We start from the raw sequence: 72,089 nt of genomic DNA, 5'->3' as shown, positions 1-72,089 counted from the left end.
TCTGTGCTTTTGCCTGATTTCCTCTGCACAAATTGATGATTGTGCTGACAGTTTTTAAACAAATCTACTGCTTTTCCTTTGATCTCCCATTGTTCTTCCTGTCCTTCTCAAGCCCATTTTGTAATTCAGCTGGAGGAGTGATGGTATTTTTCATGTTCATAGTACTGGCATTGCCTTTGAACAATCTTCAGACGTCTGCTGAGGGGCTCTTTACCTTGAACCATTCCAGCCCTTCCATCTCTTTTTATTCTCCCCTCCCCTGTTACATCTTCCCTTCACTAAGCTCAAACAATATATTTCCTAAAGATCAAGTATAGAAGCAATTTATAGTATATATTGTATGTGTGTATATGTACAATACACATACACATGCATGTGTAGTGCATATACACACACAGAGTATGTATTTATATATGTATGTATATGCATATATACAGTAGGTGCAGAATAGCTACAAATGCAGTGTAGGCTCTAGATGTTCCTGTGTTACAACCAACCAGCCCTTCTTTCAAAAATCTCTTTTTCTTTGTTTGGATGTGCTCATTGTGGAGAGCTGGCCCTATTATGGGGCTTGCCCTTTTCCACTGATTACATGGCACCAAAGTGTAGAATTGAATGCAAGTCTAGGTTCATGCTGAGAAAACCTTGCTAAACTCAGGGAGAAAGAATTAGTCAGTTTTGGAGTTTTAACTTGGTCCCAACTGTATTTCAACTTTTCTTCAAAAATCTGAAAGGCATAACTGTCAGGAAAACCCTGCTACATAGATCCATGTCATTGAGTTAAAATGTTTGTTTGGAATAAATAAATGGAAGTGCACACCACTGCAAACAATCTGGTTGCAGATTGTTGTCAAAATTATATACACATATGTATACATTTTCATTTCCTTCCTCCCCAAGATAAATTACCCCTTAAGCTTCTCCTGTGGAACACATGTGTCTCTGGAATTTCAGGAGACTAAAATGTGTGGAAATGCAACATATGAAATCAGAATTACATCTGGTTATGTACTTTTTGACTCCAGTATGGCTCAGCCTATTGCTTCAACAATGTTTAGATTAAGCCCTCCAAGATGAAAATTGATTCTCTTTGTGTCTTTGAATTTTCAGCCATAACAATTAAAAAAAAAAAAAAAAAGGCAAGAAAGAGAGACATTTTTTCTGGTATAGTCTTTTACTGTATTGCTCTACAGCTTTTCTAATTGGTAAAATTGGCTGTTATGACAGAGGCAGCATCATAAATAATAAGCAGCAAGCTGTCCTACTAAGAGCTTCTTTCTCACGCTATTTCCTGCAGAGTCAGATTGTATAGATGCCTGCAAACATCTAAACTTGGGGCAGTATTTGAACATCCCTATTACCTTTCTGAGCTTTAGATCCAGCTCTTTGATTTGTTCTCTCAAGCTCCTTAAAGCTCGTTCTCTGCCAGTTTGGATGATGTGTAGGAGTCTGTGATGAATACACTCATTATCTAATACAAAGTGCATAAAACACTCATGCCATGAACTCCGCCACACAGCTATACCCTGCTGCAATTCTCTGATTCATGCTGTACGAGATTAATAGCATTTATGTTATTCATATATCTTGGTTGACCTTGATCTGTTAGAAACTCCCTCCTTTTTATCTCTGTCCCATACTGGGGAGGTTTTGTCCCACATTAACAATGGATCTTTTGTACTTCAAAGCACATTCCCCCCCACGCCCAACATCCTGAGTTTTAATTTTCCTTACATATATAATAACTGTTCCCTTCTCTTTCCCTCTCATATTCTTACCTATGTTTAATGGGCTGATACTATCTCACGAGCTGTAAGCTTTTATTATTATTTTTTTTTAAAGCATCTTAAATTAACCCTTTGGAAGCTAATTGCAGAAAAAACATTTAAATTCTACTGGAAGAAATAAAAATATGCTCTAAGAAAAAACAGTATTTGTAGCTTTTCTCTGTGGCATTTGTAGGGCAAATACTGTCATTTCAGCTGGAACAATACATAAGATGATGTGTGCCTGTATGGGGAAAAAGATGATACAGGAGTTCAAATAAGGGAAAATAGGGGTCACATTCATAGTTATAGATGTGATTTTTCAGAAAGCTATGGTTCCTGAGTTTCTTCCTGGGCATAGTACAAAATCAGGGCATGTTCCTGCCTCTTGTGTTGCTCCTGTGCTCAGAAGGATGAATTGCTCTTCGCAGTTCCCCACTTCTCCTGCTCCCCTCTGCAGCTGTTCCCCATTCCCCGTGATGTGAGAGACCCTTCATCTTTGAGAAAATTCAGACTGTGTAAGGAAAAGTGTGCTGTTGGAAGCAGGGGTCTGTGGTCTAATGTGTTTTCAGCCAACAGGTCTGCTTTTGCTGGTTGCAGCCTCCCACTGCTGGTGATGCACAAGGGGGTCGAGGACAAAGCAGGAGCTGGGGCAGGGGTTGGGAGCAACTGTCCCCTGCAGATGAGAAGCCATCCTTCTCTGGCCATTGGTGACAACAGCGGTGCCCTGGGGACAGTTTGCTGCCATGCTGGTGGGGAAGGAGTGCTGGATGGACCCAGCTTGTCTCAGCTGTGTGGAGCAGGAGCTAACATGCCCAGGAGGAGACAGAGCTGGGCAGGGGTTGCTGGTGTTGCAGCGGGGCAGGAAAGTGCAGAGGAGCACAGAAATGGGTGCAGAGGGAAGGTGAGAGAGGAAAAAGACCAAAAGTGAGAGGTGGTGACAAGCCTGAGCGTGAGTCTAGTGAAAATAAGCAAGGGCAGACGCTGCCTGTAGTTCTGGGGCCAACCTTACATCTCAAGGAGTCATGGCTCTGCTGTGGATCAGCCATCCTACATCCTTACTCTCCTTTCTGGCCATCTTCCACCATAGTTGGAAGAAGGATCCAGCTCTGTCTGTGTTCCAATCTGTTGCAATTGCTGTGACATCAGGTAAGCCAGGAACTCCAGCTACCACCTCCCTCCATTTTCTCTTCCTCAGCACGTCAATACCAAGAGCTGTCAAAACAGGTATGTGCCTAAGTCCAAAAATTGCAACTAGTAAGGACCCTGTGATTCATAGGGTTATAATGGTTTTCCTGTTTATTTATTTAGTTACTTCTCCCTGTGGCTTGTGATTGGTGGCTTCTTAATTTTTAATTTCCCATCAGCTTTCTGAAAGGCTGGATTAGAAATATAATAGCTGAAAATGCTGATCTGGGAATATGTTTGTGTCAAGGTTTAATTGCAAGGTGACAATAAACCATGGCAGATGCTCTGTTAACCCCTCACCCTCCCCGCATAGGAAAGATAAGGAGGAAGGAAGAAAGACTTTGCAAGTTGGAACAGTTTTAAAAGGCTTTACTAATGCTACTAATAAATAGAGAAAATAATTCAAAATATACAAAACCAATCTTGAATTGTGAAAAGAGCAGCTTTGCCCAATGCTGAGTTGGCGTCACTCCAGCAGCTGCAGGGCAGGCACCCAGAAGTCCTTCGGACTTCGCAGCAAACTGGAGCTGGATTCAGGGATGCAGGGCCTGGAAGTAAGCCTGGGATCGTAGGCAGAGAGGCAGGGTCCTCTTCAGATGCTGGCCATGGTCGAAGAGGGTGAGACCCTCATGATCTCCTGCTTTTATAGGGTGTATGACGTGGATGGGATAGAATACTCAGCTGGTCAGTTTTAGTCACCTGTTCTGTTTGCCCCTCCTTGCAAATATGCCCCTCTTGCAATGGAACATGTGGAATTTTATCAGAATTCTTGGTTGTTATAGCAATAAATCTAAACATGAGCTTCTTCAGCATTCCATTGGTCACTCTTATCAGTATGGAGCACAGTGTCTGAAAAATATGCAGGCAAAAATTCAGAAAAGTGTGGTTGCTTAGAAGGCACTTAGAAGAACTTAGCTGAAAGGAAAATTCACTAAAAGAGGACTGGTCTTGTTTTTAACAAAACCAGGACAATATGGACCAAGAGCTGTGGGGAGAGGCAATGTCTTTTATTAGACGCACTGATACTGCTGAAAAAAGAGACAACTTCCAGATACAGTGGCTCATCTTTAGGTCATGAAATCTTATCTTCATTTTTTTCCCCACTGATATTGTCTACAACTAACAAGAGAAGTGATGTTTCCTTCCAAGAATCTTCCTTGCTTATGTTCCTAGACATCATCACTCCAGCATTGCTTATCAGTAAACATTTGTGGCCAGAGCTGAGTGATTCCTCCCTCCGACTCCCTCCCACCCCAGCTGTCATCCCCTCACTGTCGGTGTGCAGCCCCGGTGCCAAGCGGCAGCAGCCCAGGGACCAGGGGGACGTCTGGCTCCACTCCACATCCCTAACGCTGCACCCACCTGCAGCTCTCTTTGTAAGGGATTTGCTGAAAAGGAAGTAAAACAATTGTGCTTAATGCAGGGTAAATAGAGCAGAGCCTACCAACCTTTCATTACAATGTATGGTGCATGCTGCATATTTTTTCCTGCTGTTTTCTGGGCTTTTTTACAGTACATGAATTGCTATGGTTGAGAGCTTTTAAAGCAGACAGTGCTTTAAAATGCTTACGAGTTTTCTCTGTGCTCAGGCTGCTGCTGCCCCCCAGGTCTGAAGCACATTAATGTCTCTCTGTGTTATAATCCATTGAATTAGCTAAGGGAGGAAAAAGGAGAGACCGAGATATATTTTTCTGATCTCTGCTTTAATCCCACAAAGAAAAAACTGACACTTTCTAAAAGAATTCCTAAGTGATAACAACCTTATTGGTATTAGACCCGTGGTTTAACTGTGCTGTGCCTGCATTAAAGGAAAGCACTGTTTACTCTGGATTTGCAACAGAGCATATACTACTTTCATGGGATTAGAAACCCATATACTTTGGCCTTGTGAAATTGTTTTGCTTTCTCGGCATGTTCGAACATCTTGAGGAAGTGAAGGACTTCCTCTATGAAGGGCCATGCTTACTTCATTTCTTTGTGCTCCAAGTACTGAGACAGCAAGTTCCTCGGGAGATCTGTTCTTTGTTCTCTTTGGTTTATTTATGACATGCATCTGCCTGCCTTTTCCTCTCTGCATTCAATACTAAGAAGAAAAAAGAAAGGAAAAAAAAAATAAATAAAGAAGCTCTTGGTGCTTCTACAAAACTGTATCCCCTAATTTTTATTCAGGGATAGACTGACAATTTAAGGCATAGTTTCACAATAAATTAAATTGGAGGGTGTAGTACCAGGAAGTGTATCTGAACATAGTCAGGGAAAATATCCTACCTACCACTATCCTACTGGGCTTTGAGAGAGCTCTGCTACTTTTTGTTTGTTTGGTTGGTTGTTTTTTTTAAATTACGGAAAGCAAGCCATGCATCGGTATGGCCAAACATTTTCTAACCTTATGGCCTCCATCAGGCCACACCCGATTAATAGGTTTGTCTTCTGACTTTTCAAGCCATACTTTTTATCTAAGTTTTTCAGGTAACCCCACATGACAAATTGTTTCCATGCAGGTCACATGAATTTCCACCAGTGCTACAGTACTCAGTATTCAGGTACTGCTTGCAAAGCTGTACAAAAGCATTCCTTAACAGGATGGGGTCCCAACACGCTTTGAGTAGGATCAGACTGTATTGCTTCTATCCTAGAACACCACACAGGACATCTACTGAAAAGTGATGAAACCCTTTTTATCCTGTCTCCTGAAAAGTCTGTACTTGGAAATCACAATTTTTCTTGGTGAATCGGACACATAAATACGCAGTTTGTGATCCCAGAGCTGGTTGCTGGGGTTAAGGTTAAACCCACCCTGTAAGGTTCCTCTATGGTCAGGGGTGGAGTCATCCCACTCAAGGGGAAAGGTCCGAAATAGGTGGAGTGAATCACTCTCCAGGGATCTTCTTCTCCGTCATTCAGGAGTAACCCAAGTGGTGTCCTTACACTAGCTGACTACATGGTCAACACTCTTTTACAAGGTGAATCCCACCATGAACAAAAAAAGGTAGTTCCCAGCTGGAAGTCCAGGTACCCAGAGAATGATCAGGTTAATACAGAGAGGCTTGCAAAGGTTCCTCAAAACATCCTACAACATGAAGCCACACACGGGACTTCTTTAAAAGCTGGATGGTGCTTCTACCTCTAACACATGTGACAGTTTGTAATTGCCAGAGCTGTTTGCTGATTCCCAGCATAAAATAAGAAGATGCAGTGGAAGGGGGCACGGTGATGATAGCAATTAAATTTAATCTCCATAAGGAGGTCCATTTTCAGGTCCATAGGAACAACAAATAGTTTCATTAAAATAGAGTGAGATTTTGGTGAAAAGTTGTTCTGACATAAAGGGTGACTAAATGCTAAGCTAGACTAGGAGGCCGTGGAAATCTACCACTAGAGGTTTGGCAATCACAGGTTAAACAAACTTTGGTTTAGTTTGTATAAAGAAAGAAGATCAGTAGAAGAAAGATGGACCTGTTCCAAAGTTATAGAATGGGCTTCTGAACACTGACCTGTGGGCACTGAAGTCTCCTTCCTGCTGTTCCTGTGGTAAGCAGGAGTTCAAAGCAGGAGGTTGTCTTGCATGGTCTTGGAGAATGGCTGAACTGATGACTCTGGATTTGGAGGAAAATTTTGCATCGTGCTAAGAATGTGTGAGTACAAGGATAATAACAGAAGTTTGAACGGACAGTACCTTATTCAACAAGGGCTGCTGAAAAGCCATTTGCTGTATCTAGTCTAGGCCTGTATCTAGTGGAGTGCCTCAAGGGTCAGTTCTGGGGCCAATATTATTCAATATATTCATCAATGACTTGGATGAGGGAATAGAGTGCACCTTCAGCAAGCTTGCTGATGACACCAAGCTGGGAGGAGTGGCTGACACGCCAGAAGGCTGTGCTGCCATCCAGCGAGATCTGGACAGGCTGGAGAGTTCGGCGGGGAAAAATTTAATGAAATATAACAAGGGAAAATGTAGAGTCTTGCATCTGGGCAGGAACAACCCCAGGTTCCAGTATAGGTTGGGGAATGACCTATTAGAGAGCAGTGTAGGGGAAAGGGACCTGGGGGTCCTGGTGGACAGCAGGATGACCATGAGCCAGCACTGTGCCCTTGTGGCCAAGAAGGCCAATGGCATCCTGGGGTGTATTAGAAGGGGGATGGTTAGTAAGTCGAGAGGTTCTCCTTCCCCTCTACTCTACCCTGGTGAGACCGCATCTGCATTATTGTGTCCAGTTCTGAGCCCCTCAGTTCAGGAAGGACAGGGAACTGCTGGAGAGAGTCCAGTGCAGGGCCAGAAAGATGATGAAGGGAGTGGAGCATCTCCCTTATGAGGAAAGGCTGAGGGAGCTGGGTCTCTTTAGCTTGGAGAAGAGGAGACTGAGGGGTGATCTCATTCATGTTTTAAAATATATAAAGGGTGAGTGTCACGAGGATGGAGCCAGGCTCTTCTCAGTGACAACCAACAGTAAGACAAGGGGTAATGGGTTCAAGCTGGAACACAAGAGGTTCCACTTAAATTTGAGAAGAAACTTCTTCTCAGTGAGGGTGCCAGAGCACTGGAACAGGCTGCCCAGGGAGGTTGTGGAGTCTCCTTCTCTGGAGACATTCAAAACCCGCCTGGACGCCTTCCTGTGTAACCTCATCTGGGTGTTCCTGCTCCGGCGGGGGGATTGGACTAGATGATCTTTTGAGGTCCCTTCCAATCCCTGACATTCAGTGATTCTGTGATTCTGTAATGAGTTACGTGACACAAACTTGGAAACCAGGCAGCCAAGCCCTGCCTGACGTGAATTTACCAACTTGGTAAAATACCTTTCAGAATGAATGTAGAATAACCAAATATTTGTAAGAAATTCCAGGAAACACACTGAATGGAGGTAGCAGGCAGCGTGAGAAAGCAATGCTGGCACAATGTTGTGTCTCACTGTGCACGCATTTGTGCATCCCTGCCACTGTATCCTGATAACCATCTGCAGCCGCTGCCTGCCTTGTTTGGGAACTGGACAGGGGCTGTATTTTTAGCTTGACTTCAAACATTGTCAGTGCTTGGCTCTGAGTTGCACAGGCTCTTGCCATTTCTAATATTCATTGTTTGGGGCTGGAAAGCCTTATATAGCCTTGAGTTGGAAGATAATTGTATATTCAGCTTCTACAGTCACAGGAACTGACTGACTGATTTATAACCTCTCAGTGTTGAGGATTTAGGTAAAGCCTTCAAAAACCTCCCAGTGTTGTGGAGGAGAAACTGGGAAACTTTTCTAACTGGTACCGTATTTCACAATTTCATTTTTCCTTGTTTCTTTTAGAAGTTTCTTTAAAAAGTGGATTCAACCTGGTATTTTAGATGGGTCTGTTGTGGTAAGTGATGTGGCACTATCTGGAAACACCAGTTCCTCTCCACTTACTGTAGAGGGAGCCCAGAGGGCTATCTTAGATCACACATTCATCTTTCAAACTGCTGATATTAGATTAGAGGAATCTGTGCCTTTGCCAGTAGTGAAATCAAACCATGAGGAGAGAAGGAGACAGAAAGCAGATCCATGGAAGTTGGTACAGAGTGGAAAAACTTAGCTGCCTATTAGGAAATACTTACGAGGTAGTGTGGGTCAGGCACTACTTCTGAAAGTGAGACACCTACTTTGAGGTTGCAAAGAAACTCTTACTGCTAATCGGGGTCACAGCTATGAAACAACTCCTGGAGCTGGTTACCTCAGTGCATCTATTCTCATAAAGGCCAGCAGATGTGAGCCAGGGTTCCAGTGTTGTCTGACAATGTCAGAAATATGAGGCCTTTCTTTCCTCTTTTGGCTGCCACTTGAGGGAAATGGCTGGTTTAACAGCTGACATCCAAGAGAGGGTTCTTAGCCATGAATTCCCCACGGAGTGATGCAGGTCCCCGTGGTTCAGGCTTCTCTGCCTACTTTGTTTGTAGAGATGTGGAAAGGTACGGCACAAAACCAGCTCCTAGACTGGCCTTTGGAGGCAGAGGAGTATGTAATCTGTGAATTGTCTGTCTTTAGATGTGAATTAGGCGCCAACTCGCTTGACACTATCAAAACTTAGGTTGTTGTGGGTGTGCTGAGGAGAAATATGTTTAGGTATCAAAGAAAGTTTAATATAGAAACCATGAGCTGCATATCTCCAAGGTGATATGGCACCCAAACAGAGAATTTGAAAATCCAAATTTGACCTTAGATACATAGAACAGCAGTGAGGCAGTTCTGCAAGGGGCATGTCCTGGTAGCTGCTCTGTAAGGCCAGATGGAACTTAGCCCAGGGTCACCTTTTCAGTCCTTACCAGAGTTCACTTGTGCTGCCTGACATGAACTCAAAGCTGTGGGGGCTAGATGTCTTCCAGTACCCAAATAACACAACTTGATCTAGCTGAAGATGTTCCTGCTCATTGCAGAGGAGTTGGACTAGATAACCTTTGAAGGTCCCTTCCAACCCGAACCATTCTATGATTCTATGAACATGTCCCACCAGGTGGGCCTATACCCACCTCAGGCAAGTGGCTCAATTATGTTTTGCTACTTGAGTTATGAACATTTCTACATATCTTGTAGTGCCAGTTCTAACCATAGAGGAGATCAACCCCATAGCTTTTCTAGACCTTGTTTTTAGTCCCCAAAACTCAAAACCTGAGAAACTCAAAACCTGAGAGATTCAAAACCTGAAGCCTACATGGACCTGAAATCACCAGAAGTATCTAAGTTTGAGAGCACAGTTGGTTTGGCCTTGTAGGCAATGAAAAGAAGGACAATCACCTGCACAAAGGAGGAACCCCTGCCTTTGGGCTGAGGTGTCTGGGACTCCTCAGTAGTGCTTGGTGTGGAAACCTTGTCCTGTACCACTACAATAAATGGGACTTTTGCCACAGATGTGGTGGAAATGAATCACCCTTATCTTACAAACATTTATTTACAGAGAATCCAGGAGAAAAGCAGTGCTCACCTTTCATAAAAACTGTTAGTTTAGAGACAGAGTCTGAATTCACATGTACCCTAGGTAAAAATGTTTTTGGAATAAAAGCCTAATCAAGAGTTTTTGCTGAGAGTTGTTTCATAAATCCTGCCATGTTATAACGATGCTACTGGTCCTATGTGTTTACTTTCAATTTACGTTGTTAGCTCTGTTTATTGTGTTTTATTAAAGCTCATCAAGCAGACTGTTTTTAAGTCCTGTTATGAGAAAGATGAACATCAACATGTGGAGTAACCTTCATAAATAAACTGAAAGTAGTTGAAAGCTTCTATACTCAGAAGTACCTTATTTGAATTTCTTGCGTGGGAGTATTTACTTGCAAAAGACAGGATATTGATGATCAAACATGTAATTAACTGAAAGGGTTCTGTGGTTTTTTGTATTAAATGAAAGTATATTGCATAAAGAGTCTGGCAGTTTAACTCTTTTTTCACTCACTTCTTTGAATGAATGCATATGTTGCAATATGTTTTACCATAATCTGACTAAATGTAGTCACACATTTGTTCAAGGAAAAAGATCAGCTTTCAGTGACCTAAAATCTCACAGAATTGCTGATACAAATTGCTTCATTTGTGTAAGCTGATCTGTCCATCTGTTGTATTTTATACTGGTTCATTTTGATATTTTAGTCAAGAGGATGATTACGAACATTCTGTTAGATCTCCTATGTAATGCAGTCTGTAGGTTAACTAACAATTTTGAGTAAAGCCTATAGTGTCTATAGGAGCTAGAGAGTCTCTCAAAAGCTTCTCATTCACTTATAAAGCCCAGTGGTAGGATATTTCTGCCTTAATATTTACCAGTTCATTGCATTTCAGAAATGCTTTTATGTTATCCTCCCTCAGTGCCAGCCATTCTAGTGCACCTGTTTCTTTTTTTCTTTTTTGCCTCTTTTTTTTTTCTTAGGCTTCTCACAAGCATCTATATTCACAGTTTTTGTGTGTCTGTCTGTATTTTACTCTGCCATCTGACACCCTGTTTCTTTGCTGAGATGCACCTCTTCAGTCCCAGTCTTTCCCATTTCCTGTTCAGTTGTAATTTTTATCCTACCCTCTGCTCCCAGACACAGAGTTACCTTTGTGCTCTTGACATCTCTAGCAGATGTCTTTATCTGACCTGAGTGCTCCCCAGCACCTGTTAGCTTTTCCCCAATTCCTATTTTAAATAACCCCTTCCCCTCTCAATTCCATCAGTTTTCTTGTTGAATAACTTGGCTCCACCACGCTAAACACTCCTTTTCTTGTATGATCCTTCCCCTTCTTATTCCCATTTTATCTAATATTTATGAAGAGTAACCAGTCTTTTACATATCTTCTGCAAATACCAGCCGCTGCAAGGTGTAGCAATGAAGAGCAGCTCAGGATAGGATTTGTGTGGTAATTTCAGCCCTAATGACTGTATATTCACACTTGTATAAAGAGAAGTGTTCTGTACAATGTACTTAGTGCGGGATAAACTGCAGTTGTACCACACTATTGAAGTTTGGGCATGGCCTAAGATTGTGAGGTCCAACTGGTATGTAGAACTGAAATAGTTCAAGAGAGGACTTAATAACGTAGAAGTTCAAAATTCAAACCATGTCCTTGATAATCAAAGAGTTGTTCCCCTGATCTCTTAACTCCTCCCCTACATGTGTGATACAAGACTGTGGCCGTTAGCAGAGAAAAGTGGATCCATGGTGAGATACCCTCCAGAATTGCGATGCGTGGAGTTACCCTTGATAACCGAACCTGAGAGCATAAGATGCTGGAGCACAATTGCTGCACCTGAGAGGAGCAGCTCCTCTTTTGTAGGCAACACAGATGACATACGAAACAGGAATATGACCAGTTGTTGATTTTCCCCAATGTTTCTGAAGCCTATATGAGCATAACCCAACCTTTTCTTAAAACTGCTCTCCCCCTTCCCAGTGTCCTTGCCTGCAGCTTTTCACTCATTCCCACCCCCATGTGAATGACTTGGACTACTCTGTCCCACACTGCACATTTTGGCCTCCACGTAAAACTTGCCTAGATTCAGTTCATCTGCTTAACAGAGCTGCAACCCTTGTATGCTTGAGTCACATCAACGAAGGATGCTTCCCTGCCTGGGAACTGGTGGTATAGGTGACAGCACATGGAGCAAAACGTTTGCTCTGTTTAAAAGTGAAGAAATCTTTACTCTTTGAACTGCGTGGTGTGAACATGTCTTCTAAGAAATGTTTTTTCTTAAAGAAGTGAGTACATCATCTGCAAGCCCATAGAAAAATTCTCCACATGTGGAAAATATGATCTCTGCTAAAATCTAGCAGTTCTGTTTGAATTTAACAGAAGATGTCAAGGTTCTCTTTTTTCTTATTAATCAGTACTGCCAAAGTACGATGAGGTGTAAGATACGGCATGGTGGTATCAAATGTTTTCTGGGTTCTTTCTTCCCCTTTTGCTTTTCCTTTCGTTCATTCACAGATCACCATGTCCTGCCCCTGAGCTGTCCCATTAGGCAGGGACTATACTTGGCTGTTGATCCTTGATAATACATCGTATGAATAATTTTTGTTGTTGTTTGCTTTATGTAGGGGCTAAGAATGTTAAACAGAGTGCAAAAGAAAAACACTCAGGCTGTTGCTTAATCTGTGGCTCAACTGTGGCTATTTTATCTGGTTTACATCTGCACGGCCACCTCTCTGTGTGATGGGCAGCCTTCGGCACATCTGTTCAGGACCTGCAACTGCATTAACCTCGGGATTATGACATCAGGAATGGCATTTGTACAATTAAAAATGTTATCTCACAAGGCAGCCCCTGTTGCCCTTGGCCACCTTTGGGTAAATTGTGTTGTAGGAAAGGTTAAAAAAAGCTGCTGGAACTAATCCTTTTGATGAAACCTTTAACAAGTATGTCAGGGCTCCTCTGATCTTGGCCCTGGCAGAGTATAGTTGTAGTTAATGTCCTCGGTTCTAACTCGCCATCTAAGACCCTCTTTCCTGCCGCGTGTTTTCTTCATCAGTTTGTGTTTCTGCCAGTCAGTGTCACAAAGCACTTCCTGCTTCATCCCCGCCTGACGGGGTTAAGCCACGCTGATGGTCTGCAGTTGTGTGCAGCTTCATTTTTCATAGATTCTTTCTGATAACCATAACATGAACTCTGGAGTATGTGTTAGGAACTGAAAACAGGCCAAGTGTTTTGTATTAGAGCCTGTATTCCCACATTCACCAATTCTCCAAGGGTTGAAAATGCATCAGTGACATGTATGAGAAAAAAAAGGCTGGGACTAAAATCAATTTTCTCCCCTCTTGCCTACATGAAACAAAATTAAAAGCACAATGAGCCTTATTCTTTTTTCATTTATTGCTGAAATTCCTCTGCCGTCTGTGAAGCAACTCTTGTTACACCACTGTAACTGGAAGGAGAATCAACCCCGGTGTCTGTGCAGATGTTTATACCTTAAAAAAACAGGAGTACGCACAGCTTCTCTATCTACTTGTTTTTGAAAAAGCCAGTAACATTTTGTCTGGATGGATGGATCTAGAGCCCAGAGAACTGCATTAATTGAAACTTCTTACTCACTCTAAATGAACAATTTGATACTCCCTTATACATGACTGGCTTTCAATATCATAGTATGCATTGTGACCCTAAGCTGTTGATTTAGAGCCTGTGTTAACACAGATCAAAGGAGAACTGAAACAAAATATACAAATATAGCAATAAATAACCTGGTGTGCTTTCTTATCTCCAGCGAGAATTTTATATTAGGCTGTTTTGTTTGCTCGGTGTTACAGAATCTTTACTTCTGTAGAAAAAATCAGGGGTGAAAAGCCACAATAATCCTTCAGTTAAAATGGAAAGAGTTATTTATGCCTGTGCTATTAATAGATGTCTCTTCTTAGAAGCCAGCCATTTGTGGGTTTTTTTGTAGCATCAACAACTTTTCTCCCCAAGATCTCATAGGCTTTTTTTTTTTTTTTAGCTGTAATACAGACCCATGTTAACAATTCTGCCTTCCTGGCTGTCAAAGAGATTTCCTGTGGTCTGCGTTTGGCTGTGCACTCAGCCAGTTGCAGTGCATATCAGGCATTTGTTTAAAAAGTAAACAGCTACAGCCATCATCAGCATAAAAATTAACCCTTGACACACAGTTTTTTTCGCTTTCTTAGCATGTATCCAAGAGCCACCTAAAGACTCATTGAGAGATGGACAGCCAAGGAGCTGAATGCATTTGAAGGGTGGTTGTTGCCATGAGAAAGGCAAGCCAAGTGTCATCGTCTGAATGCTGAACAGGGGTAACCATGGATTTGCTCATGTGATTCGGTCCCTTTGCGCTGCTCAGACAGAGAAAGGGGTGGATGAAACGCCACTGGGGCCTTTCTAGCCGAGGACAGAAGGGGACAGTCCCTCCCTTCCTGCCAGTACCAGGCTGTGCAGGTCCCACATGCACCATTAAAATACGTCAGGTTCATTTTCTAAGAACAGATCAGCTACAGACGTTTTTCTCAGCATCGTTTGAAGAATAATTGTGGTTTCACAAGTTATTTCTCAGAGTAATAGGGGAAGAAAAGGCTGAATTACTGTACTCTTGTCAGGATTCAGGGGTATGTAGAAATATTTACCAAAAGTAGGTGCCTTCAGGCTTAAGCACTAATGACATTTTTTTCCTTGTTTTTTTTTTTATTTTTCTCTACTGCAATTTGGAAATAAGGTGTTTAGTCCTGTTTTAAACATCAGATCACTGTCTGGCTCTGTCGCGTAGTTCCTAAGTATTACAAATGTTTTTTGAGTCTTGCCAAGAATGCTATATGAGTAAGTAATACCATTTGACTTACTGAAAGGATTCTAATGTAATGTTAATTCAATGTAACAAACTTCTTGCAGAGGAGTAATACGGCTTCCTTTAAAAGCTGATGAGACACCATATTATATTTTCACAGCCACAAAGATTTGCAATGTATTAGTTTTAGGCTGGCTATGTAAATTTGGGCAGTATAAAGATTAATCTGCATAATTATTTCCTTTAAGAATGAATCGGAGTACGTATTTCCTGCATCTGTCTATACTTTAAAAGTAAGTGTCATTGGAGATAAATACCTCTGTTTGCAGTAGCAATGTATGTTAACACATCTTCCAGAAACCTCCTGTTCTTTATGATACAGAAAAAACCCCACTGATAAATTATGTAGAAGTCCACAGGTTTTTATCAACCTTGAAAACCAAACCTAGGGTTATAAAACTAAATTCTATATACACAAACTGATGCACTAAGGCATGGTACAAGGTGATTTGGGATAGGTCTGATTTCATACGACTTTAGCTCCCAAAATCTGGATCTCTATGCATATGTGCTTCTAGTGGGTTGTACACCCCATCTTTAAATTGGAGTTGAAAAGGTTCTCATCTGAAGTTGTTCTTTCTCTCCATCTAAACATGTAACACCAAATGAGACAGATCTTCATTTTTTTTCTGCCTAAATATATTGCAAGAAACAGAAAAGTTAATGAGCTCAAAAAAAAAAATTACTGGGAGTAAACTCCTCAAAGACACAGAAGAACAGTTTCGGAATAGCACATTGGCATCTCAAGTACATTTTAGGTAGAAGTAGGTGCCCATGTTTGGAAGAGCAAGTCATTTGCACCTCCTGAAGATCTGTATCACAAAAGCGCGGACAGACAGGAAAGTGAACTCATGCACCAGTTGGTCTTGGCAGCTCCCTCCAGTTCTTTCAGGGACTCTTTCTTCTAACATTTGTTAGCCTTCCTCTTCTTATATCATCACAGTGGTAAGCTCTTAGATTTTGTGTTCATTCAAGTGTACAACGTGGGCAACCTTTCCCAAATAATTCCAGTCTGAAAGGTAGAAAACCCATGTGGCCAAGGAAACCCAGTGATTTCTACCATGACTTCAGAAAATGTCCTCATGCCATGCGCCAGAGCAAGGCTGGGGAGGTGGGAGACCATCATGTCTTCTTGTGAATGAGTGAAGCTTGAAATGAAGCTTGCCCATGTCTACATGGCGACAACAGGAGTCCTGAGACCCAGGGGAGATTGGGAGAGAAGGGATATGATTCTTGTGCAGTAGATCAGGATACCGAGTAGGGGGTTGAGAAGATGGGGCTTTGGGCCTATGCTTGGAGAGTGGTTCCTCCTCTCCATCCCCTGCCCAATGTAGAAAGTACATGCAATCCAACCTTTGTCACACTGAGGGACCATCCAGAAAAGAAGATTTCAGAGATAATCAGGCCAAAGGAAGAGCAGAAAACAGAACCTAGGATTTGGAGTTAATGCTCCAAATACAATGGGAGTGCCTGGTTCCAGGGGAGCTTGTGAAAGCATTTCATGTTTAGGGGGCCTTTATGGGATGTGACATGAAGTCGCTTTTTAAGGTGAAAACACGTACTTCTAGTGCTGATGAAGATGCCATTGCAAGTCTCTTGTTTCACCTATTAAGTGGATCAATTATTTTGGCTCTCTGACCTCTCCGTTCCAGAATGCCCTGGGCTTTTTTGTTCCCAAGTTGTATTTCTTTTTGCACAGACCATGAACTACATTCATTTCTCTACGGAACATGAATAAAGTTTGTTTTTCCTAAATTCCTGGCAAACGAGTTGATGAAATCCATATGCATCACTAAGACTGAACGCTTGAGTACAATGTTCTTCATGTGAGCAAACACTTGTCTTTTAAAATAGACGACTTTTAGCTGTGGGGATTATATATGTACATATTTGAGATCTGTTCTGTGAGCCATCAGCTACATTTTAAAAGCATAAGACAGGAAGCTGACTGCTTCTGAAGGTGTTTTCCTTCTTTCTCATGTTAAACATATGTACTTTTCAGATAAGGGTTGTTAATTTTAATTTGTCGTCATATCTGATAATTAAAGAAAAATTGTTAAAAAGTGGTTTGAAGCTTTCGTTTTAAACCCTAATCCTTCTCAGCCTGAATGTCTTTGGGTTTTAACCTTGTTCTTACCATTGTTAAAATCTCTTCAACACACACACACACACACACACACACGCACACTCTGTGTCTCCTACCTTGGCCAAGCTGCTGATGATCTGACCTACTGGGATTTTTGATCGATCTCTTTTCGATATGTCATGCGCACATCTCCGTGCCCCAGCATGTCTCCAGCCCACACCTTCTTGGCACCAGACTCCCTGAGACATGCTCGAGTACAGGCCAGGATGGCAAAGCATCTGGGGGGCAAGCGCTTTGAAAGGTTGCAAAGAAGGTGATTTCTCACACCTCCCAAGCTGCCCAAAGGAAAGCTGTGCCCTTCCCTTCTGTTGGAAAAGAAAGGGGGTGACCAGCTTAACTAATTAAAAACTGCTTGCTGTTTGTCAAATGAGCGGCAGCTAAACTAACTATGAGTTAGCAGAGCTCATCTGTACCTACTTAAAGTCTGTATGGTGCTTTCTGTACATGAAACGTAGCAGCTGCAGGTGCTAGGCCCGATGGCTGTGTCACCAGCCTGGGGACCATGGCCCTCCACTGCTGCATCCTCCTTGACACCACAACACCCCGCCTGGGGGCTTCCGCACCAGCCGGGTACTTCACCGAGCACGACCTTCCCTCTTTAAGGGCAGGAGCAAAAGAGCACATTTAGTCATATTCTTTACTGTCTTATCTCCTCACCTCCTCAAAAGCCAGGAGAAGTGGTGACAGTCTTAAAGCTCCATGGGAAGTGCGTGTGATTGATGGAGCTGAGAGCTGAAAGCATTGGTGGGAGAGTGAGCAGCAAAATGTCAAAGCAGGATGGCTAGATTTGGGTGGCAAGGAGGGTGAGGACGGGGTTGGCGTCTCCCTGTAAGGAGGCTGGACAGCCGCCTTTGCACCTGGGGACTGGAGATGGCTCCTGGCCGCCTGTGGTGGCCCCACACAGCAGTGCACGATCATCAGTTTATCTGCAGAAAAAAGCAGAAGCTTTTTAGTCTACAGCCTCAGAAACCTTTTAAAATGACTTGAGAGGAGAATAAAAGCAATTAGCAAAATACGTGGTTAGAACGAAGGCAGTTTCCACCGATATTTATTTTCTAAAAGTTTATTTTGTAAGTGGAGTGAACAGTGTGTAGTAAAAAAAATTAAATAATTGAGAAAAGTTTTCCTTGGCAAAAACAAAGCATTTTAAAAGCAGCAGAAGATGAAATGTCAAGGCAGCTGTTGGATTGCAGTTGCTATGGTAATCATAACACAACACTTTGATTAGTTAGGCACACGGCGGAGGCTCTGGGTAAGAGTCCGGGGGCGATGGTGATGAAGGGCAGGTTATTGTTTTTTTGAGGAAGTTTCAAAACCTCCAGGCAGAGAACGATCTGTCCTTTTTAAAGGGCAGTGTATGCTGAGTTTTCTGCTAAAATGTATTTGTACACGTATTTTGGCACTTTTTAAAAAGCCCATCTTAAATCTAGTAACAGTCAGGCACTTTTTGCTACAATAATGCTTGCGGGACAGAAGGATGATTCTCTAAATACAGGATCCAAGCATCTTTTTTCTTTCATGGATTTGTATTTACAACACCCTGTGGAACAAGGAAGTCTCTTATTCCCATTTTTTTCTTGTGGGGACAAGAAACCAGACAGACTGTGGTGTGAATTCATGAGAAAACACAGGTGTTTGTACACTACATCTCCTAATGTGGGCACATCCAAACTACCTGCCTAGTGAGTTAGGGTCACCTGCATCTCCATTTGTGCAGATTTTTGACAGCGGCATGAAATGAACACATTGAAGGCAAGGCAAGGGTTGCTTTCCCTTTCCTCCTGCTCTCTTCCACTTCCCAAAAACCAGAACTGAGCCTTAAGTACTGTGTTGTTGGATAGAAGTGGACAGTCCTTCCAGTCCATCTTTTGAAAGGAAAGAAAGAGGGTTGCTCAGTTTTGAAGAAAAGACCTGGCTTACCAACTTCGGTAGTGGGTTGAGACCTGGGAAAAACTCCTGATGGAGCTGTGCCAGGGTATGTCTGGGTTGAATTTGCATCAGCATGTCCCTTGCTGCTGAGCTTCTGCCTGAAACAAGGGCATTTCAACTCTGTATTTGTGGTTTCTCTTCACACCTTTTGTCTGTCGTGTTTATTTTGACTAGAAACTCCTTGATGGGTTGATGGAGTGGAGGGAGCACTGGCTTCTATGGCATGTGTGTGCAGCACAGTACGCCTCTGAGGCGATTTGGGTGCTGTAAGTACACATCACCAGTGCAAACAGTACAAATAATATTACATATTATTTCAAAGTGTTGAAATATGTGCATTACCCAGGATGACACATCACTGTTTATCCTTTTGTCTTTCTAAAAAAAGACAAATCAAGATCAGCTTAGAGTTTTTTTGCATAGGGAACCTTGAATACGGATGACAGGTCTGAATCTTGGGACTGGCTTTCCCAGGGCAAACTTTCTTACCTCTTTTGGAGCTGCTGCTGATTTTGTGCGGTGCTGTGCTGCATTCTCAGGAGTCAGGGGTGTAAAAATCAATCCCTTCTCCATTCTGCTTGTCAATTAAAAAAATCTCCTCTCGCCTTTGTGAATTCAGGGGTTAATCCCTTCTTTCAGCTGGCACTTTCCTGGGCAGCAGCTGGCTTCCTCCACCGTCCCCTGTGGCCACAGCAGCCCAAAAACACCCTCATTCTGGGGAGCCCCATTCTCAGCACAGCCCTTCACCTGTGCACAAACTTCTCTGGTTTGACTGCACAGATTGGCTTGCAGGACAGAGACCTCAGCACACAGTCTGAAAAGTCATTTCAGCCCAAAAAGTGCTGGAGTAATACACGAATGTAAAGTAATACCTAAACAAACCCGCAAAACCTAGAGGGGAAGAGATTTAAGTCCTGTAATTGCCCTAAGTTTTGCTAATTGTGAGACCACCAGCTGTGATAAAGGAAATGTATTTCATCAGCTGTCAGTCATCCTCCTTTTATTAATGATCAGAAGTTCACATCTCCTCCAGGCAGGGCAAAGTCCTGCTCTGCTCCTGTCTGTCATGCTAAAAGCTTTGGCTACAGCAAAACCTTGCGTATTACATGGGGAGTTTTCTCTCTTCCCAGTGGTTTCTCTTTCTGGGATCATGCTGAGACGAGTCTTTGTACTGACATCACTTGGAAGTTTCTTGTCAGGCTTTTTCCTTCATCCCTTTACTTATTAACTCATATATCTCACTTCTGGGGCACTATTTTTCTCTGCTTCTGTTGAATGCAGCTAGACAGTTACATTACCCTGAGAGAGTGTTGCTGAGCATAATGGGTAGTACAGAGACGCAGGACAAGGCTCACTCTTTCTAAGAAGAAAAAAAAAAAAAAGTGAAATTGAATTAAAATTAGCCATATTGCTAGTTAAGTTTTTTGTTTGACAGTACAGCAGGGAATGTTCCTCATCACTTCTCCTTTACTCCAGTGCAAAACTAACCCTTAAAAAAATCTGTTGAAAGACGGAATTTTATCAGAAGGGAACTTGAAATGTTGCTGGCTGTGTGTCCATCAATTCTTGCATGTTTGGGTTTCAGTTTCAGATGGATGTGTATTGACAAGCCTTGGTACTGCTCTTGGAAAAACGAGAGAGCTCTTAAAAATAATCAAAAAAGAATGAAAAAGAAAATCAGAACAGGCATGTCCTTCTCCATCTTCATTCTAAGCAAGCAGTTCTGGCAATGCTTTTCCAGCAGTGCTGACTGGATCTGTACAGAGGAAAAAGCCGTACCAGATTTTCAAACTGTCAGCACTGAACAGTATTCTCAGCAGAAATGGATCATTTTAAAATTTATTGCAGGAACTTCGTGGAAAAAAAAATATTTTGTGTTCAGGTGAAAGGTTTTGTTTATATGTTGACTTTTGTTTTGCCTCATCCTGTCTACTGAATTCAGACTTGTCCATCTAGGTTTTACACACCTGTAGGAGGGCACATGAACCCCACCCTGCAGCCTGACGGAAGATCCGGTGCTGTGGTATGTAAGTGCTGCATTTAATCAGTGTTCCCATGAAGAATTGTGGGGTCATGCATCTTTAGTGCTGCAAGCAAAAATACTGTTGACTTTGGCATGGGGGAATGATGGGAGGGGAATGAAAGTATAAAGTAGAGCCTTGGAATCCACACCGACTTTGTGAAATAATACCGTTTGTTAATTTTGCTTGTTAATTAAAGACTTGTGAATGATGACATGTGGAATTCACTACCTTGTGAAGTATACATATATGAAAAATTATCAAGGTCAAAGTTCCAGTGTCTTGGAGAATCTCAACATCTTTTAAAGTCTCATTTACATCATGACCGTTCAAGTAAAAATTTAACTTTTAGGAAACCAAAAAGTAAAGAAAGGGATGTTATGCTTCAGTGATGGTAAACAGAATGGGGAACTAGTGAGCTGAGGTAGTAAAGATGAGGGTTAGTAGGAGGAAAGGAAATTTTGCAGAAAGGTAGTAAGAGTGGAACATGGCATGGAGAAGTGGAATGGGAGGAATTAGAAGGTGGGTAGCTGGGTAAAAAAACCTCATTGGAGCCCAGCCTTGAATGAGACCTGGGTCTGCAGAAAACACCTGCACTCTCAGCGAGTGAAGGAGGTTGTGCACAAGCTTGAGTCTTGTGTTTGCTGCGGCAGCAAATGTGTGTCTCAAGGGTACCCAACAAAAAGAAAGAAAAAGGGGAATTGAATGCTGTGCTTTATGAAAGCTTCTCCAGAAAGCCCATATAATAATAACTGCTGTGGGGTCCCAGGAAAAGTGTTGTGGCAAGAAGCAGAACACTGCTTGTTGTACTTTATCATCACTCAGTGTCATTGCTATGTTTTATTATTTTAAACACTTAATTGTGTCATTTAAAACCTCTTATAATTACTCAGTTCTCTAGAGGCATACTTACTGCTTTTGCATAACAGTCCTGGGTAGGTCCTAAAGCAACTATTGAGGAAATCCTGTGAAACACTATATTGTAGAAGATCTCTATGGTTTAGTTATATCATAATAACTATGGGAACGTACATAACTTTCTAGCTTACTACCTCTTCGTGCCTGCGGCAGGAAATGACATTTCCAAAGGGACAATACAAGGGACAGTAGTGCTGTCCCTGTCAGAACTGTCTTGGTTCACCGTCACTACCTGAGCATTGCCCTTGACCTGAGGCAATGTCAAGCAGTACCGGAGTCCATCTGGGATGCAGGCAGAGGTCAGGAAGCAGAAATATCTGTTGTAACCATTGGTGATTGACTCTTTGGATTGAATTGATATTTACTAGCTTTTTAGATACAACTGAAACAGCTACAGATTGAGTTAGATGTGCTAAAATGTAATAAAGCAAAAATTACAACCATTTCCAGCCTTTTTTGTTTCCATCTCTGCTTTGGGATATGTGGCATAATTTCTTCTCTCTATAAAGTTCTCATGGGACTTCCCTCTGAATTATGTATTTTAAAAGTCTTCCTTTGTTCTACTGATGTGAAGCAGGTAGAGCAGGTGAGTGTAGGCAACTTGCTGTGACTCTGCCCCTCGTACAAGCAAGAAGCCTGATGTCCATTTGAAGAACATCTGCAGGGGAAAGCAGATATTTTTAGAGGCACCCTCCAGCAGCAAACTGCCGGTTGCCAGTTTATCTCTGTGTTTAAATGATAATCAAGCTCTTCCTCACGGCTGGTGATTCACAGTAATTTTGTCCTATACAGACTCTAGATTAGATGAAGGCAGCTGCATACATTTCATCAGTCTCTCATGTCAGCTGAATTCTGACAGGTTGGCACTGTCCTGTTTTAGCACTGTCCTTTATGCATACAAATATTCTGTCATGAGGGTTTCCTGACCTACATGGCTGAGGCTGACCAGCATGGGAACCCTGCTACTGCAGGGAATGAATAAGTTCCTTACGTACGAGGTTCAGGCTATTTTGTTTCCCATTTCACTTGCTGCACTGGAAACGTGATTCGTCCAGTTAAATCTTCAACGGGCGATCTCAGACGTTATAGATCCACTTATACCTTGTGGTGAATTACTTCAGTGTTTGGCAAATATTAAATAACATTTTTTTGTTGACAGGGAAGTGTGACCCGCAGGCTGCAGCTGGTCCCAGTGTTTGGTGCTGTTTGTGTTCTGCATTCTGGCTCTTCCTCCCTCTGTTCTCTGGCTATTGAGATGCAGCTGGTTTACGTCCGTCACAATCAATGGAAGGACATTTCGGAGCTGGTAATTGCTGAGAGGATCCGGTGCTGAAGGCTTCTGAAACTGCCAGTCTGGGGAGCAGTTTTGGCTCCTGCTGTGTACAGTATGTCTGCAGTTTGACCATTTATCTCACTTTACATACTTGAACTGAAAGAAAGGTTTGTGCAAGCACTTGCTGCTCATTCCCTGGCATGTCTTTCTCCCCCTCGTCCCCTCCCTCCCTCCCTTGCGTGTTATCAGCTATTTCAACAGCACTAAAATGTGTCAAATAAGGTGAATGTTGTCTAGTTCTGAAGTAATGTTTCACGGTAACTCTATTCAAAATGTGACTTTGAATAATCACTGGTTCACGATTATGGGAAAAGGAATATAATTTTACTTGCTACATTTTAACAGAGTGTTGTAGGCCCAAACTGTCTAACTTTGGTGTCTAAATGCAGCTGCAGAAAATTTATTTAGGCATTTTCATTGGTGTTTCTAAGCTCAAAAGCTAGTGAAGACTGTTAAGGAGATACAGAAGATGGAAGAACAATGAAATCAAGCTGCTGCTGTAGGTGGTTGAATCACTTTGTTTAAAATATCAGATGATAAATATATTGAGAGAGATCCAGTCTGCAAAATTCTGCTTATGCTGGGATTTAGGTTCCTAAAAGCTACTCGATTTCCAGTTTCGGTTAATCCTGTAGGAATCTAAATTCACTAAACCACTAAGCTTCACTTCCTAGGTGAAAGTTCCTTTGGTTCCTGGTTTTATTCACCTGCAAATGCTCAGATTGCTGTTGCTAGGAAATGGGTGTCTGTCTGTCATCTAAAGCAGTTTGGGATTCAATCTGAGGAGGACAGGCACTCAAATACTGCCCAAGACCCTTGGGAAAAAAGAAAAGAATAGAAAAATGTGATTTCATCAAACCAATGATTACTTTCATTTGACATAATGACACTGCCCATGTGTTGCTGATTAGCTGCGTGTCTAGCATGTTGACAGAAGAAGGGAGATGCTGGGTGGTTAGCACACTGACAGAAAACTGACAACAGAACAGAATACCATTTAGCATCTTTCTTTCATCCAAAGAGTGTGTGGAGCCATTATTGCTCTTAATGGAGCCTACCTGGACACAGCTAACTGCAGTGTGCACCCCCTCTGCATTAGATTATCTGTTGATAAACAAGAAAAACTGCTTTGGGAGCAGGGATCAGAGTAGTAGGTGTCAATCCTTTCCCCTCCAATTTTGCAACTTTTTATCAAGCTATACAGAAAATGTACTGAAGAAAGTTCCCAAAACAGAAATGTTACCCTTTTTCCTTCCCTTTTCTTCCCTCTTTCCCTTTTTCTCATTCGCAGTCCTGTTCATTCCCTTTGTTTATTCTGTTTTAACTTTAACCGGTTGCTAATCTCCATCACGACTTTCAGCCCCTCTCTCTCTTCTGCTGCTCAGTGTGTATATATTTGTACAGGGAGGAATGCTGTCTTCCTGCTTTGGCATCTTCTTTGTTTAGCTCACCTGTTGGTCAAGACTGTTCACATCCGTTTGCTTCTCAGGCTCCATGGAGACTGCACATAAATCCACGGTGAGGTGACAAAAACATCATAAAAAGGTGTGTTTGCTTCAAGGCATATTATGAGATGTTTCTGATCTGCAGCCACCAGGTAAGTGGAAGTAAACATCCTCCCAAGGCTACGGGATAAAGAAAGTTCACAATAATCTCTCTTGTTTCTTATCTTGTGCCTTCAATGAGGTGTCACCAGATGGCAAGAACTGTAGCGAACTCCCCATCATATTTTTCCCTTCACCATTTTCATCATTGACCTATCATGTCAGATCTGTACTAGGTGCAAGAAGGAGAAAATCACTCTTTTCTTTACAAAAGACTGAATTTAAATAACTACTACACTGATCTGCAGAAGCCTTAGTCCATGTATGCTAGACTCCTCTGTCAGGCTGTGTTTTGATATGCATAGAAAGAGTGTGGCACAATGTTTGGAAGAAGGAAAAGAAGAGTGACATGCTGTTCCCTTCCCTTCTCTTACACTCCATGCCTGGATGTGCACAACTAGGCTTTGCAAGGATAAGCCCCAGAAAAAAGGAGATCAGCTCACGGTTGCATCTGGTCTGGCTGTGGAAATCCATTCCTTATTCAGTTCCTTGCATAGAGACAAAAAGAAAAATATTTCAGAATGACTTTCCGGCTCCAAACCACTTAGTCACTGAAATGCGACAGAACAATATGGAAAGTTATTTGTGATTAATTTGACAACTGACAGAAATACTTCTGTGGAGCAATCAATTTCTAATTATTATTCAATTATACATATTAAAAATCTCTTCTAAAGCATATTCTAAAAGGGAAAGCTCTTCAAAAAAACAGGGTAAAATGTGTGCAAACACCTTTCATGCTGACTTCTTAACTATGTCCAGCAGCTTTGTTAGCGATGTCCAACTACAAATAGAGCATGACAGAACAAATCATTTTTGCCTTTTAACAAATTAATGGAAATGTGCTTTATACCTATTTTCAATAGGACAGAGAAAACTGGAATTCTTGCACCTTCGGTATGATCTAGCACAGCTTTGTTCCACAATTTTGTTGAATTTTTATGGAAAATTTCTGTTTTCCTAAAGTTTTATAACAGTAGGTGTTTGAGTAGAGAAAACATCACAGGAAGAACAGTTGCAGGATTTCCTACTGTCTATGACTTAACTGATGGAATAGAAATGTTTGCCTTTATTTGCAAGATATAAAGAATATTAATATAAATTTTGAAAACAACCCCACTATTCTAGGGTTCATTCACAAGAAAGATGAATAAATACGTTTTTAAAAAGAGACAAATATCATTCGAGGTTTAAATACTCTTAAACTGCAACACAACTCCATTGAATTTACTGCAGCTGATACCAACAGTAAGATAATCATTGTGCCTGTTTTCTTATCACAAACCAGACAAACTATTAATAAATGTGTGATGTATTTATGTGTGTGTGTTAAAATAATAAACCTCTTAAAATGACAACACATTCACAAAACTTCAGTAGTCATGAAGGAACTATAGGAATTGGTCTTTCCATTTGCACCACACAACAGCAGCTGGATTAATCTGTTTTATCTCCTTATAGGAAGAAAAACAAACAAACAAAACCAAACTTAGTCAGAAAATTGTGCATTTCATTTTTCTTTCCCAGGGTAAACCGTGGAAATCTACATCAAACACCAAATGTCTGTCACGATACAGCACTGAGGCCTAAACCCAAATATCTGAGTGTTGTATGAACACTGGGATGTGAATGTGACTGAGGCTTCTTTGATGTTAGTGAATTAATACATAAGGCAAATTAGAGAATAAGCTGGGCCACTCCACTCATCATGCAGGGCTGAATCCCACAAAGATACTCAAAATGATAAGTGACACCTTCAGAACTGCCCCAAACCACTAATTCTGTAACAGGTAAAGAGGATGAAAGAGAAATAATCACAGATGAATGCAGGCTTCCGGTTTGCCAAATTCAATCACAATATTCCTTGGCAATAACTTTATTTGATAAGGAAATAATGCATTCACTGAAGACTTTACACATCAACAATTTTTTAAATCCATAGTCCTTGTAGTTCTTCTCCTGCATCTAAGATTATAGGACAGAAAATTAAAATACTATGTTAATTAAGAGCTACAAATCCTTGTATCAAAGAGAGTATAACTAACAATTATATAACACATAATTACAAAGGCTCATAGAGCAGCTTGGCTACGCTTATTTATGATATCCCTTGGTACTTCTGAATCTGTCTTTTGGATCTGTTAGAGACCTTGGTGAAAAGTTTGGGGCAGAGAGGAGAGGTACACAGAGGGGTGAAGACCCCCAAATGGAAATAACATCCAAGAGAAAATACCAGTAAAGAGCAGAAGATTAAAAAAAAAAAATCACTGTACTGCAAGGTACCGAAGGTCTTCTTTTCCAAGTTTTCTCTTTCCCATGAATGTATGAAGATATTTGCTCCATTGATCTCTCTCTCATAAATTAATAGCCACTGTTTCTGATGCTGCTGTATCTGGGGTGAGGATGAGGAAGACTAAGGTCCTTCAGGACTCCATTAGCTCCTCTGCCACTCCCTGCCACATGTCATCCAGTCCTTGGTGGCTTCATGACCCTACAGCTTCCCTCTTTTCCCAGGAAATACTGTGTCATAGATTAACTGCCTGCCACTGATTTTACCAGCACATCACAAAATGATTTGGGGGCTAACCTTGTCATCTGATACAGTGAGGGTGGCTGTGCCCCTGTCACTTAAGCAGATGCAGATGGTGGCCCATCCACTCCTCCAGTTCCCATCACCCATCATCTTGTTCAGAAGCTAAATGTGCAGTAAATGGATTTCTTGGAGAGTTATCAAGATTTTCTTGACATAGACTTCTCAGAGAATGTTGAGTGACCACATGCTGGGAAGAAAATTGGATTATGTTCTCTTCAACTTCCGTCTTCCTTGAGTCAGGAAACAACCCTCCTCTTCTAAAACAAACACGACTAAATTACAATGTTCTTGGTCAAGTTCCATAAGTCCCTATAGATAGGTTTTATGTTTTGTTTGACCTGTTCATGAATTTGCGGCTATGACCCAAGTACAGAGCAGCTGCTTCCCTCATACTCCTGTTGTACAAGAAACCGAGCTGTTGGTGAAGGTGGTTTCTGAGCCTATATTAAGAATAGTTTACATTGTATACATTAATTTTAGCATTAATTCTCATCAATGGTTTTGCAAGCCCCTTTATTGTCTTGTGTCAACAACAATGTTAAAATACAGGGCATGACATACACTTCACTGTTCTTTATCATAAGGCTTTTTATTCCTTCTATACTGTATGGCTGCTTTTCTCATTTAATAAATGTCAGGGAAAATGGAAAAAGTGCTTTCTAGCTTACTAAAGCAGTACTTTGAATCCCTACCCCAAGTGCTTTGACTCACATTTCTCAAGTGTGAGCAAAGAAACAGAAAATGCTACCTGGCAGGTGCATTTAGTTTGCAAAATTCTTTAAAACTCAGTGAGAAAAGGCTGACTTTTTGATTACTGTGTTCACCAGGTATTCTTGCACTGTACCAGGTTTTGAGACACTGTCTGAAAATGAAATAAATTGAGAATGACAAACCCACATTTCATAGGTTTCTATTGTTTAACACAAAAAACTAGAACTGAGCCTCCAAAATTCCCTGTTCAACATATTCACTGTTCACACGAGACTGTATTCTGATCTTATTATTCATACCAAGAAATGTAATTTCCAACTGTTCCCTTTGCCTTTTTTTCACTTTGGTTAGTAGGTGCAAAACCTATTTTCCTAATCAGAGGTGTGAGGAATAAAATTTTTACATTAAAAACAAAATAGAGATGCTCACGAGGTTTTTTTACTCAACTTTCCTTTTTTTCATTTTCTTTCTTTTTTTTCCCCCACAAAATTAGACTCACAAATGTAATTCTCAAAAGCGGAAGTTAGTATTTCTTAGAGCCAGACAACTTTTCTGGAAAGAGAACAGAATGTGTCATAAACTAAATATTTCGTTTGTTATGCCCTGAAATATAGCATCTCACCTGCCTGACTAAAATAAATCATTAACACCATGAGTTCATAAATAACTTGAATAACATCCTTTCTGAGAGTATTTTTCATATAGTCCAGTCAGGCTGAACTCAAAACATTCCTATAGCTCTAAAAATATACACACTCATGGTTTCTCCTGTTACAGATTGGTTATTACACTTGATACTAAAGTCTACATGCTAGCAGCTCCAACATGGAATTTTCTAACACATTTGTTTATCTTTGGCTCAGATTTAGACACAATAACACTGGTTAATAACTACCTAGTTGTGCCTGCTCTCTAAAATACATAGAGCATTTGCTGTCCTGTGCTATGATAACTGAAAAAATAAATAGTAGTAACATTGATTAACTCTGATGCTGATGGGCTAAGACCATGGAATTCAGTGAACTCTTCATGAATATCCTTCTCTATATTTTGGAGGCTTAAATCAGTTTTCTTCTTCGCAACTAAGGTCTGTTTCATCCAACCTAATTGCATGCCTATTTCCAGAAAACTTCCTTCAGAATTATAAGAGCTGTAATTTCCATTATTTCATTCTTAAAAGTAGAATCAAACAAAAATAGGTGTGAAAGTTTACCTTGATCCTTTTTAAAAAATTTTTTCCAACCTCTTTAAAATATCAGACTAATTGTCTGCTTACAAGCATCATGAGCAAAAACAATTAGAGATTACTTCTTTTCTTAAACGTATTTTCAACTTGCTCAGTCTGAGTCCTTGACTGGCAAAATAACAGGTATTATCTAGTATTTTCATTAAGATATTTCTGTTTTTCTTCTGAGACCACGGAAAACAACAAAAAACCCACTGTGCTTGTGAATCATGGGTCATAGGAAGAAACCTGGGAACTTCCAATTCAGTTCCCATTAAAAAAAAATTCAGTAAATATAGAAGCTTTAACTGCGTATTTAGTCAGAGATAGTCCATGTTTAAATAATACAGTGTTCAGCCACATCAGTAAAATTCAGAGTCACTAGCTGGAGAGTAATGAACCATTTAAGCTCTTCGAAAGTGAATTGGTCACTCCTGAGTGAAAATGGTTTGCAAGCTGTTCCGCCAGCAGTGGAAATGATGAACCTACTGTGTTATAAATGTGTTTCCTACATTCCTGTTCCCACACAGTTGCTATACCTAGTGAAACACAGAAATAGAAATTGCCACTAAGAGTTCAACAAACTCATATACAGCCTGGGTTCCCTTTCCTGATCCCCTCTGGGACAAAAGCCTGCCTCTGGGGTGTCTGATTTTTGACTTTGCACACATAAGTTGGCTGGATGGGAAGCAAAAACCAAAGAGCCAGGTTAACAGAGGACCTTCATCATCCTTTATTGGGAAATCCAGATGGAAGATGAGTGGATAAATGGAGTGAAAGGGAGGACTTATAGATTGGCTTGCTCGTGGACCCTTGATTTCTGAATGTGGAGGGTTTAGCAGATGTTTCTATGGGACAGGTCTCATTGCCTAGCCTGGATTTATCCTCACGTCACCCTCATAGAAAGGAAAGTGTCAGCAACAATCACAAAGAAGGTTACGTCTCCCACAGACAGATATTGCAAGAGAAACCTACCCAAGCAGTGGCAAATTTATTGTGAGCTCCAGCAGGTCCCATGGCAGGACCAAGAAACATTATGGCAAACATCCATCTGCCATTTAGATGTGGCTTGATGTGCTGTGTGCTGTAGCATGGTTTTCCCATCTGTCTTAATCTTTCCTAGGCAGTTGTAATTGAGTTAGTTCAAGTTATGTCATGTCTGAGGGAACAGTTGTCTGAACTTGTTGGAGCTGCTTTCTTTAGGTGCCTTGCTGAGCAACTAGCTCACTGACAATTATGTCCCTCCTTTCTTCAGTAAGGAGAAAGGCTATTTGTAAAACAGCTCACCTACATTGCTAAGAAGAAGAAACACTGAACCCTCTATTGAACCCCTGATTGCCCATACAGCTTAGCTGATAGCTCAGTCTCTGTCTGGTTTTGGGTCATTTCAAAGTGTCACAGAATCACGGAGTGGTTTAGGTTGGAAGGGAGCTCTTGAGATCATCTAGTCAACATCCCCTCCTGCTCAAGTAGGTTACCTAGAGCAGGTTGTCCAGGACCATGTCCAGTCAGGTTCTGAATACCTCCTAGAAAACTCCACAACCTCTCTGGACCACCTGCTCCAGTGTTTGGCCAGCTTCACAGTAAAAAGTTTTGTTCTGTTTTGTTTTGTTTTGTTTTTCTTTCAGATGGGATATCGTGTGTTTTAAGCTGTACTCATTGCCACTTGTCCTGTAACTAGGCACAATTGAGAAGACTGTCTGTCTCTTCTTTATCAGTATATCAATGTATATTTTTATACACATTGATAAGATACTCTCCCCTCAGCTCCAAGGTTTCTCTTCTCCAGGCTGAACAATCCCAGCTCTCTCAGACAGTATTCATATGAAAGAGGCTTCTATCCCTAATCATCTTCATGGCCCTTTGCTGGACTAGCTCAAGCATGTCCATATCTTTCTTGTACTGGTGAGCCCAGAACTGGATACAGTACTGCAGATACAACCTTACCAGTGCTGAGCAGGGAGGAAGGATCACCTCCCTCGACCTTCTGGCAATGCTTTCTGATGCAGCCCAGGAAACTCTCTGTCTCCTTTGTTGCAAGAACATGTTGCTGGCTTATGGTCAATTTGATCTCCATGAAGAACCTGGGTACTCAATAAAGCTTCTTTCCAGACAATTGGTCTTCATTGTGTACTGTTGCATGGGATTAATCCTCTCTTGATGTAGGACTTACTTGCATCCATGGTGCTCACCTTGCATCTTGTCAAGTGGCATGGCCATTTCCCTTTATTGAACTTCATAAGATTATTTTCTGAGCAGTTCTTCAGCCTGTCAAAGTCCCTCTGAATGGCAGCACACTCATTTGGTGTGTCAGTCTTTCACACCATTTTTTCTTTTTTTTAGGCTGTGAACTCTTTGAGGATGCACTCTGTCCCAGTATGAGGTCATTAATGAAGAGACTGAGCAGTATTTGCCCCAGTATTGACAACTGGTCAAGCATGTGAATGTTCAGGAAGACAGTATAAAAGCCTTACTGAAGTTGAGGTAAACAACATCCACTGCTAGTTCTACCAGTCAATCCTCCTACACGGTTTGAATAATAGTTCTCTCCAGAGGGTGTTCTAAAAGATGTTACCAATAAGGCTGTACAATATCTGGCACCCTCTGCTCTCCACAGAGCTGCCATAGTATTCCACCTGGTTTTGTACACAAAGAAACACTCACACGTCCCCCTACCACATCCCAGGGCATGCACCACATGCCCTTGAATTCATCCTGTAAACATCCCACTTTGGTGATGGTGAGAATGCTGTCAGTAGTCAGACACTTCAATCTACAATAAGCACTCAGAATAGTCATCATGACTCAGGGCTAAAGGAGTGACACAGTGGGCAGAGAAGAAGATCAAGGCCAGCAGCTACATGATGGCCATGCCATTTGATGAGACACAAGGTGAGCACCATGGATGCAAGTCTTTGCCATGTGGCTTAAAAATCAGAGATCAGTTCCTGTGCTTTTTTTGTCTAGTGGTAGAGGCAGAGCCAATTACTTGCAGCAGGGCTGCCTTTAACTTTTTATTTGAGGTTAGGAAAATATTTTCTTTCTTCTGTTTTTCTCATTATCTGATTGATAAGTGAATGCTCTGACTGCAAAATCTGGCCCAGTGCAGTTTTGTTCAGTGACGTCTATTGTGCCATTAACATTTTTAAGGTACTAAATTTCTAAATCACACATGTATGACTCAAAAGCAATATTTCTGTCTTTATTCTTGGGGATTTTTATGTGTTCCTTTCAACTCCCATGGCAGTTTCATCTACCTGTGGCCTTATCAGGTAAAGTCACATATATTTTTATAACATAAGACCATAAACAAAACTATTTGTCTTTTGGAATGCTTAGTTTTTAGTAGGACATGCACAAACTACTGATTTGCACTTTTGTCTGTCCTGCTGCCTGAGAACTGCACTAATCACACCCTTTGGAGGCACCTGTGGACAAGTAAGGATTGAGGCTCCGGCACTAAATTTTGTTCCTTTTCAGTAATCTTTTTGTTGTGTCTCATTCCCAACTTTGCATTGTAATGGCCACACTCTTGTATCTATTCATTCTCCAATCAGTCAGCAGACCATGATGGTCCTGATCTTACTGTAGTCCATTTTCTTTCCCCAATGCTATTCTTATTTGATGGACTATTTTGTTAATTACAAAACATTAATTTTGTTTAAAAGAATATCTCTGTCTCCTTCCAAAACTTGTTACCAAATACAAGTCAGATGGTGGCTTATTTTTCCAAAAGATGTTTAATACAGGCAAACATGCTGTTCTGTCTCCAAGGTTAGAAAAATATTTGATGTCAAAGATATCTCTCAAAAAAATTACTTTGCAGAGACCATATTCTCTTTTTCCACATTTATTGATAATTCTGTGTCTATACAAGTGAGTAACCTATCTTTTTTCTCTAAAGTGGTTCTTTTTTGTCTCCTTTAATCACTGTCTGATTTGTAGAGAAATTAATCTTCTTCTGATTTTGCACAAAGGGAACTTCACAGTGGCTAGTCTAGAAACTTGGGTTTGATCATATACTGTTTGGTTTTTACTTTATTTTTAACATGGAACAGGCGGGAGCTTCCTCTCTTAGCATAATGAATGGTGTTGCTTTCCAAATGTAGTATTCACATATACTGTATAAATTCCCCTTATGGATATAAACCCAGCTTTGAAAGATGTGCGAGTTTTATCTGTTTTATTTCTTTGTCTTGGACTTTTCTTACAATGCTTGTGTCGTTGGCCCTTTGTATTAGCCTGTGCACTTGTCCAGCTTAAAATTAACGATATTGCACTTGCTTTCGTGATCTACTCATGTTTTGCTGTGACATAAACAAATACTCCAGCTAGGAAAGGTCATTTAAGGTAACACTTCTGTTGCCCTCTTCCTTGTCTGAGCAATGAATATTCTGCTGGCATTTGGATAGTTTTGCAAAATAATGCACTGCATTGTAATCCTAGCTTTTCTCTTAAGTGCCAGAGATTGTCCTGGCTTATTGATCAGCCTGTGTTTAGCATGATGTGTTTTAGGGACATAAGCAAACTCAAGGGGCTCAGAAGTAACTTAGGGACATATGACAAGTAGACGTGGTCTTTTCCAGAAGAGTATTTGTATCATGTGGTGGTAGTCATAGGCATCACTCTGTGGGAATAATTTATTTAACGATGTCATTTATTTGCCTACCATATGAGCTGATGAATGGCCAGTAGCCTTTAGGCTCAGCTCCCCAGCAATCCACCTGGTAGCCTATCAGGAAGACAAACAAAATGACAGGAACAAACTGTCAATTTTTTGGACGGAAACTTTCAGAATCAGCAGATTCTGAAACCCACGTGTGCTTCTTCATGACCTTGTGAGCCTCATCCCATTTCTGAGAAATGTTTCACTTTTGATTAGTCACCTGTCTTCATCCAAAAAGAGTTCAGCTGAAAGACTTCTAACAAGTTATATGCATGGCTATAATTTCAAAGAGACCTATACATAAAATACTATTTTTTTAAGGCAAAGGTTTCCAGAAACAGAGAGTAAAAGCTCATTTCTATCTCACAGAGATGGCAAAAGATGTTGATATGAGATTAAAACAGATGAAATGAAAAGAAGATAAACAATCACACAATATTAGTTACCATGTTGAACTGTGGTATGAGTCTGTCAGTCTACCAGGGGACTGCCTATGGATTTTTTAACATATTTAGAATTAAAATTTTGTCTTTTCATTTTGAAGTGATATTTTCATTTAGAATGGTGACCTAAATTTAAAAAAAAACAAAAAAAAACCCAAAACAAAACAAAAAACCAAGAAAAAGACAAAAAAGTTAAAAAGTGGATGGGAAGATATTAAATATCTTTCATTGGGAATTGAAATATTTTATATTGATCCAAAAATCTTCTTTCAAAAAAAGCTTGCTTGGCTATTTTGCAAAAACATCTTAGTTTGATTATTTGGTTCTTTCGGAACTATTCTCACTTTCCCATTCTCTGTTCTTTTTTGTTATGCTACTGAACAAAAATATGAATATTCATTCAGTTATTTTCTGAGATGACTGTTATGTCTCCGTGTATATTCCAGTCCTAACCAGAAAAAGCTGAGATTGCAGCTTTCATTAGGAAAATGCTGGTACAACAAGACTAGTAAGAAGTTGTTTTTTGTTTTTTGTTTTTTTTTTAATTATTATGTGAAGGTATTGAGAAAAAAACGAAAGTTGTTGGAACAAAATAAAAAAACCCCAGCAATTATGACCACTCCTTCATCTCTTATCTGATACTAGATTTTCTTAAGGATGCCTTCCCTTTCATTACAATTCATTTTGATAACTCCCTCCTTTGCATACCAAAAACTTGTGTTGATAGACCTTGGAAATTTTTTAACAAAGGATATACTATTCAATTCCAATTCCAAATGTCACAGCTTTTGTTGCTTCTCTTTCTGACCTGAAGAAAGGTTTCTATTCCTAATGACTTGTTTAATTCTTCCACTCACATCATTTGATCAAATAACAGATACTACCTCTGCCTGCAAGTATTGTCCTACCCGTATTTTTTTATTATCATTACAGCAAAATGATACCTTGGAGACAGAATTTTTCTAGACAGTATTTTGGAGAGCCTCTTTCTTTCTCCATTAATTCTAGGAGAGTGCAAGAGACACTGGTCTCACCACTAAAAGTAGTTTGAGACTAATCTCTGCAAGATATCTTCTTAAATCTTGACGCTTCCTTGCTGCCTCACCAGATAACTCATTTTATTCAAGCAGCTCTAAAGATTTCTATGTCACATGGTCAGAATGTCAATACAGGAAAATCCACACAGTCAAAGTCAGAACACAGCATTGATTTAATTTCAGTTTTTATACATACAGCTTTTAGATTGCAAAATATCTTTCTATAGAAAGAATTCCAAATGATTGAACTTTATCTAAGGGCTCCTTGTCACCAGAGACAGTACTGGGAGGAGGCCTCAGACTCTGGGGACCTGCAGTCTCACACCACTGTGTTGCAGCTACCAGATGCACATTCCCTTCGAAAGAGGGTGAAATGAGGGAGTGCCATCCAACATGCACCCTGAGTCATTTGTCACAGCCACCAAGAAGTCACTTTCTCGTGATATTTTGGGCAGACTCCCTCGAAACATGTAAAAAACCCCACTGCTTCTCCATGTCCTGAAATTGCCCCTGTGGCAATGCTAGAAAACTGTCTGTGCAATCTTTCAGGGGCTCTGTGTGGTTCTGTTTTCTCCTGTACTGGTGTCTCTCTGAATGCTCAGTGAAGTCAAAGGAAACTGTAAAAGGAAAGGCTGCAGAACTTAACAGGAAAGGTGAGACAATGGCACAGATAAGAGCTTCAGGTTTGGGGCTTCAAAGAAGTTCTGATAACAATGGCTAGGCCATCAAATGATGGGAAGCATTTGCCTGTCTGGCTCCATCTCTTCTGGGATCAAAAGACATGGGAAAACCTCAAAGACCCTTGAAAAGGGAGGGGACTCATGAGAGTGCCCAGATTGTGTGAATGAAAAAACGCTGGTAGTCTCCCTCCTTCCACATTAAAGGAGGGAGTAGGCCACTTCTTTTGACACAGAAACTGGCAATAAAACAGGCCTTCCTTTTGATAGGGTGGAGAAAACATGGTAAATAATGCATGTGGGTAACATAATTTAAAAAATAATTTTCCCAATATTGCATTCCTTCTGGCAAAAGACCCAAATGTTTTGTTTTCCATTACAAATGTTTTCTTTACTGCTGTAGAAGATATTCAGGGTCCAGGAAGAGATCTCTTACAATGGCCAAAACTAGTTATATCTGTCTCTTATTCATAGCTAAGAGGATGATAAAATGTCAGAGGATGTATTTTGGATACTCCTCTAAGAATGGGCTCGATGAAGCCTGTCACTTCTAAGGGTTCATTCATGAATGGTTGGTAGTGCCATACACTATATATGTCATCCTGTGCATAGTAATAAGATCATATAGACCACATTCAGGAGACTCCCTCAGGAGTCTCCCTCAGGAGACTCCTCTGAACACAAATACTGTGGTCATCAGATCCACTTCCCCAGCATGCAGAGCATTTACTGCTTTCCCATAAATGTCTGCAGCCCATGTGCTAGCTGACTGCGCTAGAACTACTGATCATGAAAGCAAATGAGCAAGAACAAAATTATTCATATTGTCAGGAAGCCATCCGGCTCTGTTTGGGCCTGTGGTAGTTATTAAAGGAACATGTCACAGGTGTTGCAGTTTTCAAGTATTCAGGATTTGCTGACAGACTTCTTGGCAAATGTTCACAAACAATCATGATAGATCACTCTTCCTTCTCTAGACCTTGTTTTAGCACTTCTCTGTAAGACATTTCAGTAGGAGTTAGTAAACCTTGACTAATTCTGTTGTCAGTGGAAGGAAACAGGTATCTTCAGAACATACTCATCATACCTCTGTTAGCTGGTTTTGTATCAGATGACACAATCTTGGGAGCTGTGTATGTCTTTACATCGACAATAGAGGCGGGAGTCAGTTTACTGACTGAATTTTCTTATACTCTCTTACTTGTCAGTGTGTTGATTTAAACACCTCATATATATATATATATGATCTGCAAACCACAACCCACAAGACACATTCAAATAATTGAGTATTTTTTAATCTTAAGAAGAAAAGATTGAAACCATATATTGTCACCCCAAATAATCAAATGGTAGTTGCAAAGAGAAAGGAAATATATTCTTTCATTAGTCCACTGTAGTAGGAAAATAATAGCTGCCTAACATTGCTGTAGAGTGTATTTAGGTTAGATTTGAAGAAAAACAAGTATGGGTATCAATTAAATGAGCAGCCAATGGATATTATGGGATCTCTGTCTCTGGAGGTTTTTGAGAACTGGATGGACAAACATTCATCAGGAGCAATAAGCATTTGTCACGTATTATCTACCCCACTGCAAGAAACACATGATCTTATCAGGCTCCCTGTATACCTGTTTTCTAAGGCTACACCTATACTGATAGATGACATGATGCCAGCTAAAACAGAGCAGTGTATTTCCATAGTATTAAGCTGCCTTGGCCACCAAAAACAAGGTGGCCAACTCCATCCTACTCAGGACAGACACTGGCCTGTGCCAGCTGCCAAATCATGCTCAGAAATTGTTTGGGAAGCTGCTAAATGGTGTTGGGCAAAGTAGTGTGGAGACCCTTCTAGCATTTAAACAGTGCTGATGATCAAGACAAGTTGTTCAGTAACATTCCCCAGTCCAGTTTAATTTACTGGTATAGCTATAACCTATAATTCTGTGGCCAAGTCTGTCCACAGTCTCATCAGAACTGTTCTCAAACTGAAAAATTAAATAAAGCTCAGTGTTGCGTACATCTCTAAACAATCATTCTACTACTTGTACTAGCTAGTGAAAATTCTCTGTAGCTCTTGTATTTAGACTTCTAGCCTTTTTTTCTCAGTAGAGGGCATCCTTAGTACAGTCACTTCAGTAGTCTGTAGCCACAGAGCAAAGAGTGGGAGAAAACTTAATATTGCCTCCAAAGTAGATTAAACTTGGTACATGTGCATGTTTATGAGAAACACTAGGTCTTGTGGAACAATTTGGGCCAGTATTCACTTGAACAGGTTTTCTCCTCCTCACCATAATAGGCAAAAAAAAGGAGAAATGGGGACTAGAAAACTTGAAAACATTTGTGAAAAATTCTTGCTTAACATTTTCTTTCGAGTAGAGAAAAAGAACCAGAATGAGCATAAAGTTAAAATACATATTTAAGTTCTTTTCGGGAGACGGAGGGGAGATTTCTTCATTTACTTTAATTAAAGTTCTCCACAAGCCCTTTTTTTTTCCTCCTTAGGTTTGGGAGCTTGGCAGGCTCTATGTTTTTTAAAAAAATCCAGCTTGCTCACTAGGCAAATTTTCCCATGCTTTCAAAGCGGTACTGTTTAGGCAATCAAATGTTAATCCAACCACAGTCTAGCTTTTGCTTTCTTCCCAACAGCTTGATACCTCTTGCCATTAATGTCATACCCTCAGATGTCGGGTAGACAGTGATGTCGCTGTCCAGCACCTAAGTGGTAACGCACTGCAGCACAAATAACGAATTGATAACACGCATGTGTTCCTCACCCCCAGAGCATGTGCATGGCTAAGCCAGCTGCAAACAATTTATTCTACGTACCAAAGCAATACTAAATCAAGCCAAAAAATATTGCTTTTTTTTTTTTTTTAATAAGAGTGAAGTATTTCCCACGAAGCCAGTAACTTCTGTCTATTAGTTTATAATCTATATAACCCAAATGTTTTGCTTCATAACGCTCTGCCAGTGGTAAGCATCAAAAAAACAGAAGATGGTCTCTAGGGGACTGTGTTAACTTAATAACTGGGAGAGTGAGCATGCAACTGAAATTAAGAAGGCACGTCTAAGAAAAGAGAGAGTATAAAAGTGAAAGTCTAAATTGCTAAGAGATCTCAGCCTTTGAAAAGAGGTTTTTCACTGATTCTGATCTGGAGAGAGTTACCACCATGAATATTTTGAAAAGCAGACTAATGTAAACCTTGAATTACAGCCCTTAAATCTACCTGATCTGGATTGCTCATAATTGGTGGCTTTTACTGATATATTTAGTGTTTATCTAGGATTCTGGTTATATCTGGCAATAGGGAAAAAAATACAGAGGAAGTTTTAAAAAATGCATGGTTCCATCTTTTTCTAATGTCTTTATTATAAAGGAGGTTTGCCATCAAACTTCTGATAAAAAGTGTAACTTTTCTTTATTAGAAGCTAAATATGAGTGACAATAATTTTGCTATGATTGTTTTTGATGATAAACTGGAAACAGCATACAGTGATCACTACCACATGTATTTAGACTTGGGTTGGCTAGACTTGTATTCTCCCAGGGAAACTGGGTACTTCAACTGCATTTCATTTTTTAAAATTTATATCTCACTGAGAAATTTCCAACTTAGTTTCCAATCTATTTATTCACAAGAATTCTTAGGGTTTCCACTAACTGTTGCAGATGTTCTTTACTAGCCTGGATTCCGCAATCTTGGAACAAGATCTCGGGAGAGAAAAAGGCCTATTTTATGGGATAAGGCTGTTTATTCATGCTGAAGTCAAAAGGACTAGCTGTATCATGTTGCAAACAACAGCAAATTATATGAACAGATAGATTCTTTTTCATACAAGGGATAAGTGTGCATGTACACTTACACAAACACACAGATAGACACACGGGCACATGCACACGTATACATGAAGTGTTTGGGAGTAAATCAGAGAAAGAAAACAAGGGAGGGATGAGGTTAGAAAAAGTTAACGGGAGAAAAATAACCCCCTCAGGCTTAACTCTTCTCCTGTCAAAGAGTAATAAAGGGGTTTTGTTTGTTTTGTTTTGTCTTGTTTTTCCCCCAGTGAAAATAGATGACTGAGGCCTGATCCTTTTCTCAGTAAAATTATTGTAGAAGCTACAGTTGGAAGTTGAGCAAAAAGGGGTGCTTGTTGGTGCTTGCCCAGAGAGAGAAACTTGAAGGTTTAGGGTCTAAAACCATAGAGATCTTGTATATTGCTGTCAGAAAGCCTGGACTTCTTTATTTATGAAAAAGTGTCCATGTCTCTTTAGGTGCAGAAGTTAGATGGATGCATGGTAACAAAGGACCCCGTTTCTCAGAGATTCTTAAGAGCTGCCAGATAAAATTAGGGTTTCATGAAAGGCTGAGAGAGTGCAGACGCTCATAAATAACGATGCTGTCCTCCTTCCTTCAACAGCACTGCAGTGGGGCTCTTCTGGCAGCAGGCACTGTGTTAACGCTTTTAATATGTTTTAAAAATGAGTTTTATTTTTTAATGAAACAATCTTGCGTGTTTTGAAAGAGATTTTTTTTTTAATGGAAACCCTGAAGTTATTTTTGTTAAAACAATACAGCCATCTCTTCTTCCTCATCCAGAATCTGGAATTTCCTAACGATCTTGGAATCAATCTCGGAAATTCATAATGAACTGCATAAACCCCATAGTCACAAACCTCCTTGGAGCCACTCTGTCTCCCAGAGGTGCATCTCTAGATGTCAATTGTACCCTGGGTTGCACCTTACTCAGGAAGATGGAAGCAGAGGACATCCCAGTTTGTCACTTGTTATATTTACAGCAGAGGCTATGGTATATCATGCCGTCTCTGTCTCTGTGGTAAGCAGAAAGCTGGAACCAAAAAAAGGAGACAGAAAGGTTTTTTTCTCTAATCCTTCCTCCCAGCCTAGAAATAATCCAAACATTTATTCTTATAAATGAGAAGGCTTAATTTAATTTAAAATAATGACAAAATGCCTATCTGTGTCAGGCTGCAAAGCTAACTGCTATATGGTAATATTTAGTTCCCCAAAACACAGGTGTTTGCACTGGCCTAGGCATTGTCACAAGTCAGATGATACAAAACAACTCAGTGTAAATGAGGGTCAGGGAAAAAACCCTTTTCAGGTTTGTTCCTTACTCCCTGTCTGTTAGAAGAAAAACTATTCCACTGTCCTTTTTAAAAACAAATATAAAATATGCAAACATGATGACAAATCACAATTAAAAAAAAAAAAAAGAAAAATCACAAGCCTTAAGCAAGCACATAATATTTGTCTGGAATAACTCTTCTACTTGAAGCAAAAATATCCTCAAACAATTGAAACAACAACAATAGTGAGCCTTCCGTTACTGGCATCCTCCCTGCCTTTTGGTTTAGGTTCGGAAGGAAATCCACCTTCCAGCCATTCAGCCCCAGAAGCTCCTCAGAACAGGTGTTGTCTAAGCTCGAGGGGGAACCAGCAGGCTGAAAGGGAAAAACTCCCAACTGCCTCCTACCAGAGCTGGAGAAAATACTTCATTATTTGTGTTTCTTTATTGAAATACAGTCTCTTTTATAGCTGAGGCGATACAGACAGCTGTTCCATTTATTTCAAATGCTCCCTGTTTCTGGGGTAATCATTTAAAGCTGGGAGCTGAACCTCTGAGCAGAGTCTGCTTGACTTCTTAAGTAGGGATGAAAACCCAGAGTCTGGAGATTGGCAGGAACTTTTCTGGTAGTTCTGCTTAATTACTTTAAATTTTCTTATTCTTTTCTTTATCTTGCAACCAAAGAACGGAGGAAAAATAATAAAACAATTCGAAAAAGCCTGCTTCAAAACTAAATCTTAATGTGCGATGTAGTCTCTCCTTGGGTGAGGAGTTTGCTTTTCCCTTGACCAGACTCATGTTGCTGCCAGTTTGATGACTCCAGAATCTGTGAGTCACATCTTGATCTGGAAAGGAACTGGGGCACGTGCATCATCCTATATTGCACTTGCTTTTCCCATTGCTATATTATCATAGCTGTCTGTACACTTAACAGGCTTGGACACAAAAGATCTGGAGAAGGGTTGTCAAAGAAGCAGGGAAAAGTGGAACAAAATAAGTGAAGTACCAGAAATAACAGAAAACTAACAATTGATACTTACTGAAGTGCAATATTGAGACAAAAGAATAGTGAAGAGAAAAATGTCGGTAAAATAAAAGAAGGAATTGAACATGGTCACATTCCTCTGTATTAAAAAACAAACCAACCCCTTCCCCAAAACCCCACCAAAAAATCCCCCCAAAACTCCACAAACAGTAAAAAAAACCCCAACAACATCAACCAAACAAAAAAAACCACCAACCAACCAGAGAACAATAAGCACTAAAAATAGATGCATTTTAGCCACTCCTGATGTGTGTGGACCCTGCTGTTTGCAAACAGTCCAAGCTGGCTCCTGGCATCTCTAAAAACCACAGTTGAGCCCCTCACTTTCCTTATCACTTGAAAGTCTGGGACTTTGTTCCTATTACATCTAGGCAGTAAATATTTATAAACAAAAAATGCATATAATGTATGCACATTAATGTATTAATGTAGATCATATTGTTAGGACCAAGAATGGAAAGTACCAGATGAATCTTTTACAACACTGATGGAATAAAGTCACGGGAGGGCCAAGTGTTTCCAGGGGGCACTTGTGTGATATTAATCAGAATGTTAGCCCCTAAAAGGGAGAGAGCAAGGGATCGAGCCATCCACTTAAGACATCAGAAAAACATTGAAAACTACTGGGCTTTGTCAATCTCAGAAGAAACCACAAAAATTGTAATCTTGGCTTGTGAGATAGGAGCTATGGGGAAAGCTGAAACGTTTAAAGATTGATAAATAAGCATATACATTTTAAAAATTTGTCTGAAATAAACCCAAATTACAGTCTGTACTGAATTCGTGAATCTGCAGTGCATACTGAAGAAGTATTAAAGGGAAATTATGTTCTTCGTTCATTGGCAAACCGGCAGAAGAAGAGATTAATCACTATCATTTTCTTCAGTAATTTCATGGGGTGTGGAGAAGACTTTCAGAACAATTCAAATATCTGAATTGCAGAGCACCGAGTGAAAGGAGACAATTGCAGCTGATTTCTGTGAACTATTGCCCAATGGCAAAATATCTTTTCTTTTTGAGGAACTCATATTCCAGACATCCACTGCTGGCGTTTTGTCATCTACTTCATCGGATGCTGTGCTTCCTGTTTTGGATCATATACTGAGCACATGTGGTAACTAACTTTTATCAAATCTGACAGCAGACTTCTGTTTGATAGACTAGTTTCTGAAAAATGTGTGGAACTTTTTAGACTTAAACATAAGGAAGTTCAAACCCAGCTGGCCACCCTCCAGTAGACTTTATGCAAAACTCCTCTGGTTGAAGATTATTAAGAGCATTCTCTTAGAGATATCTCTAAATCAATGTTGAGACATTACAAGTCCATAACTTGTCCTGCTATGGGGAAATTGTCTGGAAAGTTTAATTTCTTGGAGGCAAGTAAAGATGGCTTTTCCAGATATCAAGCAGAGGAAGCCTGATTGTGACATCTCCATAAATGCTCAGGTCACAGCTGTCAATTTTAAAGCCAAGAAATACTCTATAAAAGAGGGGTGACAAAAACTATCTTTGGAAACTCTGGGTTCAGTGTCTGACTGGGAGAACATGAAACCTAAAAAAACATGACTATTTCTGCATCGTTTCCAGCCATCAGAGGGAAACTCTATGGAATTTAAAGACAATATTCACCTTTCAATCAACTCATCAATTTATAAAGCGGAGATGTAATATTGTGTTGAATTTTATTGGATGACTAACATACTTTCAGAAAGGATCTAATTCTGAATTAATTTCTACAGAATATTTCTCTTCATCTTTATTGGCTTCACCTCTATTCTAGTCCACGGGATTTTCCACATGGATGAGGAAAAGCCCTTCATTGCTTGAAACGAGGCAAACCTGCCAATTTAAAAGCCAATGGGTGAGAGTGTGCTGGTATGGCACAGTTCAGTGTCATGCAGAGATACTGGAAGCTGCCCTAGATAATCTTGCTGGGTTATGGGAAGCATTACAGCTGCATTAACACAGGACTACACCCAGGCTCGTATCATTTGCTTCTCATCTGGGTTTATTAGCCTATAGAAGGTGGTGTACTGACCCAAAGAGCTTTTCGGTGGTTCCACAGTAACCTATTTAGATTTCACTTGGCCTTTTTGGGGCATCACATCCTGTTAAGCAGACCCTCCAAAAGTGGCTGGAAGGAAGAAAACGCTTGCGTGAGAGACCACTCATCCAATGTTAAGTTAAATTCACTGCATCCCCTATGGAAGGTGTCAGCAAATGGTAATGCTGAATGCAATTATTTACTGTTGATCCTGATCTTTGAGATTATCTTCCAAGAAATAAGCAGACTAATGCACAGCGAGGAGGAGGAAAGTGTTTTTAGTGTGGTTGAATAGGTTAGCCACAGGCCTACTGATCTGATCTGAGGCACTTGAGCTGAAGTTTTCAAATGCCTCTGCCTTCCCACTTGTGCACTTTAACACAGTGAGAAACGAGTTCTTCCAAAGCACATAGGAATTTGATCCCAGACAACGTCTGGGATTTTAAAATAAAGGTTTATATCTTCATAGAATGTACCTAGAATGAACACTATGTACCATAATTCACACCATTTTGTGGTGATTTTTATTATTCTGAGGGCAGACTTCCTATATCATACAGCTTATGATTTCCAGTAATAACAAAAGATTTTTTTTTTGCAAGTGGATGGCTATTTTATGATAACTGCACTTCTGATTTAAAAATTCACTCCATTTGCAAGAACCAGGAATTTTGTTCGCCACATGTGTCTGGATTCCTTTACATTATCCCAACACACACACAATTGTCAAGCTAGACTTTGACAATGAAATTAGTGTCATGGATAAAAAAAAATAGAGCTTTAGCCTCTAGGTGCACCTGTTTACAGCAACTAGGCAGGCTCAGTCCGGGTGTGTGTATGTGTCAGTCTGCCACTGCAGCTGTTCCATTACCATAAAAACCATAGTATTTATTCAGTTTTAAGCCTTTCTGAACTCCATAACTTTGGCTTACAAAGAAGGCTGTAATGGTATGTCTGGACTGTGATAATAGTCCAGATAAAGATCCAGCATGTGACTCCTAATGACAGCATTAAGTCTATTGGAAGGAACTATATCAAACTATATGCAGTAAAGCAGACAGCAAATATGAACCATGAAGAATTAATGATTAACTACTCGCTGCATGCTTCACTGGGAACAGCACTGCCATTGAAGGAGTCTGCAAACTCTGCGGAAGAAGTTAACTCACAAACTGGTGTTACACAACAACGTAAAAATCACAAATGCATTGCTTTTAACTTTGGGTGTTTGTTTTTCAGGGCAAGAAAGTTATATCCTTTGCAAATAAATATCAGGTATTGTGCATGTCTCCAGTCCTGCAGCCGATTCTGTATGGACAGGACACCCTTGTACCTTCAACAGGCTCCCCCCCGACACATTGAATTTAATGGCAGTCCCAAGCATATCCTTAGCCAAGGGATAGGAGTTCCAGTTACGACAAACAACCAAACTCTTAGATGCTGCATTACATCTTCATTATTCTTTAAAGGCTGCTTGTGGTTTTTCTTTTTCTATGAGAAGGTTGTGGGGGGTTACGTTTGTTAATCTTTGTGCATTCTGTAATTTCAGCAACCTGTAACATTTGAAAGCTGACTTTGGAGGTACTGTCTTGTAAATGACTTCTATGTTAACATCTGTGGCTTCAGACTAACACTACTGAGACAACAGGCTGGAGACCCTGGAGAACTCAATGCCATAGCTACTGACAGGCTGTGAAGATTACTTCCATCTTCCTCTTTTCCTGGCACTGAGGAGCTGCTGCCTTGCAACTGCTCTCCTACTTCTGTGCAAGACACAAGCCTGGGCTCCTGTTGCCCAGGGATTTAGGGGGAGCCAGGAAAAGTGGGCAGCAGCCCCTGCCTCTCCCAGAGATGAAATCCTGCTGTCAGTTGGTGTGTTGTGGGTCACCGCTGTGCTCATCAACAACTTGAGAGCCAGCCCGCTCTGCTGCAGGGCAGGGCGGTTGTGGGCTGGGGATCTGCCTGGCCTGTGAGATCCCAGATCTGTACATCCCCAATGGCACAGTGAAGCCAAAATCCTGACCTGTCTCCCTACCTTGAGTGCCATGGATGCACTAGTGAGGAGCGGTGCTGTACGAAGCTCTTTCTGTAATCAATGGAGGAAAGCAGACAACTCCAAAGGTCAGTTCAGCCTACCTCAGATTTAAATTGCCTAACTGTAGAAGACTGCATTGACAGTATGAAATGATGAGGCTTCAAACTTAAGGCTTGCTGGAAGTGCATGGTTGTTTACCTAAATCAAGTGCCAAGTACAGAAATTATGTTTATGCCAATACAGTTCTATTTATGGCACTTGTATTTAACTTGCAACCATGAATGGGCCTAATGAAAATGGGGATGAGCTCCAGCATATTGAGGAAAGTAGGTTATGATGTTCTCTTCCTAAAACTACAGAAAATTTTCAATGTTAAACAAGAAGTACTTAATGATTTGGGTCAGTGTTTTGGCTCAGACTGGTGCAACTCTTCATCGCTCCACCTCCTGGCACTGTATCCCATCACTTTATAAACAGTGCAGTGCATGCTCATTCCGTTTATATTCTTGCAATGGCTTCCACCTTTGTTTTCTGCTGCTAGATAGATCAGTGGGAATGTGAAGGACTCTGAATTAGTTGTGTTTTATGACAGGAATGAACACCTTTATCTCCTGTGGTGGGCTGACTTTGGCTGGCTGCCAGAGACCCACCCAGCCGCTCTCTCATTCCCCATCCTCAACAGGACAAGGGAGAAAAATTAGGATGGAAAAGCTCCTGGGCTGAGATAAGGACAGAGAGATCACTCACCAGTTACTGTTACAGGCAAAACAGACTGTTCACAGTGAAAATTAATTTAATTTATAGCCAGTTAAAATAGAGTAAGATGGTGATAAACAAAGACTACAACTAATACATCTTCCCTCTCCTCCCCTTCTTCCCATGCTCAACTTCACTCCTTCATTCCCAACTCCTCGATCTCCTCCCCGAGGAAGGGTGCAGGGCGATGAGGGATGGAGGTTGGGGTCAGTCCATAACAGCTCCTCTCCGCCATCCCTTCCTCCTCACGCTTTTCTCTTCCTCCAGCATGGGTCTTTCCCCTGGGCTGCAGTTCCTGCCAGGAGCCTGCTCTGGTGTGGTGCAGGGAGATACCTGCTCCACCATGGTCTCTTCCAGGGGCTGGTTGCAAGGGAATCTCTGCTCCGGCATCTGGACCACCTCCTCCTCTCTGACCCTGGTGTTTCCTCTGTTGTTCCTCACTCTGTTCACCATTTTCCCCAAGTCACCACCGCTTTGGCTGAGGGACTCAGCCGTGCCCAGCGGTGGATGGGTTGGAGTCAGCTGGAAGTGTCTGTGTCCGGCACGGGGCAGCCCCGGCCCGTCCTCACAGAGTCCCCTGCAGTCCCCACTGCTGGCAATTTTGTCAATATGCAAATTTACAGTCACGCGTGGGAACTGTCTTACTATTTGACTAATCCAAAGTCAGGTCTCTAGTCTACAGTTACTGATCAGGGTCCCTCTGTGGTCAACGGAGAGCAACAGACACCTTCAGATGCATGTTCATTCAGTCCTAAACTAGCAATGGGTGGCTGGGCTAGATATCCCTTCAGCAGGTTTATCCATCTCCACTGGCTATGGAGGTAGAGGAGACAAGATATTATTCCCTTCTTTATCTTTCCTGGAGGTCATTTGGTCTCTACTCCAACATGTTTCTCTGCCTTTTAAAGATGAAACAGTCTTTCCTACATAACAATCTGATTTCAGTGCTCTGTGGGTCAAACAGCTTTGAGAATTTCACTATCATGGCAGTCCATCATCTCGTTATGGAGATATCACAGCCCAGTACCGCAGCAGGACTTCATGAAGTTTCATGCTAGTTTTGGAGTCTTTGGGTCTTGGGTATGTGAATGTGACAGGGGTGTATGTGTGTGTGTGCATACACTGCTAAAAGGAAGAAGTTATGGCATGTGTTTGAGTGCCAGACTTGTGATCATCCACCCTGGTCAACAAATAGCTCTTTGGCTCTGTTTTGGACCCCTCCAACTAGCTGTCTCCAAGACAAATCTTCTCAGGAGGGCCCAAGTCAATTAATAGGAAATAACTTTTGATTTAGTGGCAGAGACACAGTTATTGCCAATGCAACATTAGATTACTGTGTGTTGAATGGGCTCGAGGTACAAATAAAGTACTGGCTTTCAAGGAAGAAGTCAGGAAGTGTTTTTAAAAATAAGGATGTGGAATTATGACTCTATGGGAGAGGTCCGATTCACAAACAAAGGCGTTTGGAGCCATTTGAGATGCCCTAAGGTACCAAATGTGTCCACTCTGCACTGGGAAACACAGCACAGAGCCTATGGGGGATTTGCATCTGGCATGGGAGCCAGCGACCCACTGGGCTTCCCTGAGGTGCTGACACTCACAGCAGCCCTGTATGTTTAGGCAACCATACCATTAATTAATCACAGGTTTACACATTTTGTTTCAGGAATTTATTTCAAAATCTGTTTTGTCTTCTTTTTCTGTAAAGCTTTTTAGGCAATTGTGATATCCTTACTGAAAATGAGTAGTACTTTACATTATAAGTAGATATTAGTTTCAGTACTGTTTACCTCAGTGACAACTCTGCTGATGAATGTGAGAATGGCAAAACCAGGCAAAAAATGAATGTATGAGAAAGAGGAACTGTTCCTAGCACTCCCCATTAACTTGAATTCTTTTTATTTGTAAATGAATTACTTTTTTTTTTTTTTTTAAGAATTCAGAATCAGATATACCTTTCTACAATCTGCTTTTTAACTTATTCATTGCTTTGGATTCTTCAGTTTTCTAAATTTAAAAAAAAAAGAAAATCGTCCTTGCATTACAAAACCACATTTTCTTTTAATTTAGTGGCTGCTTTCCAAAGCAGGAAGTTAAGAAAATAAAGCAACTTTATGGCCAGAGTAAGACAAATAGTACTGTCCTAAGAGGGAATGCTATTTATATTCCCTTTGTATTTATATTTCCTATTCTGTGCTCTTCCCCATTCCACTGTCTGTAATTAAAATCATAGCTTCTGAAGTAATTTTACATTTCCTTTCCAGTGCTAATGCTGTTTTACCCCCTACAGAAATTATAATGGTGTGATTGCTAGTGTAAGCAAGCTAAAAAGGACAGCTAACACTTTAATCTGTGCTGTTTAAATCTGCTCTTTGTAGGCAGGTCATTATGATGAAATAGGTGATGGTTTCACAAATGTCTTGAGTAGAGCTGATGTTGCATGTTTTAACAATTACATTGCTGTGCAAAAATACCCACCTGTCTGAATGTGGGTCGTCTTCTCAGAAGAAGGTGAGGTGACCTGGGTTTCAGCTGTGATAGAGTGACACAGCATTTACATTGGCTCTTTGTTCAGTCTGTATAGAGAAATATAGGCTTAGGGTGTTTGGTTTTCCTTCTGGAGCTCTTCATAGGCACACATGCCTCTTCACTGAGAGCAGAGGGAAACATCTTGCGTCATTTATCAGGACTGTACCGCTCACTTATGGTGATACATTCCAGGTATAGGCACACATGCCCTAGAGCTGGGTCCTTAAACTAGCCAGCCAAGACCCAGATATCAGCTATTCCATAAAAGTGGTGCTATTCTCATCATCATCATCATCAACTTATAATGGCAAAGGAAGATCAGATAAGGGACAAACAGAGGAAACATTTCAGGGACACCTTTGTCCTCGGTGGCTGTGTCTACTCAACAAAATGCAGTGGTGCTGGGGCAGCAGTCCATGGTGGGATCCATCTGCCTGGGACAGCTCACAAGTCTGGTGTCACAGAGAATCAGTTGCTTCATTTCAAAAAAATTGGAATTAGATTAGGGACATTATCCCATGGGGAGCGTATGGGGCGGGGGGATGCCAAGAAGTTTGGCAGCACAAAAATAACTATTATTTTCTAAATTATTTCCCTGTATGTACAATGTGCTGGCTGTGGTGGAGTCTTTCTGAGACACCTGTCCCACATCAACTAACTATGTTAAACCTAAAAGAGGGTCTGGGTTTAATTATAGGTGCACTTTGGGAACCGTAGTCCTTTAATGAATCTAATTATGAGGACATTCATAATATGGTATTGCTTGTATGTGGTGCTGGGCAGGAACCTTGTGGTACTAAAACCCGTTAATACAAAATACACTCATAAAAAACAGTGACAGAATTATCCTGCTATCATAAACTCATATATTTTGGGACTTAATGAGTCACTGTGAGCAACTGGAAAAAAACAAACTGAAACAATGCAGTGTTAATTGAAAAGGCTTTTTCAGGATGAAAAAATGTTCTTTCATACAAATCCAAACAGTGTCAGGCACAGTGGAGGCTGATCCCCATTTAGGAACCTCAGGCAGTATAGGCAGTCTGAGGCTGCCCCGTCACACTCCTTCGAAGGTGGAACAGGAGTAGCAGAGTTAAATCCCTCGGAATACCGGAGCTCCAGTAAGAACAAGCACTGCCCGGTGTTGAACGACATACCGAAATGCTGACATAAAACAGTGAAACATACCTCCATCCATCCCTTCTCCGAAGCCAGCGAGTGGTTTGAGTAAAGCTCAGTCATACCTAGAGCTTTTTCTAAAGTGGTAAAGTGCATAACAGCTGTCTGGCAGATGTGGAATAAATCCAAGATGAATGCAGGACACGCTGGACGGGCTGCACGTGCAACGCAAGGGGCAGTGCTGGGGCCACCTGCCTGCTGCTGCTCGCTGGAGGTGTCAGGTGAAGGTGGGTGGCCAGACAGGGCACCTTGGAGGAGACGAGACCCAGCTGTTGTATGGCTGGTGACCCCAGATATAAAGCTTCGACCTGTGCCAGGGCTACCAGACACCCAGAAGTCACAAAACCCCCCTATAAACGCATCAAAATACGCCTAGAGGGAGCCTCACAGCAGAAAGGGGAGGGGGACATGTTCAGAAAAATTTGGAAAAGCCTGCTACGTGCTAGAGTGCCTGCAGACAGTGACATGAAACAGATCTCAACTCTTCTCTGTGTTTTTGAGGCTAGAACAGTTCCTTTTTAAACATTGTTAGTTTTTGTGAGCTTATAAATGTTAAAACATGATCAAAGTGACACTTTGTTCATTAATAATATGCTCTAGAACTGAGCAGTGATTCCTAATTGCGAAATGGGTAGTACTCAGCCTGGCTTTCTGATTGGCTTTAGGGAGCTTGAATGCATGGCCTTATTTCACTGCAAAGCCCTGGCAGACTTTGCACATTAAAATTCTAAACTGTCTAAGTAGGTGTGAAACTAATTTCGTGTTTATTTTTAAAAAACCACCTATGATCATTTAGGGCCATCCACTTCACTTTGGGAGGCCCTTACCTAGCTGCAGGTGGGCCCTAGGAGACAATAAAGCCCACCTCAGAGAGGATAATTTCTTGAATATCGTAACCTGAATATTTATAGCTTCTGGAATCGTTGTAGCTACTTATCCATGTTTCCAGCCACAACTTTTCTTAATAAGAAGGGCTTTGAAAAACTTGCTAAATCTGGACATAAAAGGAAACAGAAGTTTTCCTAGTGCAGTGGAATTTTTTAAAAGTCACATAGTAACTTTATTGATGAAACAAGGAAGAAAGCACTTTTCCACCAGACTTTGCAGAGCTTATTTACAAAACACAAGATTTTTTCGTTAATGTGTAGGCAAGGCAAAGTCATGATGAGGTTTCCTGCAGAGTGAGGACACTTCTGTGGCTAGTCATTTCATCAGTGGGTTATCTTATTCCTTTGCTTGTGGTGTTTTAATATGTTTATGAGAGACAAACCTTGTGGGGGAAAAACAAACTTTCAGAGAGAGATGAAAGAACTCAGAGACATTTTGGCATTTTAAAGTTTTATTTAACATGTGAAAATGTGGGCTACATCCTATTTCCACAAATGCAAAAATGTTTGCAAATCACCTTATGCATCTATAATTCATATCCTGACTACCTCTGTTTTGTAGTTCACTTAGTCACTGACAGACACAAGCTCCAAGTCACCAAAATCAGTCAGTGAAGTCCAGAGAGCACTGAAGTCACAATGGCTGACTGGGGTTCACCCTCAGATTCAGACACCTAATTTTGGGTATCTAAATAAAAGTGTGTGCACGTAAACAAACAAAGAAACAAACAACAGTGGAGAGCTAGAGAAGGATTCAATTGCCTAAATTTGCGTATCTGGTGTCATGTCAGATGTCCACGTCTCCCACCAGGTTCCTTCTGGTGCCTCAGAGAGGAGGTTCACATCACCTGTAGATGGGTCCTGTGCCTGTCTATCAGTCCCACGTGGGTGATCGGGATATCCCAGGCTACCTCAAGGGGCACAGATGTGCGAAGCAGAACTGCATGGTGTTTGAACGCGGAGCTGCATCCTAGCCTCGGCTGTTTTGCATCTGTGCACTGCAGTGCGCACGTAATATGTGATCTTTACTGCTGCTATTTTGTACTGTTCTCTGTATTATTTCTCAGTGCTGCTGTTCAATGATTTTTGAGAGGTCAGACCCCCGGCTTTGCTGTCTTTCCCACCACCAACTGCATAGCAGTTGCATGTAGCTCTGGGAAGACAGAAACTATGGCTTTAATAACAGTGTCTCAAGTAGGACCAATCGAGAGAACATATTAATGGTTAGCATGTAGTTAATGTGGAAGCATAAACACGCACATACACATGACACATCTACTGTATTGAAGGAGCCGTGGCTGATAGCTAATTTTATTCTTAACATTTATTTATTTCTAAGACTCCAAAGACCTGAAGATGAAGGAGCAGCCAGGATGTAGGTGCTAAGCAGTTGTGTCCCCCCTCTCAGCATCAATGACAATAGAACTACAGGTAAGAGTGCAGGTAAAAACCAGTGTCACTAACTACATTTTCAGAAATGGAGACAGATTTTCAAAGATCCTGTGGCAAACAACTTCATTGTCCTCTGCAGGGATGGTAGGATGAAAAATGATGTTGCAAATGTGGCCCTTCTTAATCAGAGGTACAAAAAGATCCTAGGCCACCAAATGGGGTGACTTCAGCTGCTGAATGAGGTTTCAAACTTAGTTCTAGCAGGTTATAAATCATCTGGGGAAGCTGTGATGCCTTATTGTGAATGATGGGAGCTAGGAAGTATTGCAGCTCTGTGGAAGTATTATAGCTATGTATGCGTAATACGCTACTATGTATGTTTATGTTTATATTACTTATGTTATTACTACGTTTATAAGTGTAGGGATTAAAAGCTAAAGTAGAAATTTCCTGCTATGTATTGTCTCTCTAAATCAGGAATAATGACTGTAAATGCATAAAAAGAGTGAGTCAGCAATGCCATTCTCTGCCCTGTGAGTAAACAATTGCTCTGGAGACTATCTACCCTCAGTTCAACAACTTTTGCCATAAGATATTAGAAAACAAGAAACTGCTCTTTCCAACTGTGAGGATCTCTCTCCCTTAAGGCAAATCTCACAAATAATAGACTGTGAGCCAGATCCCGCTGCCTTTGTACCCAGAAGGAGGAGGCTTTAGTTCTTTAATTAAAGTGGCCCGAGTCCTTTTTTTTCCACAGTGTTGGAAAAATAAAATAAAAAGACTGACTGATTATAACAACAAGCTGAACACCAGATGTTTTATGAATATATGGCTTCCCCAGCCCACACCCATGTGCATGTAAGAGAAAAAGAAAAACAAAGGACTGTTTATAATTGTCAGAATATTAAAACCTTTGCTTATTCAATGTTCTTTCTTCGCTGGCCTGTTCATGCAGCCAAAAAATTGATTTATGACATAGACCATTCATTGCTTGAGTTTTGCTTTCCAAACTTGGTAGAAGTATTTCATGGCCATAGTCAGATGTCTTTCTTTATGTAAATTTTGATAATTTGGAGGCTATCTTTAAACCAGTTCCTGAAACCGCAGGCTGTAATAACTCACTTGGTTTCATGCGCTCTGCTCAGTCCCATCAAGACAAATTGCTGGGTTCTGTGTCCTTTGCCAAAAAAGAGGAACATTCCCTTCTCCTGTTACATAACACTGAGACACTTGAGCGGGAGAGACGGGAACCAAGGCTTGCTGACTAGCAGGTATTCTGAAGCTTTGGGGCTTTCTTCCACACTTTAGAGTATCTTTTATGGAAATCTAAATACTGTTCAACCATATTTGTGAACACAGCTTTTACTAGTGCATCAGCCTTCCTCTGAAAGAAAGGCCGTGGACCGAAGCTTTTCTGCTGTACCCATACAAACACTTCCATTTGCTTTTAAATGATTTTTTGTTTTAGCAATGCAAGAGTTGGTCCAAGAACATTTAAAAAAAAAAAAAAAAAAAAGTTCATCATACTGTTTTATAGTTTCTATAAAAATCTAAGTTTATTTTTCCAGCATTGTCAAAGTGCAAAACCTTTCTTAGGGCTCATTACTACCTTTAACTCCTTAGATGACAAGGTTCATGAAAGTGATTTTTTTTAACGACATTACTGGTTTCATGGGTTTATTATTTCATATCACTGTATAGTGTTCCAAAACACACTTCAGACTACACTGGTTGTTTTGTGTCTGGTGTAGCCACACTTTAAAAACAGACAGTAAAACTGGAAAGTATGCACTAGGGGGAAACAATAGCTTCCCTGCATAAGGCTACTGTTAGCTTGAATTAGGATCTTGAATTGCCGAAATCGATGCTTTGCACGTGCTACGTTTTGATGTAACTGAAATGAGAAATGACGTAACAGCTTTGTTTAAAGTGTGAGATGGCTAAAAATCTGTCACATAAAATCACCTGCTTTTCAGTTTGAACTTCTCTTCGGCAGTTTTTATAATCTGTATATTTAAATTGAGATAACTCTCTTAGTACTTTCCCTGACTTATACACATACGTGCATGATTTTAGCTCAGTTTCTGAGAGGAATGAGGCTTAGGCCATCACATGGTGAAGAGTATGTCCATATGTTTTGCTCACTCCTCCTCCATAATAACTTTTGAACCAGTTGCTATGTGACAACCAAAACTAACAAGCAGGACTTCCTACACATTTTGTGGAAACTGATGGCTGCAGAGGCAAGAGAGACCAAAAAAGGGCTGCTACTGAAGGAAAAGCCATTATAATTTAGCTCTGTAGTGTCTGAAGGGATTGCAGGTGACCAGTTTGCACACATGGCTGCTTTCCTGGCCAAAAAGCCAGGGAACACGGGAGGCATCCCAGGGGACTGTGGAGGGACACATGGAGTGGGAGCATATGGGGAAACAAAACTAGTTCATCCCACTGCTCACTGAACAATTTATCTGTATATCTGCATGTATATAGCATGATTAAAAATCTGGATAGGACTTATATGTATTACTGGGGGCAGTGAGAGCCAATCTCTCCTGGTATCAAGTTGGCAATGGGCAGCTGAGGATCTTGGGGTTTTCTTAGTCCATATTTAACCAAAGAAGGAGAAAAAGGGAAAAGAGAAAATTCAGATCATAAGCTAGTTATTTCTGGGGCTTAAATATTTTGGTAGTTTACTAGACTTCCCACACCAGACTCCAAGTCTTCATTCTAATAGATAGATCAGTCATTTTTTTCTCTGGTACAGATACGGAGATGAGATTCTGTCAGCACACTCACTCTGAGAAAGACCATAAAATAGACTATAAAGTTCCTCTTCAACCTATAAGAAGAAACGGCTGATAATACATAAATATTTATCACTTTTCCACTTAAAATAGAAGCACAAGGATTGCCTTTTACAAACAAAATTTTAGAATCCCTGATATTAAAATACTAAAAAAGTACCTCAGGTTATGCTGTAGCCTAGAGCATATGCAGTGTATTTTTAGCCCTTTTAGTAACAGTTTTGATTTCTTGTTGAAATTTTATTTCCATTCAAGAAAGGCTCACTGGAAGACTGCCAAAACCATACTTAGTGCATTGAATTTTAGTATAAGGTTTGTAAGAATCCTGATTATCTCTAGTCATAAGTGGAAATTAATCTCCTCATTTTTTTCTTCTGTATTTTCCCTCCTGACATGCAGTCATGGATTGAAAAAAAATCCTTGTGAACTAAGGTGTGGACTAATTTTGAGCACCTGATGGCAGTGTGCATGGCCTTTCTCTCCACCTATAGATATTTCTAGTGTTCTGTAATATTGTCACTGAAAATCAGATTAAAAGATTTCAGCAGCTTACATGTGCTAGGTGGTTAGCACAGGCCCAATTTTTCAGTGTCAACTCTGCCAGAAGTTACCATGTCCTCTGGTCTTGTTTGAACATTCGTTTATCTGTGTTCCAACCTGAATCCTTGCAAGTATCTTGCTTTAAATATATCTCTCTATATATAGTTGGTTTTTTTTTTTTTTTTGGTGGTGGGGACAACAATGAGAAAATGGCTTAGACTGGGAACATAATTTCCCTGTAGGCTCTCTATATACCCTTTGAAGAAAGCGAGGCACCTGCAAAATGCAGTGAAATATTTTGATGGGTTAAGTCATCCGTTCTGTGTTGAGGAAGGGCTCTTCAGCAGCCATGTCTGTACCACCGGCAGCTCCGTGGCTCTGCACAGTCCCAGAGCTGCTGCAACCAGCCCCAGGAGTCCCATGGGACACAACACTTCCCTGGGCAGCTCCAGACACCAGGCAGGAGGCTCAGCACATCCTGTGCTGGATACATCCCACCCACAGGTGACACTAAGATGGGTCCCCATCTTACCAGTGACATACCATGGAGGAGGAGAGAGAGTATTTGGTGAAGGATTTGGTCTGGGGATACTGAGGAGTAGAGCTGATTTCGTGCATCCGGATTCTTTTGATTTTACTGGGAGCTGCTCATGAAGCTGTTTCTAAAATCTCCACAGAACCATTACCCGAATCTTCTCTTTGCTTAAAAAGCTCAAAGCTATTCAGGTATCAAACACTCCGTACTCGTAAGAGTCTGCGCCTCACTTTCCCGTGTGTAAAGAAATGTCTTAGAGTTCTGCCGTGTGTCGTGGGAGCTCAGGTGCTGTCGCAATGGAGCCCCCTTAGCTGTAGGGAACAGGTGCTCCCAATGTGAATTTTCTGCCTGCATGCTTCAATCTCAGATCAGAAAAACTCCTTTACAAGGGGTACATTTCCAGATTTTGTACCTGATTTCATCCAAACTTAGAGTGAAATATAACAAAATTCCTAAATATTTCGGTTTGTCTGTGTAAAATACTGCTCTCGGTAAATAAATGTAGATATAGACTACGTTTATAGCAACATCTCAAAAACTGGAACTGCTGAACTGACCATGATCTGAAATTATTCTAGGTAGCATTTCAGCTAATTGAATCAAGACTGAGGAGTGGACAACGTAACTTTGAATAGCTGAGATTTTTCTTTTGTAAAGTGAAAAATGGAAAATTCATGAAATATCAGACAGTTTGGCAGTTAAAGCAGACAGAAGACAGAAAGAGGAATCGTGATATAATAAATATATGAGAGGAAGAAATAATTCTTTCTCTACTTTTTCCACACACAGGAACACTTAGATGCAACTTTCTATTTTTTAAATGCGCCTATGTTAAATGCACGAGAAACCTGATAAAGACATTAATACTAACAGAAGAGGGAATTTGATAGCCTAAAATATGTACACTGTGATCTCTTATTTTACACAAATATCAGCCAAAGATAATCTCTGTCACAGAACAGAGACAGTGTTTCTCATTCAAATATAGAACTCTGCTATATATAGCCTGCTTTATTATAAACTTTATTCTTCAGAGATTAAATTATTTAGCTCCTTATGAGGTATAATAGTGTAGCCCAAAGCCAAAAATAGCTTTCAAAGCTGATCACTTTCACTAGGATGCATTTCACTGTTCTCAGTTTCTAACTTGCTAGGGTAGCAAGACAACTATTTTGATTCCATTCATTAAAGGAAAAGAAGAAAGAAAAAAATAGCAAAGCAGTTGGAGAACAACCTTTTTGGGAGCTGGTCTACAATGTTTTGCTTTTGAGAGCCACACAGTGCAGAGCAGCTGCATCACTTTCCATTCAGAAGCACAGACTGTGGAGGTGCGACAACCTCTGTGCAATTGCATGAACAATGTCTGAATGGAGGACATCTCCATTGCTTTTGTGGAAGCTGGGCTACAATTACCTTCAAAGTGGAAAAAAATCCCACAGATCAGAGGGAGAATAGTTTATTTCCCTTTAGATCCAAATTCTAGTGATAAATGTGGTGTTGGCTGGTGGTGAAGGAGGACACATGCATTCGAATTGCTTTGCATCTAGCTCATCAGATCTGGGATCTGGGTTAGGACCTTCCAATAGGGAATTGAATCCCAACAACTAAGTAACAGAATCCTTGGGAGAGGCCTTATTTTTCTGTCCTACTGAAAATGGTGCACTTGAAATAAATGTGGATTGGGTGAAGAAAAAGACTAGAGGTTTATAGTGCAGAAAGTTGGGAGAGAAAGGTCATTCTTTGACTTCAGTCCTGATGGCTCCCATTTGCTGTGCAAAGCAGAACACCTTTCCATGGAAAGCCCACGTGTTTGCTAGGCTGATTACATGCTCTGGAACATCAAAAGACACATTTTAATCTCCTGAACAAGGCAAAGGGAAGATTTGAACTTTGGCTTCCTATGTTGGATATTATCCTAACCAGAAAGATATATGCCTCCTCTGATTTGTGAATTGTTCCAAACCTTCTCCATAAATGTAACCTCTCTTTATCAGTTTTTTTGGTTGTTTTTTGAGAAGACTTAGATAAGCCAACTTGTGATTTTTGAATGTTTTCCTCATTTTTTTGTGCCAACCCAAATTTGCCAAATTTGACGCGTATTGAAGAAACTCTTCCAGATGAAATTTCTTTTTTTCTCAGAAAATAAATTATTTATTGAAAATAATTCACTTGGCCACCCTATGATACAGCATTCCTGGTTGTGTTATATGACAGCAATGTATTCTCCTCAGTGCCTGGGCTTCTTGTTCAGCATATTTTCTGGAGCAGGCTTGGCAGATTAATTCCATATTAGCCAAAGAGTGCGATCAGAGGACCAAACACAGTGGAATATTAATTTTCCATCCGCATAAGCTCCTGAAGTGAGAGGTGTGAGCAGGCTGGAATTTCTAACCCTACAGGGCAGAAGTGTGAAAGGGGAGGTTCGCCAGGCAGCAGCAGAAACTGCCAAGTGTTCGGACAGGAGTAAGAGAGGAAACTCACATCACCAGTGCTAATCCTTACAGAGCTACAGTTCGCCGATGGTCCTGCCAATCATTCTTACTTTTTTAGTGCACTGCTTCCCCATATGCATTAATTTATTTATTTTATTCACTTATCTAGGTATTTATTTATTTCCTGTAGGATTTAAATCATTAGAAATTACTTTTGAGGCTATAGATTTCCTGTTGAAGCATTGCGATGTCAAGCCCTGTGCAAGTGCCGTGGGTCGATGTTAGTGCATTGCTATAGTTGACACTTACCTAGTGCTAAATAACAGTGTTATTTTTGAGGGAATTTGTTCAAAGATGGGAAATGTGGGAAATTTCACATACCAAGAGAATGAATGAAGGAGAAAAATGGTGTAACAAGTGTCTTTGTAGAGGTTTTTTCCGCCTGCATTTGAGAGCAGTGCAGAACGTCCGGAACCACGGAGGTTCCCAGAATTTTGCTTAAAACAAAACAAAACAAGGGCTCCTGTTTCTTTTCAGCTTGAAACCACCTGATCCTCATCTAAACCTGGAAGGCTGACATTTCCTTTGTTCTCTGCTTCAATCAATTAAGTGTACGTGCACAGCTTTTTTGAATCTGCTTGCTGCTTACTTATGACACTAGAAGGATGTTCCAAACTGGTGGTCACTGAATACTTTTACTTAAATCAAAACATTCTGTGGAAATCTAAATTTAACCATCTTTTCTTTCCCAAAGACTGATAATAAGCAGACTCATAAACTAAAGAGGTACAGTATCTCTTTCCAATACAGTATAAAGTCAGAACCGCATCATATATTTAGGCTAGCTGGTAGAGGCCAAATTCAGCCCTTTGCTGCATTCTTTGGGATCATATTGAACTCAATGAGAACCACCTGCAAACAGAATTTGACCCCAAAATGAAAGCCTGGCCACAGATTTGATTTGAATTACTTGACTTAGAAGTGAAGTAGCCTTTTTTTTTTGGGCGGGGGAGGGGGGGAGTGGGGAGAAGTATTTTTTAGTAGTTGTAATAGTAATTAAAAAGATAGGACATTTCTCTATGGAATATGTAAGAAAATATTTAGAAATACTTTTGGTAAATAGTGATGACCTGCTGTGCTATACTGTCTTTTAAAATGTGCCATTTTCCTGTGGTATATCAGAGCCATGATGTTTGAGGTAGCAGGGAGTTTTGGTAACCGATTACTCACAAATTCACCTGAGCAGCAATTTATAAATGGGTTGAGTCTCATTTAGAAGCAGAATATGATCTCGTCTGCTTTGGTTTAAGCAAATCTGTGCATCATCACACACTGTGGCTAACTTGTTTTTAATGTCTTCTTAAATGACAGAACATGCTGGTTAAGGAATTTGTCTTCTACTTTCTTTACAAGCAAGAAGTTAAAAATTATGACAATCCTTTAAGAATAGTAGTCTCAAAAAAACAAAAAAAAATTTCTCACCGCCTTAAGCCTCGTGTACTTCTATTGGCTCTACTTCGGCTAAGAGGAGGACTGGAAAATTTGGTCTGATGTTTCTTGAGTTTTCTGTAATTAATTTCCTCAATTGATTATATTAATAATGAAAAATAAACATTCCGTTACTTAAGATACACCTGACTACACGCCTGTCAGTGAAGCAACATGACTTCTGAGGTCAGAATATCTTTGGTTCATACTCCTTCTAAATAATGGTCCAGTGGTGGCAGCAACGCCTACTTGTTAGAAGCTAAAAGAAGTACTCTTGAAATATTTCAAATACTCTCACATACTTGAAAGTGAAACACTCATTTAATAAAAGTGTAATCTTGAACAATGGAAAGTGCGCGTGATTAAAACATGTAGCTAATCTTTTGAAATATAGTTTCTATCTCCTTCTCTTTCTTTATCCCTTTTGTAACCAGGAAAAAACATGAGTGAATTGCATAGGCAGATCAGAGATGTGTACTTAAAATGGAGTGACTGGATGCCAATGGCATTTTCAAGGACATGAGAGACATTGACTTAAACCAAGGACTGAAACCACTAGAACATGTTCTTAGGCATATTCTCACTCCCCTTCTTCTCTTCTGCTCCTTCAATTCCTCTTCTCTAAAAAAGTGTTTGATTAAATAGAAGAGCTCTCTTGCTTTTTGAACAGTTACCCATTTGGGGCCAGATCAGATACCTTTTCTTAGAATGAGTAGTACCCTCCTCCACAAGAGTCCTTAAGATTGCAAGAGTACTAAAGGCAGCGTACAATGTTCCTTCAAAATAACAGTATTTTGGCCGTTAAAACACATGCCTGCTATAAGGTCACATATACACGGTGTTTCCATTATGTATCGCAAGTGTACAATTATCAAAGGTAGTTTGGACATCAAAAGCAGTGTCACTGCAATAGAAAGACCATAGAATGAGCTGAACAGGCTTTCCTAGGACCCTGACCACAGGTGTGGATAATCAAACTACATATTAGTAGAAGCCTGTAGGCCAGAGTGGTACTTGGTACCAAAGGGAGCTCACTTTGGTACATGCCAGAAGCAGGGAAATTTGTCCAAGCTTTACTATGGTTTAGCCACATACACCTATTTTCCCCATGCAGACATTGAACTAGAGTTGCAGTGTGGGCTGACCTCAATGTAGCTTGGCTACACCTGAGGCAACTTGCTCCAAACACCTTGTGAGTGAAGGTCACAGGCTCCCAAAGCATTACTTTTGCTTAGTTATCAATAAAATGGCAGTTTTGCATCTCCAGATTTGCAGTGATCCTGTGGTCTGATACAAAAGGAGCAAGCTTTGAGCAACAGGGTGACAGTGTCCAGGGGGCATCCATGTCCTGGGGGCTTTGGCTGCCTGGGCTCAGGGCCACCATAGAGATGATTTAAGTGTCCAGCCATGGCACTCCTCAGTGGGGCTATGTCACCCTTACTTGGGAGCTGCTTGTAAACTCCGGCTCTCACTCCTGGTCTCTGCCTGAGTTATACCGGAGCTGTGCCTGCTCCTGGTCTCCTCTCTCCCCAATTTGGACCTTGATCCTGATCCACTGACTTGACCTTTTTGCTTGGCCTGACACCTGGTTCACCACGATGGATTTGCAGAGTGATTAACGAGCTCTCAGTTGATGCTGATCACCGTCCCTGGACCTGCCCTGCCATGCACGGGTGCTGTGGGGCTGGGTCCTTTTTCAGAAAGGCTGCTGCCTTGCCTGGGGTGCTGTGACCCATGGCTCCCCAGCTGCCTTCCCCTTCGGTGCAGCCTGTTCTCACAGCCCCCTGGCCCACAGCATGGGGTTCATCACACCCAGCTGTGGGCTTCAGTGGTACTGACGTCACATCTGATCTGCAGATTTGTATTGCCTTTCTAACAAGAGGAGAAAAGCAGATGCTTGTAGTTCATCTGATCTATCCTATAAGGTCATTTTAGATGAAATAAGTTCTACCCTGAAAGGGTCTGATTCTCTCTATTGATTAAAAAATGAGTCTAGAAAAAGTCCATCAAACATAAGCATGCACTTTGTAGCTTTTGAAATTTGGACAGATGAATCCCAGCTACAGTGTTGGTACCTGTCTTTGACTAACTGTTGGTCAGATTGTTTGTTTCCTATATTCTACTCTAGATGTTTTGGTTATAAATTCTTCACGGACGCAAAAGTTGTCTTTTACTGACTGGCTCTGTAGCCCACAAGAAGGCACAATGCTCCATAACCTGGGTATTGGGATGCTACTGTAATACAAATAACATTAATTTCAACACTATATCAAATAAAAACATACTAGCTCTCTGTGGCTAAAATTACAATGAATTCAAACCCTAACCTCAGAAGAGCAATACAGTTTAGCAAAAATTTGAACTAATACCTCTCCCCCTATTTGAGCTAATGAAGCACTTTGTCCATTCCTATCAAATTTGTCAAATCTATTTCCAGGGGGCTTGGGGTGATAGGGAAGAGCTGGTTAGTGAACCAAAAAATTTGAGACTCAGTCAGTTATAGCAATACTTATTATTTTGCATTTTGAAAGTTCTGTGCCTGAATAAATGAGTTAATCTAAATTAGCAGGGAAAATAATTGACAGAATTGCCCACCTCTTGTTAGCCTGAGAGCTGGGAGCACATGAATGCTCTCAAATCTGCATCTCCCACATGGCATCCTGTTGCTGTGCCCACTTGAGTCAAAGGACAAGAAGCAAGTACTCCTTTGAAGTGCTACCTTAAACAAGAGATAAGGAACAGTAAACTTAACAGAAGCCTAACTGATGGCAAACAATTCTGTCTTCTCATGCACAATAAGCAATTGCCGAAACTGTCTTTCAACCCGTGTAATGTAATCATGACAGCAATCAACCAAGCCCAGTCTCTTTTTTTATTCTTTCCATGTTATTCTATTACTTCAGCATATCTTCCCTATAAAGCTGAGTGATAAGACTTTGCAATTGCGTCCATGTTTCAGAAGAAACAGTGCACAAGGCAATGACAGGTTTTGTCACCGTAGTGGTGGCTGTAAACAGTTCCCAGGCTTCCTGTTCCTGAACGATATTGCAGTGGCTTCCTGCAATTACACAGAACATTGTCATGCAGATTAGCTACGGGTCACTGCATGGGGATAGGAAACTTCAGAGGTTTCTGCTGAACCTGTCAGGTTGGCAGACATAATACAATGTTGGGATCCCCTCCAGCATTCCTCTTTGTAATCCACACAGCTTATTGCAGGCTCTCTATGAGAAGAGGGTGTCAAAGAAGTTGCACTGTTCCCCCGAGGAAATGCCCCTAATGCCTGTTTTAGGAATAGGCATGAAGAGCCTATAATTCCTTGAGAGAAGATGAGGTCTGTAGGCTTTCAGGAAAGCAAGATGAAGGAAACTGTAGGGTAAACGAGCGTCACTTTTAGCAAGGCAGGAGAGTCTGAGATCCTTATGGGCCCGGTCTGTCTTTCTCTGAAAAAGGGACATACAAATGTGCACATATAACTACTGTTCTGGAAATAAAAGGAAAAAGACAGTGGATGTGTGGTTTTTTCATTAAGGTGCCAAGGACAAACCTGGGGAAGAGATGTGTTTCCTTCTGCTCAGGAGCTGGCATTTAACAGTGGTCTTGTTTTGTATCCAAAGTCAGAGGAAATACCCAATAAACCCAAGAGCTGAGGATGAGACACCAGGAACAATCTGTAAAGTTAAGTTTAGAAAGGTTAAGCTGAGAACACAGCTTAGGATCAAGGACAAGGATAACATAAGCAAGGAAGGAACCAGTAACAGTCTGTCTGTCTGCAATTTAGAAAACCTAACACATCCAAAGTAAAGGACAAGGTTTTTGGGGTATAAACCACATGCTGATACAATAATATAAGCTGTATAAACTCAGAAGTGCACATGCAGATAGCATTTAGTATGGAAAAAAACATGACTTGGAGATGTTATGAGAAAACTGAGCTTAAGAATTAAGCCTAGGCATAGGAACAGCCGTGTCGTAAGCCCAATCAGAAAGCACAGTGGTGTGCTATGGTAAAATTAGACAGTGTCTTAGGGATCTAGAAAAGCTGCTTGTTCTCGCCCCTGGCCCTTCACCATCGTGTTTTCTGTATGTATATATTCAATTAAATTGTGTAGCAAATATGAGTGATTCCAAAGGACATTAACCATCTTTCAAGATGGGTTTTTTTGGAAGACCTTAAAGAAGTTTTCTCCTTCTTAATGAGATCATCTGTGAGAGGAGTTTACACTTTTCCTACCTTTGCAATAGGCAAGCTAATTGTCTGTGACAATATCAGCAATTATCTCTACTAATCTTTTCCTTGCTTTTCAGGGATACGATGAGTTACAGGTTTGATAGTATTCTGAACATCTGAAAGACTACTGGAAAGGCAAGAGAAAACCAAACAGGTCTGGGAATACTTTGATTTCTCTTCCAACTCTTTTCACTTAAATCTCCCACTGAAGGCAGGATTTCTGGTCCAGGCACCCTAGAAAGCCCACTGCTCCCCAATCTGTGGTGTTACTATAGTGGAAGAAGGAAGCATATAGTTATATTCCCACCTTGTTTTAAACACTCGGTAAAGTCATTGATATGAAAATCCCCTTTTTTCGCCCCTTTTTCTCCATCAAATAAGTAGCCCTCCAGAAACTGTTTTTAAAAAATTATCTCTGCTCTCACTCAACAGATGTCTGTCCCTCCTTTCTGTGTCCCCACTGCTGCAATTATCTTCTTGAAGCCATATGGGGAGGAGCACAGGCCAGACATTCACTGAATTGACTCATTTATTAATCATTCATTATCTTTTGTAAGAATGAACGAATTTACTGGCTTGTGTCTGAACAAGAGTTTCCTGAGCAGATTCTACGAGTCAGCATTTTCTGAGGCTGAAAAGGGCCTGAAGATGAGAAAAGTGCTGTCTTCCTCCATTAACTGTGCTTCCCACATCATCTGCTGCTTACTCTGAGTAGCCGGAGTAGCCAAGATGCAGCTTGTGTTTTGGCACGGGCATCGTGCATGCAGAACGTCTTAACTTCTGTCATGGTAGAGGACTGTGTTCTAACAAGCTGGTTGAAGCTTATGCTTCAGCTTGTCATAGTATGTTTATTTAAAGGCTTAACAGCTTGCCATGGTTTCATTTGATATTATTGTTAATAGGAAGTGTTTTGTTTTGACTCTCTTTCCTCCCTGATTTAGGGTCCTTTTTGCAACGTGGCCATCCCCAGACATCTAAACGCACTTTCCTTCAGGCTCCTTCCACATGTTCTGCAGTCACATCTGCCTGACCACATAGGCAGCACAGGGACCACAATATCTAAAACCAAGGCCAAAATGATCACAGCCTGGCTCAGTGTAGGGCTGGCTTGATTTGAAATCTTCTATTTGGAAGAAATTTTCACATATAAAAATATCCTTTAATCCTCTGTATCCCCTCTCTCTCCACCCTCTCCCCCTGTTCCCCCTCCTCCCTGCTCTGAGACAAAGTCTGGTGGAAAATCTTTTGGGGAAGTATTACAGAGAATTCAAGTTTCATCTGTCATTTCAATTACAATAATATGATATATGACTATCTTAAAATGAAGCATTTTACAGAAAATATAAATTAAAGGTCTACATTTCTGTGAATTAAAAACAAACAAACAAAAACCACCCCAAACCTTTTATATTTCACTGAAATTAAATTTTAGAGTGGAAGAATATGCCTGAACCAAAATCTGTTAAAGCGAATGGCATGACTTCTCTTGACCTTGGTGGCTTGTGGGTCAGGGCCTGTGTGACTTAGTTTACCCCAAAGAGAGCCATTTAGGAGGTAGCTGATTGGTGTAACTGAATTCTGAAAACAAGTACAGTAGCTGCAGTGGGCTGATGAATATAGCTAAACTGCTGTTCTCTAAACAGTCAAATAGCTGAATATCACTTAAGTGGCTTGGCTTAAATTACCTTGGAACAAGTTACTGTGAAAGGGAAATGAAAGCATATAAATGAGTCTGAGACACTTGTATTCATTTGTGGAGAAGTGAGGGAAACAATTAAGATAAACCAGAAAATGGCAGGCGTGTTGAGCCATATGGCCCTTTCCTGTTTCTAACACTTCTTTTGTTTAACTTTTCCAAAGCAATTTTGTTACTATTATTACTGTGGTTGTTTCAGTTTTAAGCATGTTTTCCTAGCATTCAATCTTTTCCCCAGCTGCCCCTCTCCTTAAAAAAAAAAAAAAAAAAAAAAAAAAAAAAAAAAAAGAAAAAGGAAAAAAAAAGAAAGAAAAAAGAGAGAAAAGAGAGAGAAGAAAAGAAGAACGTTCCAACCCAATTAAATGCTGGAAAAGACTTTAAGATGCTCTTTGGCTCATGTTGCCTTTAAAACTTTGCACTGTGTGCTATTTTCTTTTGTTTTTGCCTTCTGCCTGTTTTGCCCAGCTGTTGGGCACTGCAATGTCCTGTTATAGCAAAACAGATGCAGAATACAGATCACATAGAGTGCTCCAATTGAATGAAAGCGGCTTTGGTCATTAATCCTGTCTGTAGGTACTTTTTTTTTTTTTTTTTTTTTTTTTGGACAATATTTCTTTATTTTTTTTTTAATTTTAGCTTTTAATCATGGTTTACAAAAAAATAAGAAATGAGTCTAAAAAAAGTGTGAGAGACAGAGATCAAGCAGGCTGCTGTGAGCTTTGAAGCATAAAAAATAAAGGAAAAAAAGAAGCTTTTATTGTCAGGAAATGGCAAATACCTAGCTCAGTTTAACAATTCTGTCTGGCTGCTAGATAGGGAAGTAATGCTTTTGGCAGTACATAAACTCTTGTTTTCTTGCCCTTTGTCTTCCGGTGTAAAACACTGTTGAAAAATTCACCTGTCCATTGCAAAGTTAAACTACTGGCTTTAACACAGTTGCATGGGAACTTGGGCTTATTAATGAATACAACATACCCTCTTTGATTTGAATGCTTTCAGAGCGCTGAAAAGATTCAAAAGGCATCGCTTCCTGCACCAGCGGCGTGCCTTTATCCATCTCAGTGGTTCACCCCTACCCAGCTGCTATATCTCATTAACAAGCGTTTGGCCATCGCAGCGAACTTCGCCGTGTTGACACTTGAAAGGCCCAGGCAGGCGCTGGCAGGCTATCAGCTATGGCAACAGGAAACTGCCCCAAGACAACACTGAGAAAACAGCAGCTGCAAAAGCCAAAAGCTAAAGAGGACGGCGAGAGCTAGGTGTTTCCAGCCTGCGCTGTTTTCCATATGGGCTGTTTGTGCAGCAGTGCCATGCCAAGGGAGGGGAGGAGAAGGAAAAAAAGAGAAAAGAAAGGTCTAATAAGGAGGTTGATATAAGCTTGGTACACTCCAGGGCATTAAATACTTTTTTGTTACATTTTAATGGCTTCCTAAAGTCTATTTTCATGCAAATAAAAGCCCGCCTGTCTCTCGAGCTCACAAAAGCCAGGCCTGGGGCCCGTCTGCGAGTTGGGCTCCCTGAGCCATCTCTGGTCTGGGGTGGCTGCAACCTGCCACCCTTCCCCACAGGGACACACTGCCCTGGTCCCCTTCCTTCCAGCACGTCCCCTCTGCAGACACGCTGGACGTGACTCCCATGACTCGGTATCACACCCTACGTAACTACAGATGCAGCCCTCAGCCCCGAACAGACTCTGTTTGCTAAGTGTCATTGGAGTGGGGAGGACCAAGCCCGTTAGCCAAAACGGGAGCTTCACCATGCCAAGAACGCCTGCTCTGCACTGCGCATTGTTTATCGCCAATTTTACATCAGATGGACAGCTGCTGAGCTCAGAGAGGGAGCGATCATACAGAAGCCTGTGGGGTGAAGGTTTTTATCGCTGTACATTGGGATGGGTGAAGCTCGATGTCAGTTGATGACAAGAGGACGAAGCAGTAAAGGAGTATTGAAATTTGGAACATTCAAACTAGGATTCTTGCTTGAACATATTGTCCTACTATTTTACATATGTAAAAGTAAACCCTGGATGCAATTTATCCTACCTATTCTATACTTCCACTAGTGTTCCTGAGGATAGCCTGTGAGCAGGAACCAGGTTAACTGGCGCAGATTAACTAAAACTCATTCTGCAAACATCTGCAGCAAATCTTCAAGTAACAACAGTCATATTCATACAACAGCAATGAAAGCAGCAGGAACAGAAAGCAAACTGACATGAGCTCAGGACTCACCACCACCTTAACATTTTCAATGGTCTGGAAAAAACCTCTCAAATAGTTTTAAGTTTTTAATAAGGATCAGTCATTATTTTTCCAGTGGTTCAAATGTAACACTAACCATTGCCATGTTTCTTCCTGCGGATCCTTCAGGGGTTTTGCAGCTGTGAGAGGTTTGTAGGCGGATGTTTAGATAATCCAAGTTTGTATTTTACATTTACAGGTAGATGTTGTATACACTATCACTGTTACAGAAAATGGAAACTATTTTCTCAAGCCTCATGCACGTCAAGCTCTGTGGTTTATACTAAAAGTGGATTTTATAGCCTGTTGTGTACACTTCGTGTTTCCTGTGCCAAAGAACCACAAGACAGAAAACCTGCAACCTGTGAAGTTCCCCTGGCTCAGACCTCAGCGTAGCATCATTGCTGATGGTTTCCAGCATGGCAGCTCATGCTTCCAGCTCTCTAATAAGTGGTTCAGCTACGGGGTGACTCAGGTGGTGATTCAGTAGGTGGCAAGCTTCCCTCTGTCAATATTGAACTTACGCCCCACTATCCAGCTACGCAGCACTGTTCGAAGGACTATCCTTCGGATGGGAGAAGAGAGATTGCTGTTGTTCTGGATCCCATGGCAGTTAATTTTTGCATGGGTGGAAATACTAACTCCTGGGCACTGGGCAGGTTTCAGTTTGGAGGAATGCTTTCTGCTTAAGCTTTCCTTTCCCATCCTCATGCTGGTTTGTAATCTGGCTCTTCCTGGTGGCTTCTTTCCACATGACACAAGGCTTCAGGCTCTAGTGTGGGAGATGATTTCTCTGGATCCAAGGAACAGGGGATGGTGTTTGTATCCTGAGTCACACAGAGAGAAAGCATAGCAGGACCAATGTTAATCCCTGTTGATAAAAGGATTCACTCACCCTTTGTCCAGAAGTACAACAACCAAGAGATGTTTGAGATTAGTCCTGGATTCTCACACGATATCTGTTGGCAAAAGAGCATGCACATGACAGGGTAGAGTAAATGCAAGTTAATGCTGCTTGTTAAAGCAATACAGGCCACTTGGAAATATCAGTTAATTCTAAGAAAAGTATCTGCCGAATAAGAGCTGTATGCTGCAAAAAGCACACAAAGTCGGTTCTCCTGAGTCCGTGCTGGTGCCATTTTATGTAACCAAGCTATATTATTATTTTATATTTCTGGTCCAATGTTAAGTGTTGATCCTGATATTTCTAAAACCCTTCCATACTTCAGATGTTTGCTCATTGAGAAGGGGCGCCCTTGACAATTAAAACGAGTGATGCTTCCTCTGTGGCTGGCCCATCTCTGTGACAAGGCAGTTAGTTACCACGCTTCCGCGCCAGGAGTATGTGGGTACGCTCGCCTCAGTGTGTAACTCTCTCTCTTTTGCTCATTTGTGCAGCTTCATAGTGTCTTTTTATTTCTTTTTCCTCCTAATCAGATACTTTCATGTTTTGGTATGAGTTACCTGTCTGTGCACAGACACAGCCTTCGCGCTCTTCTCTTGCTTGAGAAAGAACTGCAGGATTCCCCCTATGACTTGCATAACTATATCTAGAATGTATAGGGGTGTTTTGTGATTGGCTTGTAATTTCTGTTGCCCAAATTATGGGTCTGATGAAACAGCAAAGAGAGAATCTGGAGATGTAGTGTTATTTTCCCTGGGTGCTACATTAAGACAGTAAAACATTTACTGATATCAGAGTGGATTCTTCAGTGTCATGAAAAGAGAAAACAATACCCAAGCAAAACACATTTATAGAAATAAAAAAGTATTTTCTGAGTCTATACTAAGATGTACTTATTGTTCATTTTGAGAAGCAGCAGAATATATAACAGAATAGATCCTTGATCTAGAAATGTAGAAAAAACCTGCATATCAGTCCTGGTAGACAAAACCAGTGCTCTGGCTCACTCATCAGACAACACTATTTTAAATTAATACACATGAAGACAGGTATATGAGAAGTAACTACCAGATGAGAATAACACCAAATAGCTACTTTATTGTATAACTTTGATAGACTATCGCTATATCTGAAAAACCCTCACTGTAAAATATAGTGCAAGATTGTGCTCTTATTTATAAAGTCAATTTTTTCTGTAACTTGATGAGTTCAATGTCACCCATTCTATGAAAGTTTATATATCTCAGATAATATGAAATATTATGTATGCTGATAAGACTAAATCTGTTATTTTAAGGTGATGTACTGCAAGCATTCATGCTAGTGTATCTCTATTTTTCCTCATCAGGCCTGAAAAAGTACATCTGAGCTTGCATGTTTAAAACAAAAACGTATATTATTTTTCAATACTATAACTTCGATCCTCATACTAAAAAACTAATTTTGTTGGTTTTGTGTTTGTTTTTTTTTTTCGGGGGGCGGGGGAGAAGAGGCCACGACAGGATTAGAATTTTTAATTTTAAATAAAATTGTTTCAATATAACCAAATTTTCAGGAACGTTGACTATACAAAACAAAACTGTACCCATCAAATAAAACTTTTAATAATTTCTGAAATGCCATTTTAAATGTGAAGTTTTGCTTCAAGACAATCTTTCCTAAACCTAGGGTAAGATGAAACTATATAGAAGTGTTAACTTTTCCTTAACAACAAGAATACTACTGGATATTTTTAAGGAAATCCTTGTCTTACAAATGGCTTTTAAAGGAAGCAAGTTTTGAGGTAGTAACTTGACGACATAGATTGTTTAGGGGTCCTTTGGGTTTGTTCACGTGAGCATCTAAAATTATTTCTAGTAAGCAAAACAGCTAGGCCCGAATTCACAAAGCACACAAGCATGTACACAATTTCCAGTTCATAAACAATGCCATGAAAAATAAATCATTATAGGCATATTTATTTTAAAAGATTTCTTGGTGTTCTGCTTCAAGAAAGGATGGATGATTTGAAATTGAGAGAAGTGCCATAAAATGGGTTTCTTCAGCTCGATCAGGTTCAGCGAAGATCGTAAAGGACTGTAAAAGCCTGGATTCATTCAGTCTCGTGCCTTTGCAAAGCTCCTGTGAATGTTTTGTATCATTGCTGTCAGATGTGATTTTCTCTGCCGGTGCAGATGTGCACAACAGATTTACTGTTACAAGTAATGCACAGTAAATTCCTGACACAGAGGC

This window comes from Caloenas nicobarica, chromosome 1 (genome assembly GCF_036013445.1).
Source record: "Caloenas nicobarica isolate bCalNic1 chromosome 1, bCalNic1.hap1, whole genome shotgun sequence".
Classification (NCBI taxonomy): Eukaryota; Metazoa; Chordata; class Aves; order Columbiformes; family Columbidae; genus Caloenas; species Caloenas nicobarica.
Note: the sequence above shows the minus strand (reverse complement) of the source record.